The sequence below is a fragment of the Staurois parvus genome, unplaced genomic scaffold (assembly GCF_062004578.1).
Source record: "Staurois parvus isolate SC_StPar_1 unplaced genomic scaffold, SC_StPar_1.0 ptg000390l, whole genome shotgun sequence".
Lineage (NCBI taxonomy): Eukaryota > Metazoa > Chordata > Amphibia > Anura > Ranidae > Staurois > Staurois parvus.
Window position 1 is genome coordinate 12,122,755 of NW_028318186.1, and position 72,089 is coordinate 12,194,843.

Below are 72,089 nucleotides of genomic sequence, written 5' to 3' on the forward strand. Positions count from 1 at the left end.
TGTATATTTGTGGTGTAGGATTTATGGCTCTACTGCTTCTGACTGCTAGTCTCAGGAGATTTGGAGTGAGATTTGGTGATGCCACTATTGTGCTGATCATTGCTCTCCTTGCTGGAGGTTCTGAAATGAGGAAGTAAAGCCCTACCTGGACCAATATGGCTGCCACCACAGCAAAGGACTTTGCAGACCAAGGCATGGTAAGTCAGTCATGGGGAAGGATTAGATACAGGGAGCACACAGACAATAACAGTAACTAGGCATTTGCCCTTTGCCTTGCTTTTACTGTACACAGCTTCCAGAGTTCAATTCCACTTTAAATTATAATAGTACACTGGATTTGAGGTTCTTCACTAAACCTATTCTTTAAAGCTGATCTCCAAGTTTTAGTGAAGTTTAAATAGTATGTTTTAACCAAGGGAAACAGTGCAGAATAAGGTATGGTAAGTCAGTAACGGAAAACTCAGCTGCAGTGAAAGTGCTTGCTCCTGTACCACTAGGGGTGCTCCTTCTTACGTCCTAGTAATTTACTCCTTGTGCAAATGATCTCTAGTTATGTAAGTGTAGCACTACACCCTTAGGAGTTGCTGTGTTTTTGGTCCCCCTATAGTCCTGCACAGCCAGGCAACAAACATTTTCCATTCAGACTTGTACTAGGAGACAGAAACCAGTCCCTGAGCTTTGTTTTGACGTTTTATTAGGGGTTCAGAACTTGGATAGGGTAAGGGCTATATAGGATGCCCAAGCGAATGGCAATGAGGACAAACTTCCTGAACAATATTACAAGTCTTTACACAGAAATCTATCTAGCCAGCAACTCCCAATGTACCTATCCAACCCCAGATGCTCCTCAATCCAGTTGTATGGAGAAATCCCTGGACAGAGGATCCAGTAGTTACTACTAGAAGGGTAATAGTCCCAGCTTTAGAGCGAGTTAAGTTTTCCCCCCAAATGCTCATTCCCCTCTCTGGCCCAGGAGGTGTACTCTGAGTCATTCTGTGTTGCTGTTGGGTCGGTGGCTGCTACCAGGACTATCAGCTGGACCCCTCCTTCCCTGCCACCAATTGTTGCTCTTTCAAGGGGCCAGTGAAGTCCACAGGTTTCCTTCTTTCCAGCATCTCTTCTCAAGGTGAGCCCCTTCCAGCCTGGGCTCCCTTCCAGGCTCATGCACCTCAGCTTCACTCTACCTCCTCCTTCCTCTTCCCACTCCTGCTGCTGAGCAGGCTCTCTTACTTTTATGTTTTGTCCTGACCCTTTCCAAGCCTCCTGTTGGGGATTGGCAAAGTTCCCTCAAGAATACAAGCCAGCCACCCCTCAGATCCATCCACTGCCTCTAGACCTTCCTCCAAAGCTCTAGAGCAGGGGGAAATTCCAGAGATGCTGGCCTGCAGGGTCTCTCAGCCCTGACCTCAATTTGACCCCCACTCTGGCTATTATACCTGGGCTGCTGTTCAGTCCCTATCTAACCTTTGTAGTCTAGCTCCCCCTAGCAACCTAGGAGGGCACTGCATAAGGAGCATAAATGAATATTTTTAAAATCTGATGAGTTTAGGGTTGGTGTTTATGGACTGTATAGAACATTTTTTTATAAAGGTGAACTAATCCTTTATAAAAACAGGTTCACATAATTTTAGCCTTACAATTAACTGTGGGCAATGTTTGACTGCACAAACAACATGACAAAAACCCTCTGAGGATTAATGTCCAGTGCTTTGTCGTATAATGGTGCTATGGTACTGACTCCACCATAGTGGTCTGTTGCTGACCTTTTGTACTATATATACATATATGCCTACAGCTACATATTGATCAGAGCTCAGGGAACGCCTGTGTTTTATCACATTATGGCTTTATTTCTACTTATCTGTCTTGATTAAACAAATCCCCAGTACTGGGAAGCAGGAGAGGTGAAGTGTAGGCAAATATTGGACATGATATTCAAACAATCCAGCAGAGATTTTTTACTTCAATCTGTGTTTGTCCTCACATTGTATGTTAAACACCCAGTATATCCACAGAAAGCTGCAGTGATTTGGTGGTCCAGACGTTAAAGCGGAACTCCAGGCAGATATAAAAAATATAAATTAATGTTGCTCTGTAATTATTAAGACATCATTACATTTTTTTTTAATTCAAGCAGTCCGAACATCTGAATTTGACCTGGTTGAATGAAAGTTACTGCAAGCACTTATAAGAACAGGAGTATAGATACGTTTATCTTGGCTGTGAATTAGCACCAGGAAATAGACACCAGACTGTTTAGTGGTAAATTAACTCAATGTATCAGTACAGGTTAGAATAAATGGTGGTTTGAGCATAAATGAACATACAAAAAGCATAAATCAGAAAGCATAAATACAGGATAGAATAAACCAGTACAGGTTAGAATAAATGGTGGTTTGCGCATAAATGAACATACAGAATGCAGGTTCAGGCACAGCTGGCTAGACATTATAATCACTATGCCAAGGAAACTTAGAATAGAGTTCACTAGACTGGAATGAACTCATAAATCAGCAATGTCAGCCATAAACAGTGTGAGCAATGTGAATAATAATACTAAAACATGACTAGAGTGCACTCTAGGAAAATGGCTAGGATATGGTGCAATGACCCGTGTAGCAGCTGCAAAGTGACATTTTTTTGTCCTAACTTTTCAGCTGGCTAACATTGGGGCCCAGTTGTACTATTGGTGCACATGAGAATAGTCTCATTCAAGCCTGCAGGCATCAATAGGCTACTACTAGACATATGCATGATGAAAACATTTTGTTTAGTTTTTGATTCATTTGTTAATTCCATTATTTTGTTTTGTCATATTTGTTGTGTTAGGATGATTCATTTTTGGAATTCAGTTCGTATATTTGGATTCTTTTCATATTTTAGTTGTTCTGAATCGATTCGTATTTTTGGAAGTTATCTTTGAAGATTTGGATCAATTCGTTATGTTATTTCAGCAACTTGCTTGTGACTTAGATGCAACTCCTACTTTGATGTTTTGGGACTTTGGCTTTGGCCAATCTAGTGGCATCACCATGAGGGGTGCGGGGTGTGTGGACCACACTCAGGTGACACCGGTTAGAGGGGTGACACCAAGGCTGGTGCCAGGATGTTGGGGGGAGGTGGGCACTAAAATCCCCAGTCAACTTGCACAGACAAGGAGAGGAGCCGGTTCACCTCCTCCCACTACTCAGCACTATGTGATCAGGCGATATATGTCCTTGCATGCCTGCAGCACAGTGAGGAGGCCCGTGAGTCTGCGGAAGTTTGCCAAACTCTTTCTGTCCTATTTCAGTGTCACTATGCAGCACCGCCATCCTCTCCTGCCTGTGTAAAATATACAGGAACAGTGATAGGTGACATCATGACTCCTCAATTCCTGGACTGGGAGAACCAATAAGAGAGCTGGCTGCTATCCAATGACAGAGAGTGAGTAGGTCACCAAAGGGATGAACAGCATGAGCATGTGGATGTTGTTTCTGTAGTAAGGAAGCTCTGGAAGCGTCCCTGGAAACCGAACTACAAGTACAGAGGGGAGCAAGTCCTGCAAACAGGTTAGTGTGCAGGTGCATCTCAATAAATTTTATAATCAAAAAGTTAATTTATTTCAGTAATTCATTTCAAAAAGTGAAACTCATATATCATATAGATTCATTACACACAGAGTGATATATTTCAAGCATTTTATTTTTTAATTTTGATGATTATGGATTACAGCTAGTGAAAACCCAAAATTCAGTATCTCAAAAACTTAGAATATTGTGAAAAAGTTCAATATTTTAGACTCAGGGCGTCACACTCGTAATTAACTCAAAACACCTGTAACGGTTTCCAGAGCCTTTAAATGGTCTCTCAGTCTGGTTCAGTAGGTTACACAATCATGGGGAAGACTGGGGACTTGACAGTTGTCCAGAAGACAGTCATTGACACCTTCCACAAGGAGGGTAAGTCACAAAAGGTCATTGCTTAAGAAGCTGGCTGTTCATAGAGTGCTGTATCCAAGCATATTAATAGAAGTTGAGTGGAAGGAAAAAGTGTGGTAGGAAAAGGTTCACAAGCAACAGGGACAATAGAAGCCTTGAGAGGATTGTGAAGCAATATCATTCAAGAATTTAGGGGAGATTCACAAGGAGAGGACTATGGCTGGGTTTAGAGCTTCATGGGCCACCACACACAGACGTATCCAGGACATGGGCTACAACTGTCGCATTTCTTGTGTCAAGCCACTCCTAAACCAGAGACAACATCAGAAGCGACTTACCGGGGCTAATGGGAAAAAGGACTGGACTGTTGCTCAGTAGTCCAAAGCCCTCTTTCCGGATGAAATTATGGAAATCAAGGTCCCAGAGTCTGGAGGAAGAGTGGAGAGGCACAGAATCCAAGTTGCATGAGGTCTAGTGTGAAGTTTCCACAGTCAGTGATGATTTGGGGAGCCATGTCATCTGCTGGTGTTGGTCCACTGTGTTTTATCAAGTCCAAAGTCAACACAGCCATCTACCAGGAAATTCTAAAGCACTTCATGCTTCCCTCTGCTGACCAGCTTTATGGAGATGCTGATTTCATTTTCCAGCAGGACTTGGCACCTGCCCACACTGCCAAAAGTACCAATACCTGATTTAATGATCATGGTACCACTGTGCTTGATTGGCCAACTAACTTTCTTGACCTAAACCCCATAGAGAATCTGTGGGGTATTGTCAAGGGGAAGATGAGAGACACTAACAATGCAAACGAGCTGAAGGCTGCTATCACAGCAACCTGGGCTTCCATAACACCTCGGCAGTGCCACAGGTTGATCGCCTCCATGCTACGCCGCATTGAAGCAGTAATTCAAGCAAAAGGAGCCCTGACCAAGTATTGAGTGCATACTGTACTGTACATGGACATACTTTTCAGTAAGCCAACATTTCTGCATTAAAAATCCTTTTTTTATTGGTCTTATATAATTTAATTTTCTGAGATACTGAATTTTAGGTTTTCACTAACTGTAAGCCATAATCTTCAAAATTAAAAGAAAGAAATGCTTGAAATATATCACTCTGTGTGTAATGAATCTATATATTAGATTAATTTCACTTTTTGAATTAAATTTCTAAAATAAGTTAAATTTTTGATGATATATTAATTTACTGAGATGCACCTGTATGTACAGTACAGTGTCAGCAGGGTACAGACTGGTCTTATACCCTGACATTGTACTGTACATTATATACAGACCAGTGTATATAATGTACAGTACAATGTCAGTATATTGTAATTATTATTATTATACAGGATTTATATAGCGCCAACAGTTTGCTCAGCGCTTTACAATATAAAGGGAGACAATACAGCAACAATACAGTTCAATACAAGAGGGTTAGGAGGGCCCTGCTCCTTGGAGTGTACAGACTGGTATGTATATATTGTACAGTGTGGTGTCATTAGGGTATAGACTGGTATGTATATAATGTACACTATAGTTTCATTAGGGTACAGACTGGTCTGTATATAATGTACAGTATGGTGTCATCAGGGTACAGACTGGTCTGTATATAATGTACAGTATGGTGTCATTAGGGTACAGACTGGTCTGTATATAATGTACACTATGGTTTCATTAGGGTACAGACTGGTCTGTATATAATGTACAGTATGGTGTCATCAGGGTACAGACTGGTCTGTATATATTGTACAGTATGGTGTCATCAGGGTACAGACTGGTCTGTATATATTTTACAGTATGGTGTTATCAGGGTACAGACTGATCGGTATATCATGTACAGTTTGGTGTACATATACAGTCTGTACCCTGACACCATACTGTACATTATATACAGACCAGTCTGTACCCTGATGACACCATACTGTACAATATATACAGACCAGTATGTACCCTAATGACACCATACTGCACATTATATACAGACCAATCAGTCTGTACCCTGCCACCTGACACATATAGGTGAAACTTGAAAAAATTAGAATATCGTGCAAAAGTTCATTTATTTCAGTAATGCAAAGGTGAAACGAATATATGAGATAGACTCATTACATGCAAAGCAAGATAGTTCAAGCCGTGATTTGTCATAATTGTGATGATTATGGCTTACAGCTCATGAAAACCCCAAATCCACAATCTCAGAAAATTAGAATATTGTGAAAAGGTGCAATATTCTCGGCTCAAAGTGTCCCATTCTAATCAGCTAATTAAGCCATAACACCTGCAAAGGGTTCCTGGGCCTTTAAATGGTCTCTCAGTCTGGTTCAGTAGGAATCACTATCATGGGAAAGACTGCTGACCTGACAGTTGTGCAGAAAACCATCACTGACACCCTCCATAAGGAAGGAAAGCCTCAAAAGGTAATTGCAAAAGAAGTTGGATGTTCCCAAAGTGCTGTATCGAAGCACATTAATAGAAAGTTATGTGGAAGGGAAAAGTGTGGAAGAAAAAGGTGCACAAGCAGCAGGGATGACCACAGCCTGGAGAGGATTGTCAGGGAAAGGCCATTCAAAAATACTGGGGACTTTCACATGGAGTGGACTGAGGCTGGAGTCAGTGCATCAAGAGCCATCACACACACATCCGGATCCTGGACATGGGCTTCAAATGTCGTATTCCTCTTGTCAAGCTGCTTCTGAACAACAAACAACGTCAGAACCGTCTTACCTGGGCTAAAGAAAAACAGAACTGGTCTGTTGCTCAGTGGTCCAAAGTCCTCTTTTCTGATGAGAGCAACTTTTGCATCTCATTTGGAAACCAAGGACCCAGAGTATGGAGGAAGAATGGAGAGGCACACACTGCAAGATGCTTGAAGTCCAGTGTGAAGTTTCCACAGTCTGTGTTGATTTGGGGAGCCATGTCATCTGCTGGTCATTAAGTCCAGGGTCAACGCAGCCGTCTACCAGGAGATTTTGGAGCACTTCATGCTTCCTTGCGCAGACAAGCTTTATGGGGATGCTGACTTTATTTTCCATCAGGACTTGGCACCTGCCCACACTGACAAAAGCACCAAAACCTGGTTCAATGACCGTGGGATTACTGTGCTTGATTGGCCAGCAAACTTGCCTGACCTGAATTCCATAGAGAATCTATGCGGCATTGCCAAGGGAAAGATGAAGGATATGAGACCGAACAAAGCAGAAGAGCTGAAGGCCGCTATTGAAGCATCCTGGTCTTCCATAACACCTCAGCAGTGCCACAGGCTGATAGCTTCCATGCCACACCGCATTGAGGCAGTAATTGCTGCAAAAGGAGCCCAAACCAAGTACTGAGTACATATGCATGCTTATACTTTTCAGAGGTCTGATATTGTTCTATGTACAATCCTTGTTTTATTGATTGCATGTAATACTCTAATTTTCTGAGATTGTGGATTTGGGGTTTTCTTGAGCTATAAGCCATAATCATCACAATTATGACAAATCACGGCTTGAACTATCTTGCTTTGCATGTAATGAGTCTATCTCATATATTAGTTTCACCTTTTAAGTTGCATTACTGAAATAAATGAACGTTTGCACGATATTCTAATTTTTCGAGTTTCACCTGTATACAGACCAGTGCATATGACATATGGTATGGTGTCAGGATGCTCAACGGGGAGGGGGGGTGACACCATGTTTTACTGCACCAGGTAACACCAACCCTAGTGATGGTACTGGGCCAATCATAATAATACAGAGCATGACACATATTTTTGAACTTACAAAACCTTCTGAAGTCACAAACGAATGAAGCAAATTAATTTTTTGTTTTCTTTACAATTTATTTTGGATTTGTTGAAATTCTTTTCTATTGTGATTTGGAGATAATTGACATTTTTTCTGAATTTTGATTCGTAACAAAACAAATTGCAGATGTCTAGCTACTACATGGCTGTATGGTTGGTTCCTAAAAAGCTCAGTCTCTCTAGCAGCAGAGAATAAATCCCCATAGAAGCAGCAGCAGCTCACCAGTTCCAGTAATATAGTAGCTCACCATGCCATCAGATACATTGATTAGTCCACTCTCTGCTATGCACCCAAAACAGAGACAAGGCGCGGGAGTTAATCAAAGCATTAAATAGACCATTTTATTGAAACTGTCAATCGCAAAACTGGCAGGCAGAGCTGTGGCATGATAACGGCCACAGTGAGAGAGAAAGCCAGCTGTCAAAACCGAGCAGTGATGTTGGGGGTGGGTGGGGCAGAGGCAGCTGTCAGATCTGAGCAACGATGTCAGCATAGTGAATTGAAAATGTGTCAGAAATTACCCGTGGTGATTTTGTGTCAGTAACCTCTTTTTTTTACAAAAATTCAGGAATATGTTAAACAGGATTTATGAATAGGGAAAATTATACTGCCATTCATCTTACTTGGACACATTCTGGTTTTGAAGGCTGTGTGCAGACAAGATGGCTTGTGACTGGAGCAGAAAACACAAAGGGAAGGTTGAAATTGTAAATGGTGGATGTGGTATACTTGGACAGAGGAGTGGTGGTGGACGTGGTATACTTGGACAGAGGGGTGGCAGTGAATGTGGTATACTTGGACAGAGGGGTGGCAGTGAATGTGGTATACTTAGACAGAGGGGTGGCGGTGGATGTGGTATACTTGGACAGAGGGGTGGTGGTGGATGTGGTATACTTAGACAGAGGGGTCGTGGTGGACATGGTATACTTGGACAGAGGGGTGGCGGTGGACGTGGTATACTTGGACAGAGGGGTGGCGGTGAACGTGGTATACTTGGATTTTGCAAAAGCGTTTGACACAGTTCCCCACACACGGCTAATGTGTAAGATAAAGTCTACAGGCTTGGAAAAATCCACATGTAAATGGAAAGAAAACTGGCTAAAAGATCATATTCAGAGAGTAGTGGTTAATGATTCATACTCTGAATGGTTTGGGGTCATCAGTGGTGTACCCCAAGGTTCAGTGTAGGGATCCTTAACTTTTTATATATTTATAAACAATATCGGGTCTGGGGTTGAAAATCCCATTTCAGTCTTTGCAGATGACACCAAGCTGTGCAGTGGAATAATGTCCTTACAGGATGTCTCCAATTTACAAGCCAACCTCAATGCTCTGTGTAATTGGGCAACTATGTGGCAAATGAGGTTTAATGTTGATAAATGTAAGGTTCTGCACTTGGGGGCTAAGAATATGCATGCATCATACATACTAGGGGGGTACAACTGGGGAAATCAATGGTGGAGAAGGATCTGGGGGTTCTGGTAGATCACAAGCTTAATAATGGCATGCAATGCCAAGCTGCGGTTTCTAAAGCGAGCAAAATCCTCTCTTGTATCAAAAGAGGTATAGACTCCAGAGAGAGAGATATCATATTACCCCGGTACAAATCATTAGTAAGACCTCATCTGGAATATGTAGTTCAGTTTTGGGCACCAATTCACAAAAAGAACATTGGGGAACTGGAGAAAGTACAGAGAAGGGCAACCAAACTGATAAGAGGCATGGAGGAGCTCAGCTATGAGGAAAGATTAGAGGAACTGAATTTATTCTCTCTTGAGAAGAGGAGATTAAGGGGGGATATGATCTCCATGTATAATACTTAAGGGGGGATATGATCTCCATGTATAATACATAAGGGGGGATATGATCAACATGTAAAAATACATCAGTGGTTCATATAGTGAACTCGGTGTAGAGCTATTCACCCTGAGGTCATCACAGAGGAGAAGGGGGCACTCTTTACGTCTGGAGGAAAAGACATGTAATCCCCAAACATGGAAAGGTTTCTTCACAGTGAGAGCTGTAAAAATGTGGAATAGACTCCCTCAAGAGTTGGTTCTGGCCACCTCCATGGATTGCTTTAAAAAAGTCCTGGATTTTTTCCTAGGTACACAGAATATAACTGGATACTAACATTTATAGTTAAAGTTGATCCAGGGAATATCCGATTGCCTCTCAGGGGTTCAAGAAGGAATTTTTTTCTCTGCAGGAGCAAATTGGATCATGCTTTGCTGGGGGTTTTTTTGCCTTCCTCTGGATCAACTGTGGGTAAAGGATCTATAACTTTTTTTTTTAATGTATGGACTTTTTGTCTTTTTTCAGCCACAACTATGTAACGATGTAACTATGTAAAATTAAAGTAGTTTGACCATGCCATGATGAATACCTGTCTTTAGTGGGGATAGCATAAAGAAATATCAGCAGGAAGTTGAATATACCTGCTTACAGAAAAGTTATCAGTCAGATTAACCACAATATAAAAATAAAAAGGGCATATAAATAACAAATTGGAAGCAGTAAACAAGCTACAAGTATTCATAAACTCGGTAAGGGGGATGTATAGAAGAATGGCTATGTTCCCTGCCAGCATCTATGGGTGAATCAGATTGGGAAGATAAAGATGTGGGTGGACAACATGGGTTTGGCTGCTCATGCATTCTTGAAAACCCTAATTAGATTAGAAAGGTGCAGGGGCAGACTGACAACTCATGGGGCCCCCAGGCAATAGGGGATCATGGGGCCCCTGTGTCCTTGCCCAAACTCAAAAAAGCCTATGAAAAGCCGGGCAGTGATTTAGAGCCACTAGGTGTATTGAAATCCAATCTCCAAGGCTGAAACCTAAGAAATGGGTGTAGCTCTTTGCAAGTGTAAACTATGTAAATATATGCAGATATATCTCCTTTGTTTTCAGTCCACTTATCAGGAGGGACCTCCCTGATTACAGACCATAACATTCTGCCAAACATCATATCAGGGTCTTAGATATTCAAGAATTCATCAGCAACTTGTGAGGCAGAAGTTTGCAATTGTTTTTTTCAATTGTTCAAGTAGGCGATCAAAATATTCTTCAATAGGAGGCTCATGCTGAGGATGGCGTGTTCGATGGGTGGTGGAACTTAACTTGACTTTCTTATCTATATTTGCCTGTAAATAGAATGAGAATACAGATTATGCTTTCCTACAAATATGTCACTACACCAACACCAGCTGCCATTTTTTAAGGTGTCAGCCTACGGTTCCATTGTCTGATTAAATATTTGCATGCCTTGCTCTTGCAGGTACGCTTGAGATGGTTCTAGGTACACATAATAGCATACAACTTTGAGGATCCAAGATGCATGTATAATTTCTCTACAAATCCTATAGTTTTTTTCAGTGTTGACATTTTTTTTTTATTAGAATACTGTCTAGCGTAAACTACAGGATTGACCTCTAGCAATAGCTGATGGAACTTTTAAAAAATAGGTCAGATGCCTCCAAGATAAGAAGTAATTGTAGGAATACTATGCAGAAATAGTGAGTTTTGCAGATTATAGCAGCGGACAATATTATCCAGAAACAGAGAATAGTTAAAATTAGACAATATCTGTAGTTTCTTGGATGCAAAAAATACGACAAACTTATTGTCGCATCTCTTTTTTGCCCCCCAAAATGACAAGGCTCATTAATCTTAGGGGTTAGGTCGATGGTGCGTTGAAGGTGCTCCATTTCACTCTGCAGACCTCTCTTCATGGAGTTCCTTATTGTAGTGGTCACATAGGGAGCTCCATCTTGCAGAAATCTCCTTTTCTGCAATATGTTCTCTTGTTCACGTTAAGAAATATTTTCCCAGTTTGTAGTCAAAAATCTGACTCTGTCAGAGTATCCTGGGCATTCAGGGTCCCATATCTCAGGTCGGTTGTGCACCAATGCTATAATGGCCTCATGAGAGATATCACGGGCCGCCATCACTCTTCTCTCTATCTCTCCCTCCCTTCAATTTCTTGTGTCATTCCCTGGTATCTCTTGTAATCCTGATGTGCTTCCTGTTGATTTTCTTGCTTTTTTGCTGCTGCTATCTGCAGGTGAAATAGTGCACTGCGATTACCTGTGGTTATATACAGATAAATCGATAAATGCAAAAATCGACCCTGGATGCAGTCAAATTATTTTTTCTAACCACATAAATCCATAAGTATCAAAACCATGGCTAAATGAAGCTTGTGAATGGGGCTAAAGGAATGCATTTTCTGAGTTTAGTTGGTGTAGATAACTTCACCTATCTGCAGCTAAAAGCAGAATTCTAGCCATCCGTGTGAAAGGAGCCTTCGTTCTTAGGGAGAGCTCTGCCTTCAGATGGGGACAAGCCTGGCAAACTAGGCCAGAATCAACCTGGAATGAAAAGAACCTTCCCACTGTATCCACCTTATTACAAAGAGAATTACTAACTGGCACCCCACCCCAGGGAAGGGAACTGGTGTTCTGTTCCTGAAAAAAGAAGGGATGCTACACTTTTACTGGCAGAAAAATAAGGAGCCTAATAGCTGACCCAACTGGAACAGCACTTTTGGCTGGAATGACCCTTTAACTTGTGTCGTGACAATTTAACAGCTTGAAGCTCTAGGCATTCTTACTTTGAATAGGTATAGGTTGGGAAGCCCCAGTTTAAATATTTGCCTCAATGCATAGGCTGGGCCAGAAACTGATTAGTCTGCAATTTATATACATTCAGTTATAAAGGACCAGCTCTGCCTATTGTCCACAGGAATTCTGCTTTAGATAATAATGTGACGTATCACGTTCAGCTGCATACTTATAGCCATGTAGGCTCCTTGATCCTGCTGGTCATTCTTGCAGAGCACCAAAAACAGCCACGTGGTCAACAGGTAAGAAATTATTTTTTAGGGTTTTGGTACACAAACTCTGCATCCCCAATCCATGACATAGGAAACAGTTTACAATGACATCATGGGGACAACACAGATGAATGCAAACAATTGTGCCTGCAAAATTGGTTTCCCCCCGCATATACTATTGCATGTTGGATTAAAAGTAAGATGGAAGAAACATTAAAGAATGCAGATGTGTCCTCTGAGACCTCCATGCAGATGGACTCAACATATCCAACAATTAACAGATGCACTGCATCTCCTGGAGATAGTGGTGTGATTGGTCTGAAAAGTTCCCCTTGGTTAACCTTGTTTTATGATCCAGAAGCTCAACTGAGTTCTAAGTAGGTAATGCTGTAAAGGTAAAAGGAGTAACTATAGGTCTAGAGGGTCCAAACTTTCTGAACCTTTGCAAACACAGAGGAGCCTTTGAAATAACTTTCCTGTCTCAAGGAACCCCTGCTAAAATTTACTAGATCTAGAACTTATGATAGTGCGATGGTCATTGGGAAGAATGCTCCTTACACTTGTGGTCATTGGGAAGAATTACCCTCTTATAGATAGATAAAAAGACCAATGGCTTGAGGCACACCTAGCAACCTCTGGAGGAACCCTAGGGTTCCATGGAAACCTGGTTGAGAAATCCTGGTCTATGGAATCAAGGGGCCCAACCATGTTTACTAGTTTTCAATATTGCCTGTTATATTGCATTTAGTACACAATAAAACATAAATATTTGTACAGTCACATCACTTTTCTACTCTGTCATCTGCCATTTGAGCTTCTAGAATTGATAAGGACATTCAAGGACTGAAAAAGTGAAGTTTTACCTAATTCTATTTAAATGTAACACTAAATATAAAGGCCGTCAGGTTTAAATGTTTTGGGCCTTTAGTAAATTTATGGCTAAAGGTCATTTTCTAGTATATTTTAATAAGGCAGCATGTTTCACTAAAAAATGATCCTCTCTTGGGAATGTACCAACGGCCTATATAATGGATACAACAGGCAAAACAGCCATCCATGGGTATTTATTTGGGACTTTTTGGGTACACTGCTCATCAAATATGATCAAGACTTAAAAAAAAGGAATTTTTAATAAACAATGTCTTGATCATATTTGACAAGCAGAGAACCTAAAAAGTCCCAAGTAATCACCTATGGGTGGTTTTGTTGTCTGTTGTATAGTTAAAGGTACCCATTTCACAACAAAAGGCTGAGGTTTTTGAGTGTAACTGATGGTTCTTGCCTTGGGCATTAGGGTAATGCAGGCCTGATCACACTTGCATGTTCCAGAAATGCACGTTTCTGCGTGCGTTCCCAGAAAAGCAAGAAAAATGCACATTGCTCTTGTGTTGCCATTAATTTTTCATGGCTCTACTGTGTTCTGCACCAAATTAGTAGACAACTTTTTTAAGAGGGCAGGTGTACATACATGGACTGTTTTATATGGGGTGAAATAATTATCTTTGGTGTAGGCAGGTTTGTGTTGTCATAAAAGTAGAGATAAATGGTGATTTACAGGTATGAGAATCTACATAATATACACAATGATTTTAGAGATACTGATGAGAACATCATACAGCCCTATCCTCAAAGTGGCTGTAAACCTCAGACATTAAATAGAAACAAAGCATATCCCTCTATAATGTGTACTTGTCTCAATTAAAAGTGTCATTTCTGTCCGCTGCTTCATTCCTCTGCTGTCAGCGTGAATCATTTCTGACAAGTTTTCCCGACACCAAAAACAAAATGGTGACAGGGGAGGGATCTCCAGCAGATTGACAGCCTCAGCTCTGTTCCTGTAATCTGTATGGAGGGGGGGCATGTCTCTTCCCTCCAATCAACTCTCAGAGCTCTCCTCACTGAGCTCTGCAGAGTGTAATTTCAGCTCTCCATCCTTTTTTTCTGAACTCTCAGACAAGCTGTATAAATTCAGCACTTTGAATGGATGTAGAGAACAGAATCCTGCAAATTAACAGGTACAACCTATGTAGGAGGATTTGTTTCATCTCAGTGTATCAGCTGAGGCTAGTCTCTTCATTGGGTATCTGTGAGGGTTTACCACCCCTTTTAAAGTCTGCTGAAAGTCTAAGCCATATTACCTCGCCAGACTCATTAACATCTGTGTGAAATAAATATTTTCATGGTTTTCACTAGGTGGAGCTCAGAAGAATGGCATTTCTGCACCTGGCTACTCTTGTTGGGATCCTGTCTACAGCTTGTGCTCAGAACCCTCTCTTCCCTCCCCGTCCAAACCCACCTCCTCCCAGTAAGTTTGGTTCTTTTATTTACTTGAATGGTTTATTAAAGGCATGTTTTTTCTGGCTTATCATGCTTGTTTTCTTCTCAACTACCTAAGTAATTTGGAAAATTAAGAAAAAAATCATATTTGAATGTTCCTTTGAAAATGGTTGACATGCAAGGAGAATTTGATCAACAAAGTGGTTTGATAGATTGGTGAATCTCCATGGGATCTCTAAAGCTGAACTCCAGGATAAGCAAATATTGTACAAATACAAGAGTTATGTGCGTTCTTCCTAGAATCTTGGTGTGCTTTGTGTATTTTCTTCCAGATCTGTGCAGTAATCCAGTGTGAAGCTTCCTGTAATACAGACCAGTCACTGCTGCTCTCTCTCTCCTTGTGCAGGATGACTGGTCTTGTCTCTGCCCCTCCTGTAATGGGTGAAGCCTGTATAGTATGTGTATGTATGAATGGGTTGTGAGTTAGGGACCTTAGATTGTAAGCTCCTTAAAGTGTTATTAAACCCAGGACCCTGCATTCACTATACCTGGTCTCCCCGGACCCTGCATTCACTATATCTGGTCTCCCCGGACCCTGCATTCACTATATCTGGTCTCCCAGGACCCTGCATTCACTATATCTGGTCTCTCCGGACCCTGCATTCACTATATCTGGTCTCCCCGGACCCTGCATTCACTGTATCTGGTCTCCCAGGACCCTGCATTCACTATATCTGGTCTCCCCAGACTCTGCATTCACTATATCTGGTCTCCCCGAACCCTGTATTCACTATATCTTGTCTCCCAGGACCCTGCATTCACTATATCTCGTCTCCCCGGACCCTGCATTCACTATATCTGGTCTCCCACAGTACACAGAACATGAAAATGCGATTATTTTAGTAAATATAAACTGCTAAATGCCTTTTCTCATCAGCAGTTAGAGTAGTCTTGTGACCAGGGGCGGACTGACCATTTGGAAACTCGGGCACTGCCCGAGGGCCCGGGGTCAGTAGGGGGCCCCATGAGATGCCCCTGGTACCTTTTTCATAGGCTTTTTTGGGTGTGGGCAAGGACACAGGGGCCCCATGATCCCCTATTGCCCGGGGGCCCCATGAGTTCTCAGTCCGCCCCTGGTCCAGATACAACTTTATTCTAATAAAAGTCAGGGGGACAATCCAAAAAGTAACCAATGCATCTTGGGGTCCAAGAGCGCTCTATTTTCCAGGTTAGAAAAACCATAGGGACATCTCCATATCAATCTGATATTTAAAACCAAATACCAAATACTCAATAGTACTGGAAGTATAAAAATAAATAATGTCAGGTAGCATTGAATAGATATTCAAAATACAAAAAACCTCAGACAAATATGAGAACATTAATAAACCATACCATTTCAGTTTATCAACTGGGTAAACAACAATACTACTACTATACCCTATACAATCTGATTGTACAATCACTGAACAATCCACCGCAACCTTACCAACCTTATCTATTGGAACAGGGATCTCCAAACTTTCTAAACAAAGGGCCTGTTTACTGCCCTTCAAACTTTAGGTGAGCCAGACTGTGGCCATTGGGAGTAAACAATGCCATAGGGTGGTGGTCTGTGGGAATAAAAAAATACATCATTTGTGTTAGTAGGAAGAGTAATGCCCCAGCTCAGGTGTCAGTGAGAGTAATAGTGTCCTCTGCTCCACTGTTGCTGACTGCAGGGGAATCAATTCCCAAAGAGACCAGATAAAATCAAGCAAATGTCTCCCTTGGGATGCAGTTTGGAGGCCACTGCCATATTGCATCTCCCCCTTATTGTACTGAAATCATTTGGTGTCAGTGGGAGGAGTAATGCTCTGTCTTTGGTGTCAGTGGATGGAATAGTGCCTTGTATCAGTGGAAAGAATAGTGACCCAAGGGCCAGATAAAGGCAAGCAAAGGGCTACCTTCAGACCCTATCCTGTAGTTTGGAGATCCCTGCATTAGAGTAATAAACCCAAACTACATGATCGATGAGTGGATTACTAGGTATGCATAAATAAATAAAATATTTGTATTAATTCATCAAATCTGTAACTGATCTTTAACCTACTTGTAGCAGTTAAAATGCTAGTGAGATCTCCACCTCTAATACTAGCTCTTTTATCTAGTAACCCAGTGTTAAATATTTGTGCTACACGGCATTAGGAATTATTTAGTTAGCTCAGCCTTTCTCAACCTTTTCAACACAGAGGAACCCTTTAAATAATTTTCAGTCTCAGGGAACCCCTGCTAAAAATGACTAAATCTACAACTCATGATACATTAATGTGATGGTCAGTGGGAAGAATGCTCCTAATCGAATCAGATGTTGAAAGATGTGTACACACTATCAGAAAATCAAACGATCGTTCCTCGTACAGAAATGTTTGCTTTTCTTATAGTGTGTACCCTACTTTACACTTGTAGCCATTGGAAAGAATCACCCCCTTACAGATAGCTAAAAGGATGAATGGTGTCAGTGGGAACTTATCTGAGAGGCAGAAATTACTCATTGCTCAATGAATCCCTAGCAATCTCTGGAGGAACCCTAGCTGAAGCTGTAATCTCAAAACTACCCATGAATACGGTTCCCTCACACTGCAAAAGTTAAATGCTCATTAGAAAGCAGTTTAACTTACCTTGTCCCTTGCTTTGGCGGCTTCCTCCTATGTGTGTGACCATTTTCCTGAAGCTGCTTCATCTGACCCTTCATCTGTTGGCCGCACTCTCATGCCACCATGTATAATGCAGGACCAGGAGTCCTGCATTGTAAATGAGGTCACTAAGGGCCCACTCACAATCTGAAGGGTCAAAAAGAAAAGAAAAGCACTAGGTACCCGGGGAGCAAGGGGTCATGTAGGTAAAATGGCTTTAAATGGTACCCTGTAATAAAATGAGCATTTAAAGTGACTCTAAAGGCTCACATTTTATTTTTTGAAAGAAACAAACATGCCATACAATGGTTTTGCACAGAAAGGCCCGGCCTTCTCTGTCTCAGGTCCCCCGCTCATTTGGCTCCTCTCCCCCCGAATGCACCCATAGAAAGCTGTTTGCTATGGGGGCACTTGTGCATGCTTTCTCCTGAGCTGGGGGACACACAGATCGTGGCTTGGCCACACCCCTGATCTCTCTGCACCAGCTGTGATTGACAGATGTGATTGACAGCACATGGCTCCCACTGCTGTGTCTGAGCCAATGAAGAGAGAGAGCTGAGAGAGCCTCAGCTCCCATGCACATCGCTGGATTGAGATTGGGGTCAGGTAAGTGTAAGGGGGTGCTGGGGGGAGCCTCCCTGCAAGCCTAGCTTTGAAATTTCCCCAGAGTTCAACTTTAAAAGTAATAAAAAACTGTGCAGCTCCAAATATCTTCAATTATTGTTGTTTGGGGTGCACAGAATGAAAAAACATTCTTGAATATGAAACCAGTCATCTGTAAAATCCTTGAACTTTGTAGAAAGGGGTCTATCATTAACACATTTATGTTATGGTTGCATTTCATACACACAGATCAAAATCTTGCTCTCCGAGGTCGAGCAACACAGTCATCAATATACAGCGGTATCACCAACGCCATTAATGCCATTGATGGGAATATGGACACCAACTTTTACCATGGCTCATGCTCCTGCACAAATCCTGACATGTCTCCCTGGTGGAGGGTGGACCTACTGAGACCATATAAAATATCCCAAATCGTCATCACCAACAGAGGGGACTGCTGTGGGGAAAGACTGAATGGAGCCATCATTCTGGTTGGAAACTCATTGCAAAACAATGGAAACAACAATCCCAGGTCACTACGTTTTTGTTTTTATTAAAAAGCTCATTGAAGTCCAATTTTTTTATTTTACTGGTTATACAGCCAGGCTTCATTACAAGTAAAGAATAGTTTTTTTTTTTAATTCCTGCTTAAAACAGAAGTACAGCCAAAGCTCTTTTGGCTGTACTTCTCCTGTGGATCACAGGAGTGCAGTTCATCCAGCACTCCTTTGATCTGTTTTCAGCTGACAACTGGCTAAAGCCTGTTGTTGGCCGATGTCACTCAGCTGGTTCAGGCTGGGGAAAGATCCTTACTTTGAGTCTGGAGTGGCACCTGGCTCAGCCTCTCAGGGATCCACTGGGAGCCTGAGCCAGCCGCTCCCTCCCCCTGCACAGCACAGCGAGTGAGTGCTGGGGGCACAGAGCAGACAGCGGTGACTGACAGTCTGGCTCTCTGCTCAGAGCGACTGTGAGAACTCAGTGATCATTGGTCATGTGATCGTTGAGTTCCCACCCATAGAGCCGGCGGGGGGGGGGGCAGATGCAGCATCGAACCAATGCATACACCTTGATAAGTATAATTGGGGAAACACAATACTCTCCGATTTTAGTAAATCAACCCCAAAATGCATTGGTTGAGTCTACAACAGTCTGGTATGACTCCTACACACTCCAATCAACAATGCTCATGTTCTGCCTTGTGACTGGGCATATCTGACTCTTAAATGTGATCAGTACAGCATTATTAAAAACAGAAAAAAGGAACAGTATGGGACTTTTCAGGTGCTAACAACCTCAGGCATAATACACAGCCAACTAAAGTGGCAAAACTTCATATATTTTATTCCACACAGAATATTTAAAAACCATTTAAAATACAAGAAAACTATTAACTCACCAATCCAGAGAATAACACTCCAACCATCATAGCAAACCACCTGAATGTCCCACTCACCATATAGACACCCCAATCTACTTGTATTAAATATAGTATAAAATGGGAAGACGTTGGTGTTGAAAAAGGTGATGTAAGGGATAGTTAGTTTTGATGTGTTCAGCAGGTTAGGCTTCTATGGGAGACTTTCCGGGTGAAGTAGTTTGTATAATTGAGAACAGGTGGTGTTCAAGGAAACCGAGGAAAGGCACAAACTCAGACCCGGAGTAACAAACATAGTTATTCTGGTTGACAAAAGACAAGCCCTTCTAGTTCAACCAAGGGTGAACATATACTGGGGTAGATTATTGGACCAGGTGTGATATTTTATCCTCAACACTCAAAATTATGGGTCTTATGCCCCAAATACCCCTGCAAAGGGAAGATAGACAAACTAAAAGATAAAGGATTCTGATATGACAGCGTCCAAGCATGGGACCTCCTTCAGACCACCTGAAAAGTCCCACACTGTTCCTTTTTCTGTTTCTGAATTTCGATTTGGGATGTGGTACTCATGATACTCATCTATATCAATTTACTATTGAGTTATTAGCAATAATGTATGTCTTCTCACTTATATTTAATATTCCACTATTTTATACAGCTGCTCAGAAATCACCTATATACCAAATGGAGCTACTCAATCCTTCCGGTGTAATGGCATGGTTGGTCGATACGTGAACATTGTCATTCCTGGGAAGCAGACCTATCTCCAGCTCTGTGAAGTCCAGGTCTTTGGAGTCCCTGTAGATAACACACCTTCCTGTTTTTAATTCAACCGTCACTTGATGAGGATATAGTGGAGAAGAACAAAACATTTTATTTCTACACCTAAATGTGTTTTATTTAAGGGTCAGGTCAAAGCTGATGTTTTATATTTGGGTATATATTGGAATGTTGAATCATCAACTACTTGGTACTGTATATTCTTCTGAACGACATTGTGACAAGGACATTCGAAGATGTGAGACTACATCTTAAAAGGAGGGCAGAGCCCAGAACTGCAATGGAAAATCTATCTGCTAGTATCCTCAAAAGATGTATCAAGTCATTGAGTGATCCAACCTGCTATCATGTACCCAAAAGTGAAATACTAATTTAGTGGGCTGACCCTTTAGGCTTCTATAAGTAAAATAAAATTCTTGGGAAAATAATTTACTTTTCACTTTGTTTCAATAAAAAGTCTTTAGTCTCTCCTGTTGTTCTCATTCATATTACCAACTTAAAACGTATTTCAAGGCAAAATAAAAAAAATAAATTTATCTCTGCAATACGAGTAGATTTCATGTCTTTCTTTTTTTTTTTAATAAAAAATAATGCTTATTGAAGAACATCCATTAACCTCCCTGGTGCTCTAACTAAACAATATTTTTGAATGTCAAAGCGGTACCTTGTTTTGCATGGCAATTTGTTGTTTTATATTGTAGGCCTGGAATTCTTAGGAATAACTCACTTAAATCTGTCCAAACAAGAGTCTAGTAAACATCCCGGGTATGATAAACACATAAAATCATAAAATATAATATAATATATAATTATAAAAAATAATCATATAATACATTTAATTTAATAATCTCAGTGTCTGATGATGAATTTCCCCACAAATCACTGTTGCTCAATTCTGCAAGTGATTCTAATTTACTATCGCTGTTCTCTAGCTGGTCTAAAACCGCTTTTGACCTAAAGGGACGCTTTTTGGATGCCATGGAAGTTCTCAAGTTTCCAGGCAGAAAGAACAGTAAAAGTGCAGGCAGGGCACAGGACAAAGCAGTAAGGACAAAATTTAGGTGAAATGGTTTCATACAGTGATGTAATTCTAACAGATTACAATGTATTGTGTGTATGTCATATTTTAAAAATTTTTTAATTTCCCGCCATTTCCGCTCCTGTGCGTACCGACACTCGCAGGGAATGGAACCCGGAAGACAAATGCCAGCATGGGCCGGAGGACACAGCAGGAGGACATCGGGGGATTGCAGGGCAAGGTAGGGATCGGGGGAAAGCAGGAGAAGCACTATGGAGTAATCATGAGTGTGGCTCAGGGTTACCGCTTTTGGTACTGAAAATTAACCCTGAGCCACACTTTACTGCTAGGAATACTGCTAGGAAGGTTAAACATACATGAGCGCATACACAAATTAAAGCAATAAAGTGCATCCAAGACATTAAGGTAACACAGGTTTAAGAAAAGAAAACAATACCCTTAACCCAGGGGTGGGCAACTGTGGCCCTCCAGCTGTTGTAGAACTACAAGTCCCATGAGGCATTGCAAAACTGACAGTTAAAAGCATGACTCCCAAAGGCAGAGCCATGATGGGACTTGTAGTTCACCAACAGCTTGAGGGCCACATTTGCCCAACCCTGCCCTTAAGCAATTAAATCAACGGCCGATCCATTACTAACTCAGTAGGCGCAAGGCCTGGAACTGCCAGCCAGTATTTCCATAGTTTGTTGAATTTTCCTGGACAGCCACTGTGTTGGAAAATAATTTTCTCTAATCTAAGAGTATCACCCACATATGCAAACCATTCTTTGTATGTGGGAACACGGTCAAATTTCCAATGCTGGAGATTAAGCCTTCGAGCTTGGAACAGGGCCCAGGTTTTTCCTTTAAAGAGCAAAGTACAAGCAAGTACAGAAAAATACCTCTGGATATGCCAGATATACAGCCAGCTCTGAATTTCTTGTTTTGGGACAGCACATTCTTTGTGGACTGAGTGGTGTCAGCCCTGCCAGTTGTCTTCGGCTAAAATACTTAATTCAACCCACCCTCTTCATTTCCAAATCACAGGCACTAATTGATTTGTAGTACCAAGAAGAACTAGGAGGGCTAAGTATAATCTTGAGATAGCACAGGAAGTGTTCAGAGGAGACAGGACAGCTCTAAATTTCTGACAAGTTTACCGGTTTTCTTTTTTTTTTTTGCATGGATATAACCAAATAGATAAAAATATAGCAAATAAGAGAATTTTTTTAGAGTTTACATAAAGTTTAGCCTCTTCAGGGGGCAGGTGGGTGTTACCCCTGAGAGGCCGCATAAATGTGTACCAAAATGTAAACATTGCTGTGCTGAGAGCGCACTCCCTGCCTGCTCCCAGCACAGGTATTGGTGGGCAACGGAAAGCTCCCAGTCTGTACTTGTGGTTGGGGGCTTTCCAATCATGTGACTGCTGTCACATCCAATAGTGGCAGTCACATGACCAAAATGTCTGCCTCTCGGCGTCTAGATTGTCTTAAAGGGCTGAGAGGTGCCAACGTGAAAGAGTTAAAAAAGCCCTTAAAGTGGAACTTAATCCATAACAACTTGATAACAAATAATGTTCTTTAGCAAGGAACATATTCCACATGATCAATTATACTACCAAAACTAGTGTGTGCTGTAAATTGCCTCCAGCATTGTTCCTGGATCTTTTTGCTGGAGGCTGCCATTTTGCTAAAGCCCAGAGTCCTGAGCAGTATTAACCAATTCAATACCGGGCAATTTTACACCTTCCTGCCCAGGCCATTTTTCAGGTTTCAGCGCTCTCACACTTTGAATGACAATTGCGCGGTCATACAACATTGTACCCAAACTAAAATTTTATCATTTTCTTCACACAACTAGAGCTTTCTTTTGGTGGTATTTTATCACCACTGTTTTTTTTTTTTTTTTGTGCTTAGCTGTGATTTGGCCAAAGTGGTACCCTGAAAATGTTACTTTTTTCTTGAATTCCTCTTGAAAAATGGTAGGGCACTTCATGAGCCCTCTGCTTACCTTTTTGGACACAGGTTCCACTGGTCAGGCCTTTCTTCAACCCCTTTGCGCCGAAGGGTAAAGCAAATGTTAATGCCTAAGCATTCCACTGGTCAGGCCTTTCTTCAACCCCTTTGCGCCGAAGGGTAAAGCAAATGTTAATGCCTAAGCACAATTTTGCAACTTTGACATCTGTTAATAAAACCGTACATATCATCACAACTACTTTGTGCATCCAGGTGAATTATACCTTGTTTTTTCCGGACAAATTGTGCTTTCAGTTGGTGGTAAATGGTAAAGGATATCTCCTAAATTTTTTTATTATCAAAAAGAAAACTGGCCCAAAATAGTAAAAAAAAAGGTGTTTTAAACTTAGCTGTATATTGCTTGCTACTACTCTAACCTACCACCAAAGAACAATCCAAAAAAAATGTATCTTGCTCCTGAGGATCGCAACGATACCACATATGTGTATGTTAGTTGTTGTTTGTACCCATAGTGCAGCCCAGAAACAATAGTGGGCATTTTTGTTTTATCCTACCAAAAACACACTGACGCTAATGGACACTGAGGCAAATTTTTTTTTTAAATCCTTCCCAAAAAATACAGACCCTGAGCTTTGATCCTGAGCTTGAACTAAACACTAACCCTGGCACTGACCTAGATTGCACTTTGATCTAAGTTTTTTTAATTTAATTTATTTTTTTAATTACTATTATTTATTTTATTTTTTTCTGAGAGAGAGAGAGAGAGAGAGAGAGAAACAAGAGAGAGAGAAAACATGGGGATGGGTTTCACAGTGATCAGGTGACCCAGAATCGGACCTGGGGACTCTCAGTAAGACGCATGGCGCTCTCTCAGCACAAAGATAGATAGGCAAATATCTGTCCCCATGGAAAAAAGCCCGAAGCCTTATTCATAGCACCTTTTTAAGGCGTACATAAACCCAGATATTAAAGTTGTACAGATAGTTCCCATGTTTCCTTGTAGATGTGGGTCTTCAAAGTTATTTTTTTATAATATTTTGCTGTGAGTAAATGTTCAATAAGTACCTGTTTCATAGGGATGAATAATGCCTTCTTTCTATAGGGTGACCACCAGCTCTCAATGTTGGAGGATGGTTGTCATCTTACTTTGTGAGCTACTGAGAGTTGTTCTTTCACCCAACTTGCTGCAGTCACTGGGTTGATTTCTTAAGGCAAATCACACTCTTTTCCCTCAGAAAAACACACAGGAGGTTAGCTGAGCTTAGCTCTGAAGACGGAGGTACACCCAGAAACTCATCAGTTCACCAACATAGGGGTCAAGTTATGTGATTCCTGGATTGGATGTGTCTCGTAATGTTTTATATCTTCCACCTTTGTGAGTATCCATTTGTCTACACATCTGTCTTCTAATAAATCTCTGGTAAAGCATTAGGTGTTTGCGCTCTCCTGTATGTTTTTTTGTAGCTTTTATTGTATTACCTGATCAGTAGGGCTGCATCAGCTGAGCATTCCTGACAAATGCTATCCTTGCCACTTATGGTCCGCTGTATACTTTGCCTATGGCGGAGCTCTGAGCTCTGGAAGTGATTGTGTGTTCTATCATTGTCCTGAGAGCTTAATAAAGGAGGGGCAGTACTGCTGATTTACATCACGTACAAGCAAAATTCAATTTTTTTAATTTGCCTTACACCACATTGGGTATTCTTTGCAAAGAGAAACTTTACTAATATTCACTAAGCTCTGTTGAAAAAAACTTCACCTGAACTTGCGAACTGCACAGTTTATTTGTCATTAGTAAATCAACCCCAATTCTTTTGACAACTGATTTACGGCTGGGACCCGCTGATCTGCGAAGCGGATGACAGGACAGAACTCTGTGATTGTTTCGTTATTTGTTTCCCTGCAAAGCAGGGAATAAAAGCCGGCACATTCCTTAGTAAAATCAGCACACAGTAAACACACCAACCATTGTTAGGCACACAGTTAACCCTTTGATTGCCCTAGATGTTAACCCCCTCTCAGCCAATATCATTAGCACAGTGTCAGTGTATGTTATTAGGAATGATCACTGTAATAGTGTCACTGGTTCCCACAAAGTGTCAGTTAGTGTCACATTGCCCACCGTACTATCACAGTCCCATGATAGGTCACTGATCACTGCCATTACTAGTATAAGAAAAATAAATAAAAATTCCAGTATATACAGTATATATATATATAAAATTATTATTATACAGAATTTATATAGCGCCAACAGTTTGCGCAGCGCTTTACAAAATGAAGGAAGACATTACAGTTACAATACAATTTGGTACAAGAGGAAACAGAGGGCCCTGCTCATTAGAGCTTACAATCTAGGAGGCAGGGTTGAGTGATACAAAAGGTAATATCTATGGGGGGGTGAGCTGATGGAGGAAATGAAAGGCAGTTTACTAGTTAGAAGCAGGATAGGCTTCTTTAAAGAGAAAGGTTTTCAGATCTTGTCTAAAGGTGGATAGATTAGGCGATAGTCAGACAGTTTGGGGTAGAGAGTTGCATAGGATGGGCGAAGCTCGGGGGAAGTCTTGGAGGTGAGCATGGGAGAGAGTGGCACAGGAACTAGAGAGGTCTTGGGAGGATCGAAGAGAATGGTTTGGTTGATATTGAGACCAGGTTAGTGATGTAGCTGGGGGCAGAGTTGTGGATGGCTTTATAATTTGTTGTTAGTATTTTGAATTTTATTCGTTAGGTGAGTGGAAGTCAGTGTAGGGATTGGCAGAGAGGGGTAGCAGACACTGAACTGTTGGTAAGGTGGATGAGCCTGGCAACAGTATTCATGATGGACTGGAGGGGGGATAGCCTGTGTAAAGGTAAGCCAATGAGGAGGGAGTTGCAGTAGTCAAGGCGAGAGATAACCAGGGAGTGAATTAGGAGCTTTGTGGTATCATTGGTTAAAAAGGGGCGTATTCTGGAGATGTTGCGGAGGTTGAGGCGGCATGATTTGGACAGGGATTGGATGTGGGCCTGAAAGGATAGTTCAGAATCCAGAGTTACTGCTTGCACTCTGGCATGCGGGGAATGGGTTGATAGTGGTGCTATTGATATTGACTGAGAAATCATGGCAAAAAGTCACGTGGGGTAGGAAATATTATGAGCTCAGTTTTGGATAGATTGAGTTTTAGGAAGTGGTGTGACATCCACTCTGATATGTCTGTTAGTAAATCGGTGATACCGTTGGGGTGAGCTGAGGAACAGAGAGATAGATTTGTGTGTCATCAGCATAGAAATGGTATTGGAAACCATGGGAAGCTATCAGCTGTCCCAAGGAAGAAGTATAGATCAAGAATAGGAGAGGTCCAAGGACAAAACCTTGGGGGACCCTGACAGTAAGAGGAGTAGGAGAGGAGGAAGTAGAGTTGTAAGTGACACTGAAGTTGTGGTGAGGATAGGTAAGATTCGAGCCAAAGGAGAGTACAGTCACGGAGACCAACTAAATAGAGTTTTCTGAGAAGGAGGGGGTGGTCAACCGTGTCAAAGGCAGCGGAGAAGTCCAAGAGTAAGGGTACGGAATAGTGATCATTGGTTTTAGCGGTTAGCAAGTCATTTATGAGTTTTAGGAGAGCAGTTTATGTGGAGTTTTGTGGGCGAAATCCAGACTGAAGGGGATCAAAAAAGTTATTCTCAATAAGGTGGCAGCTCAGCCGGTTGTAGACTAGACATTCTTAGGTTGCTAAGATTGGTGGGGTCCAGTGAGGCCTTTTTAAGTATGGGGGTGACTAGCCAGGTCTGTCCGCATAGGTCTGTCCGCCACTGCTCAACAGGTCCCTTCTTCCAGGGGGCGAGGTTGGTGCCGCCCCCCCTAAAAATTGCTGCCCTAGGCAAATGCCTTGTTTGCCTCGTGGTAGATACGCCCCTGTGACTAGCGCATGTTTTAGAGATTTGGGGAAGGTGCCATTAGAAAGGGAGAGATTGAAGATATGAGTTAAAGAGTAAAGGATAGAGCCAGAGGGTGACCATAGTATTTGTGAGGGAACAGGGTCCAGGGGACAGGTGGTTTGGTGGGTTTAAGAAAAAAGTTTACCAACCTCCTCTATAGTAGCTGGGTTAAACAAGGGGAGTATAGATTATGCAGGTGGACAAGGAGTGCAGGGTGAAGGAGATATCTGTACAGTGGAGATCTGGTCAGGAATTGTATCAATCTTATTTTTGAAGTGATTAGCGATCTCCTGGGCAGTGAGTGAGTTAGTGGGTGGAGGTAATGAAGGACGAAGTAGAGAGTTAAAGGTAGAAAAGACTTGACGGAGATTGCATGAGAGAGTGTTAATGAGAGTGATAAAATAGGGCTGTTTGGCAATGTGGAGGAGTTGTATTTTTGAAGGGCAGATTTATATTGATCGAAGTCTTGCTGGGTCTTAGTCTTAAAAAATAAACGCTCCAGAGCACGGCCACATTTTGTGAGGCATCTGGTATTTTCTGTTTGCCAGGGCCTAATTCTGTGTGTGTTGAGGGGTGCCAATGTGTCCACTGTGGATGACAGTGAACTGTTGTAGACAGAAGTGGCCAGGTTGGGGCAGGACAGGGCTGGGATTTTGTCATAGAAACAATCTGTTGCCGAAAAAAGAAGAGAGGGGTTAAGATAGCGAAGGTTTCTACGGGTAACTGTTCGGTAGTTGGAAGACAAGAAGGAGGAAGCCAAGGAGAGAGTGAAGCTAATAAGGGAGTGATCAGAGAGAGGAAAAGGAAAGTTGGTAAGGTTGCAAGGAGTGCATAGGTAGGAGAATACAAGGTCGAGGCAGTTACCATTGGAGGAAGTAGAAGCATGTGTCCGTTGTTTTAGGTCAAATTAAGTAGTTAGGCTTAGAAGTTTAGAGGTAGCAGGAGTGTTAAGATTAACAAGGATGTTGAAGTCACCAAGAATGATTGTGGGAATTTCAGAAGAGAGAAAGTAAGGCAGCCAGGCAGAGAAGTCATCAAGAAAGCTTGATACTGGTCCAGGAGGCCGATGGATCACAGAAATTCTTAAATAAACTGGAGAAAATAGACGAATACAGTGAACTTCAAATGAGGAGAGGGACAGAGAGGGAGGTGAATGAAGGACCTAAAAAGTGCTTTTTGGGGATAGAAGGATTCCAACTCAACCAACTTTCCGTCCACTAGACCTGGGAGAGTGAGTCCAGAGGAGACCACCATGGGAAATATATATATATATATATATTGACTGACTGAGACAGATATAGCCATATGGAGCTAAGGTGTTCACTAATACATCAAGCAATTATGACCACTCTATAATTTGAGGATCTTAACATCTGGTAAGCTTCCTGGACCTATCACTGTGGTGCAGTATTTGAACATCTCCATGCTTTGGCTGGTGTTGGGACTTATTCTTTATCTTGGATGAAGATTTTCATACTATATGGACCAGTTATTGAGTGCTGTATATGTATATATATATATATATATATATATATATATATATATATATATATATTGTGGGAACTCGCTTCAAGTGGTAGAGCTTCTTCAAAGCACACGGCAACTCGCTTATTTTTTAAGGGCCTGTTTGCCCACTTTTATTTAAATGACAGTTCAATAACATAAAGGTTTCCCAAGCAGGGGTATCCACCATCACACGAATTCAAATGAACAGTATTCAGCCTCCTGGCTTGTACGCAGTTTTAAGTCTGCCTCCTGCAGACTCTTCCCAAAGTATGGCACTAGCACACAGCTAGTCTGGCTTCCACCTCTCCTAGGTGTAGCCCACCTGACTCCACGGCAGAGACCTCCTGCCTGCCGGGGTGGAATCCTCCTGCTGGGGTAAAGCCCTCACGACTCCGTTTGCCGGGGTGGAGCCCTGCTGACTCCTAGCTGCCGGGGTGAAGCCCAGAACTATGGTTAGGACTCTATAAAAAGTCCTGCACACACCTGTGCAATCAGTGTGCTGGGGGTTCTCAAAACATGGACCCCGGATTGGAGATTTCATCCCTCCCAGATCTCTTTGAAATCTCCAGGCTCCAGATCCCAAAACAGACTTAATGAATATATGAGGAAACTGAAAAGCCAGTTTCCTCTGCAATATATCAACTCTCTGGAGCCCCTCAACCTGCCTGGTTGAGAATCCAGGGTTTTCAGCTTTATTTTGACCGTGGCAGGACACCGCACTGCCACTATATATATATATATAATGTTTATTTGTGATCAATAAAATTTATGCTGGTTGCTTTTAGAGGTTTATCCAAGCACAGTTCACACTTTTATAATAGTTAAAAATATTTAGTATTTAAAAAATGTAAAAAAATTTTGCCACGTAATTATAGATCTGTTAGTTTATCTTCTATAGTTGGGAAGATACTGGAGAGTTTAATAAAAGACCACACAGATGAGTTCTTGCTGGAAAAAAAAATATTTTAAGCAACAGACAGTATGGATTCATGAAAGACAGAAGTTGTCAAACAAATCTGATTTCTTTTTATGAGGAGGTGAGCAAAACCTTGGACAGTTGGGTGGCGGTGGATGTGGTATACTTGGACAGAGGGGTGGCGGTGGATGTGGTATACTTGGACAGAGGGGTAGCGGTGGATGTGGTATACTTGGACAGAGGGGTGGCGGTGGATGTGGTATACTTGGACAGAGGGGTGGCGGTGGACGTGGTATAATTGGACAGAGGGGTGGCGGTGGACGTGGTATGCTTGGACAGAGGGGTGGCGATGGACGTGGTATACTTGGATTTTGCAAAATTGTTTGACACAGTTCCCCACACACACTAAGGTGTAAGGTAAAGTCTACAGGCTTGGAAAAATCTGTATGTAAATGGATAGAAAACTGGCTAAAAGATTGTATTCAGAGAGAAGTGGTTAATGATTCATACTCTGAATGGTCTAGGGTTGTCAGTGGTGTATCCCAAGGTTCAGTGTTGGGACCCTTACTTTTTAATATATTTATAAATTATATATGGTCTGGGATTATAAATCCCATTTCAGTCTTTGCAGAGGACACCAAGCTGTGCAGTGGAATAACGTCCTTACAGAATGTCTTCAACTTACAAGCCGACCTCTATGTGGCAACTATGTGGCAAATGAGGTTTAATGTTGATAAATGTAAGGTTCTGCACTTGGGGGCTAGGAATATGCATGCATCATACATACTGAGGGGGGTACAACTGGGGGAATCAATGGTGGTGTAATGATCAACCTGGCGGTACCTCTGGCAACCCACCGGACAGGATTCCCCAGAGCGCGGAGTCTAAGTCCCGGTCTGCTTGTTCACCAGGGCCCCTGATGGTGGGGATGGACTTGGAGCAGACCAGGACCAGGTAGCGGCCTCTGAGTACACCCACCCGTGGTAGAGGGATCCGCCGGAGATATCTACAAGATGAGAGCCTGATGTGAAGAGGCAGAAGGGCCCGAGCAGGATGGATGGATGGATGGATGGATGGATTTGTGGTCAGACAGGCCGGGTCGGTTGCCGTGGGAGCAGCGCGGTACAAGGCGGCAGGCAGAGGATAGTCGGGTCACACGCAGGGTCAGTACCAGAAGATCAGATCCAATAGGGGGCATCCAAGAGAGAGGTCAGGCAAGCCAGGGGTCAGAGCAGGAGAACACAGCAGAGTCAGGGGCAATCCGGGTCAGCAACGATCAAATATCAATGAATACAGAAGCAGGGAACACAGGATAGACCAAACGGCAACCAGTGTCAGTGCAGGAGGGATTTAAATACGTGCTGTCATTGGTGCCAGGCGCCCACCCGCGGCCCCCAGTGCGCATGCACGAGTTCGTCTCTGCCGCGGTCGGCCAGGACCTAGCGCCCGCAGACCAGCGCGAGCCGGCAAACTGCGCATGCGCCGGACCGAATGCCGCAGTGGACCCTGACAGGTGGAGAAGGATCTGGGAGTTCTGGTAGATCACAAGCTTAATAATGGCATACAATGCCAAGCTGCGGCTTCTAAAGCAAGCAAAATCCTCTCTTGTATTAAAAGAAGTATAGACTCCAGAGGGAGAGATATCATATTACCCCCCTGGTACAAATCATTAGTAACACCTCATCTGGAATAAGCAGTTCAGTTTTGGGCACCAATTCACAAAAAGAACATTGGGGAACTGGAGAAAGTAGAGAGAAGGGCAACTAAACTGATAAGAGGCATGGAGGAGATCAGCTATGAGGAAAGATTGGAGGAACTGAATTTATTCTCTCTTGAGAAGAGGAGATTAAGGGGGGATATAATCAACATGTATAAATACATAAGGGGGATATGATCTCCATGTATAATACATAAGGGGGGATATGATCTCCATGTATAATACATAAGGGGGGATATGATCTCCATGTATAATACATAAGGGGGGATATGATCTCCATGTATAATACATAAGGGGGGATATGATCAACATGTATAAATACATCAGTGGTTCATATAGTGAACTCGGTGTATATTTATTCACCCTGAGGTCATCACAGAGGACAAGGGGGCGCTCTTTACGTCTTGAGGAAAAGAAATGTAATCTCCAAACATGGAAAGGTTTCTACACAATGAGAGCTGTGAAAATTTGGAATAGACTCCCTCAAGAGTTGGTTCTGGCCAGCTCAGTGGATTGCTTTAAAAAAGACCTGGATTCTTTCCTAGATACACAGAATATAACTGGATATAACATTTATAGGTGAAGTTGATCCAGGGAATATACGATTACCTCTCAGGGGATCATGAAGGAAATTTTTTCCCAGCAGGAGCAAATTGGATGATGCTTTGCTGGTGTTTTTGGCTTCCTCTGGATCAACTGTGGGTATAGGATTATAACTTTTTTTTTTTTATGGTTGAACTGGATGGACTTTTGTTTTTTTTCAGCCAGACTATGTAACTTTGTATAGTGAATTTCAATACTGAATTTAAATGCCGATTTAAATGCCAGATGTGTATGGCCATATAGGTTACCATATAATTGCAATTAAAGGCATAATAAAAATATGCTATATGCCTGTAAAAGCTGTGTTTTTTTATGCCCATGTCTGCCTTTCTGCTTTAAAAATATGACCCTACACTGAGTATGTGCCATAGACTTTACTAGCCATGCTTTCCTCTTTGTGTACAGCATGTTATCAGTTAATATTGACCTTTACATAGAAACTAACATCAATGTGTTATCATTGGGGTGCCACCTATTTATAATGGCAGATAAAATCATATCTGAATTCACACTGATAGGTTATTAACACATATATTTAAAGTCAGATTGTTTTTCATATGCAGCTTAATTCCAGGTGGAAAAGTAGATTACAACATTTAAACCTCCAGAGAAAAAACAGGTAAAACCTTTTATCATTATATATAATTATTATTTTATTATATTATATAATACATTATATATTGTTTTATATTATATTACATTTTGTTATAATACAATATATTATGTATATACCGTATATTATATTTAATATATATAATATCATTATATATTATATATAGTATATGTTTGGGTACTATAAGCTCTGAAACATAAATTAGTATGCTTTGAATTGTTGATAGTGCTTTAACTGATCTTTTATGTCTCTTTCATTTGGGTACCTTACAGTACAGTACCTTTCACTGTAATAAAATCATGTAAAAAGAAAAGAACCTGTATTGTAATAGTAGTTAGGTTTTGTATTTTTTTTACAGTTTTATTTATTTTAGGAGCAGCAAAGCTGTGGACAGTGAGAGTAGTCCTTCCTGTAAGCGTGCTTAAGGAGCATCTCAAATGTTGTTGAAAAAAAAAAAAAAAAGCTTTGGGTAATCTATGTACATTGCAGGAATTTTATTAAACGTCTTGCAGAGTCCTACCTGTTTCTGATTTGAAGAAAAAGCTGCTTGTTGATTGCGGATTGAAATGAATGGGAGTGGTATTTTCTTTATCAATCAGCTGCTGCACCTCCAGGGTTCTGAGGAAAATGGCAGCATCTGCATACCTTGGAAGTGATTAACCTTTTGGGAGCATTTCACCAAAAATGATATTTTTGTTGTATGGGATGCCTAAAATATCACATCTTAGTGCAGACTTCTGGGAAAATTAGTGAACCAATCACACAAGCAAGAAGTTATATTTCTAGGGTTGTTCCATACACCAATGGTGAACAGAGGTTTGTATATTGCATTGAATTTTACAACAGCTGCAGATTGAAAAAAAAGGTCATTTTTAAAATTACAATATGACTTGTGTAGCAATTGTATATGCTATACTAGTTTTTATAGAATATTAATTTTAATTTAATATTTTTTTTCCCACGAAAGTGGAGTTACTGTTAAAAGCTGAACAAGTTACCACTAGTGATGGGCTGATCAACCCTCTGTTCAGTTTGCGGTCGAACGAAAGTGTAAAACAGTGTAAAACAGCACACAGTTAATCCTTTGATCACCCCACATGTTAACCCTTTCCTGCCCAGTGCCATTAGTACAGTGTCAGTGCTCTTTATTTGCACTGACCACTGTATTGGTGTCATCGGGGATGTCAGTGACACCATGTCATTTTCCCCCCCAGTGTCAGAATGCCCACCACAGTCCTGCTATAAGTCGCTGATCGCCACCATTACTAGTAAAAATACAAAAGAAATCTCAGGATATATAGCACCATTTGTAGATATTATAACTTTCATGTAAACCAATTAATTTACACGTATTGGGATTTTTTTAATAGCAGAGACATGTAGCAGAATACATTTCGGCCTAAATTTATGATGGAATTTGATTTTTTAATTTTTTTACTGGACATTTTTAATAGCAAAAAGTCAAAAATATTGTTTTTTTTTTTTCAAAATTGTCGGTGTTTTTTTTTCATAGCGTAAAAAATAAAAACCGCACAGGTAATGAAATACCACTGGAACAAAGCTCAATTCATGGGAAAAAAGGACGTAAATTTCATTTTGGTGCAGCATTGCATGACCGCGCAATTGTCATTTAAAGTAACGCAGCACCGTATCGCAAAAAATGGCCTGGTCAGGAAGGGGAGTAAATCCTCTGGAGGGCAAGTGGTTTTAAAAGTTTGACCCACACACTTAAACCAACCTAAAAAAAAATTTGAGCCCCCCCCCCTATACATGCATGAATAAACATAACTGGAGGTGCCTACATACAGTACGAAAACATAAATTGAGATACATGTTACATATCTCTGGGCACACCAGAGTGAAAGCAATCATTCTAGGCCCGTTATTTATGGTTAACTCTAAACTGATGACCTATAGGAGACTTTTAAATCAACACTTATGGAAAATATAGGGTACCAAAGTGTGTTGGGTACATGAAATTTTATTCTTTGACATGTTTGGTATCTATTTACTTGGCACAACCTCATCTTTTATATTTGACCACAAATTAGGTAATATGTTGTGTCTGTGTGCCCTAAAATTAAAGTTAGTATATTTTTTTTTAAAAATGTGCATTTCATAAACTGCTGCGTTAATATTATGTGACATAACAAATTGGAACTACCACCATTTTATTCTCTAGGGTTTCTGCTTTCAGAAAAAATATTATATTTGGAGATTTTAACTAATCTTCAAGCTTAAAATAGTTTTTTGCATGTGTGCAAAAAAAATGCAAAAACAGCTTTGGCAATGAGAGAATTAAACTACGTAATAGAAAGGCATTTTACAGTAAGAGCAGTCAGGATTTGAAAAGGAAGGACTATCTATTGTAAGTAGACATGTGCAGTTCATTTAATTCCGAATCGAAATTCAGATGAATTTCCGCTATTCGGAGATTCGGATGTATCCGAATTCCGAATTACAATAGTAACAAATTTAAACGAATCTAAAATAACGAAATGAAATTCGGCTGAAATTCAAATCAATTCGAATACACATTTGAAAACAAATTCAAAAACCAATTTTGAATTTGAAAACAAGAATAGAATAAAATAGAACAGAAAATAAAGAAATAGAGAAGAATAGAACAGAAAATAAAAGAATAGAATAGATTAGAATCTAAAAGAATAGAGAAAAAAAGAACAGAATAGAAAATAAAAGAATAGAACTGAACACAGTAGAAAATAATAGAGTTAGCCTGTGCTGCGAGATCCTTCTGCATGTCCACCAGGGGCCTATAGCCGTACTGTTATTTACTTGTTAATTTTCAATAAAAATATTGAAACAGAAAATAATAGGGTAAAACAGAACAAAATAGAATAAAAAATAAAGGTTTTTTTTTTTGCCTTCCTCTGGATCAACTGTGGGTGTAGGATTATAACTTTTTTTTTTTATGGTTGAACTGGATGGACTTGTCTATTTTCAGACTAACTATGTAACTATGAATAGAAACAAATACAATCCATTAGTATAGAATAGAAAATCAAAGAATAGAAAATCAAAGAACAGCAAAGAACACAAAAGATTAGAATACAAAATCATATAATAGAATCAAAAAGAATAGAATAGAAAAAATTAGAATATAAAATCAAAGAATATGAAATGAAAGAATAGAATAGAAAGAAAGGAATAGAAAATAATAGAATCCATTAATATTGAACAGAAATTATTAGAATATAAAATGAAAGAATACAAAAGATTAGAATATTAAATCAAAGAATAGAAAAGAATAGAATAGAAAATGAAAGAAAGACAAGAAATAGAATAGAAAATAAAGGAATAGAAAATAATAGAATCCATTAGTATAGAATAGAAAAGATTAGAATATAAAATCAAAGAATACAAAAGATTAGAATATTAAATCAAAGAATAGAATAGAAAATAATAGAATAGAAAATCAAAGAATATAAAATAATAGAGTAAAAAAAAGAGCAAAATAGAACAGAAAATAAAGGAATAGAATAGAATCAATTTGAATAGAATAGAAAAGATTAGAATAGAGAATCAAAGAATATAATAGTATAGAAAAACAACAGAAAAGAATAAAATAGAAAGAATAGAACTGCCTTCTGAAATTCGAATTTTGAATAGAATAAATTTGAATTCAAACAGAATACATTAGAATAGAATATAAAATAATGTAAAAGAATAGAACAGATTAGAAAAGACTAAAATATTTGCTGAAATAGAAATTTCCAATATGGTCATGCAACTCTTCATATAGTCCATATACCATCAAAAACACGAATGGATTGTGGATTATGGACTGTAATGTTAGAATTATTACAGAATCAAGAAGAGGATTGATCCAGAAGAGGATTGGGAGAGGATTGGGAGAATGTCATATGGTCAGATGAAACCAAAATAGAACTGTTCGGTAGAAACACAACTCGTTGTGTTTGGAGGAGAGAGAATGCTGAGTTGCATGCAAAGAACACCATACCTACTGTGAAGCATGGGGGTGGCAACATCATGCTTTGGGGCTGTTTCTCCGCAAAGGGACCAGGACGACTGATCCATGTACAGGACACAATGAATGGGGCCATGTATCGTGAGTTTCTGAGCGCAAACCTCTTTCCATCAGCAAGGGCATTGAAGATGAAACGTGGCTGGGTCTTCCAACATGACAATGATCCCAAACATACCACCCGGGCAACGAAGGAGTGGCTTCGTAAGAAGCATTTCAAGGTCCTGGAGTGGCCTAGCCAGTCTCCAGATCTCAACCCCATAGGAAACCTTTGGAGGGAGTTGAAAGTCCATGTTGCCCAGCGACAGCCCCAAAACATCAATGCTCTAGAGGAGATCTGCATGGAGGATGGGCCAACATACCAGCAACAGTGTGTGCCAACCTTGTGAAGACTTACAGGAAACGTCTGACCTCTGTCATTGCCAACAAAGGATATATAACAAAGTATTGAGATGAACTTTTGATATTGACCAAATTCTTATTTTCCACCATAATTTGCAAATAAATTCTTTCCAGATCAGCCAATGTGATTGTCTGGATTTTTTTTCTCATTTTGTCTCTCATAGTTGAGGTCTACCTATGATGCCAATTACAGGCCTCTCTCATCTTTTTAAGTGGAAGAACTTGCACAATTGGTGGCTGACTAAATACTTTTTTGCCCCACTGTATGTGGGATTTTGCAGTTTCGGGTAGGGGGTGCGTTCGCGCCCTACCTGCGCCACCATTTGCGGCCTCGGTTGTCAATCACCGGGTCCCGGCCGGTGATTACTTGCCGGCACCCAGTGATCACTGGGTATTGCCGACAGAGGGAGAGAACTGTATGTAAACAATAAAGATCTCTCCCCTGTCAGCTCCTGCACACTGCTTTGTATGGCTCTGCATAGCACAGCCATACAAAGCAGTGCGCTTAAAGTGTAAAGCACACACACAGCACACAGTTAACCCTTTGAGCTCCCCAGATATTTTATTATTTTAATTTTATGTCAGGTACTTATATAGCGCCATCAATTTACACAGTGCTTTATATATATATTGTACATTCACATCAGTCCCTAACCCTCAAGGGGCGTACAATCTAAGGTCCCTAACTCACATTCATACATACACATACTAGGGCCAATTTAGACAGGAGCCAATTAACCTATCAGCATGTCTTTGGAGTGATATTAACCCCTTCCTGCCAAGTGCCTTTAGTACAGTGTCAGTGCTTTTTATTAGCACTGATCACTGTATTGATGTCACTGGGGATGTCAGTGACACCAAGTCAGTCCCCCCCCCCAAGTGCCAGAATGCCTGCAGCAGTAAAAAATAAATAAATAAAAAAATTCCAGTATATATACTGCCATTTGTAGACGCTATACCTTTCACGTAAACCAATTAATTTACACGTACTATAATTTTTTTTTGCAAAGACATGGAGCAGAATACATTTTGGCCTAAATTTCTGACAAAATTTGATTTTTTTTTATTTTTTACTGGAAAAGTGTAATAGCAAAAACTCAAAAATACAGTTTTTTTGGTCAAAATTGTCAGCCTTCTTTTTTTATAGCGCAAAAAAATAAAAAATGCACAGGCAAGCAAATACCACTGAAAGAAAGCTCTATTTGCAGGAAAAAAAGGATGTAAATTTTTTTTGGGAGCAGCGTTGCATGACCGCGCAATTGTCAGTTAAAGCAACGCAGCGCCGTAACACAAGAAATGGCCTGGTTGGGAAGGGGGGGAAATCCTCTGGAGGGCAAGTGAATGGCGCAGCAATGCACCAACGCATGTTTGCTGCTGCACAACAGTGTTAGTCTCAGTGCAGAATCAAATGTTTGAACCTTAGTGCACTGTTTAAACTATTTTACCTTGGCCATGAATATAACTTTCAGATCTCTGTCTTACAGCTGTTAGTTGCATGAACTAGAATTGAGATTCAACAGCTATAGAAATGGAATTATTACTCACTCTCGCCCTCTTCTGGATCATGACTGATACTACCTATGCCTACTGTCCTCCACCATGTAAGTTGGCTTCTTTTAACATTTTTTTCTGTCATTAAAGCATTGAATCCAGGGCGTAAAATAAATGGGATGCATTACAGTTCACATTGGTTTGAAATGTCTAAATAATAAAAATGTTCTTACTTTGTAAAATATTTGTAGTTGAAGAGAGGTTGTGGGATGTTATAGGTGCACAGCAATAACTAGAAAATAATTTTCAAAATTGTTGTATTGTAGTGTACAGACACTAAAATAAACAGTCAAGCGTCTTGTAATTGTGAAGTTTGGTGTAATTGGTTTTACTTTAAATGGAATTTTAATGATATCAATAAATTGTAAAAATTTAGAAAAATATTTTCTAGTTTTTGCTGTGCACCTATAACATCCCACAACCTCTCTTCAACTACATATACTTGTATAGGGACATGGTGCAACATTGCGTCCATTAATTACTCACCATATTATTATTATTATTATTTTACAGGATTTATATAGCGCCAACAGTTTGCTCAGCACTTTACAATATAACGGGAGACAATACAGCAACAATACAGTTCAATACAAGAGGGAAAGGAGGGCCCTGATCCTGGGAGCTTACAATCTAAGAGTCTTGAATCATCTTAGTAAAATATTGCATGACAATATAAATATGAGAAAGTAAATTAGCTATGAGTGACATCTTAATTAAAAACATTGAAACCACTTAGTAAAAGCAACAATAACCGGATAAACTCCAGATCCATTGTCATGACTCAGCCATGGGCCTATTGAAAGGGATATGTGCTTCTAATAATACACTGGCAGGCTTAGGCCCCAAATGGATCCAAGAGACCGTGTTCTGGAAAATAATTAGCATGCACACACAGAGGTTTCCAGAAGACGATCTGATCTTTATTCATAGATTCTTCTTCTTATATTGTAACAAAGAAAATCATACAATAGAATTTCGCTAGATACTTGTCAAGGCTGTGAACATGATTTTTCTCAGGCCTTGAAATCAGTTACAAGTAACCAACAGTTATTTTCCCATGGGACAAAAGTATTTGACTTTTAACTATATCATAGCAGAAACAGGTTAATACAAAGAAATAATTGGATACCATCCCTGCCTCTACCAAGGCTAAGCTAAGATAAAAAAAAAAAAAAAAAGAATATTGTGAGTACAGTTCTGTAACACATAACTGACACAGCATATTTTCATTAACTCATTCTGGGTATAATACAAAAGCAATTAATAATACAACAAACAACATGGAGTGATACATTTCCTTTCACCTATCTATTCAGAAATGCATTTGTTAATATTACTGAAGTGGTTGATTTGGTTAATCTTCTCAATGGAAACTTCCAAAGAAAAAAAAAAAAAAAAGAAAAAAACAAAAACATTTTTTTCCAAGTTAACTAGTATCAATTTTAAAACAACAAGTGCTACTATAGATATAATGTGCTACGTGTATTCTCAGATTTATCTTGTTTACCAAGATACCAACATTGTGTTACTGGTATAAATTTTGGAAGCTTTCTAAAATGTGCATTGCTATTTTTTGGGGTTGCACCAATACCGATACGGGTATCGATATTGATGCTGATACTAAGCATTTGCATGAGTATCAGTACTCATGGAAATGCTCCAATACCTGAAACTGATACCTTCAGGCTCAGTTCTTTCAGCTTTCAGTGCGATTCCCTACTGACAGCAGAAATGTAAATAATAATTTTAAAAAAGTCAATTAAAGCCCCTTTCACACTGAAGGTACAATCGGGACCGCCTGTCAGTTTTTCAGGCAGACCCAATCGGACCAGCGGGTGACAGCGGAAAAGTGTCCGCTGAAAACCGTCAGCACCCGCCAGCATGAAGGTCCAATCGGGTCCTCCTGTCAGTTTTTCAGGCAGACTCTATCAGACCAGTGGGAAACAGCGGACAAGTGTCCACTGACACCCGCCAGCATCGGATCCAATACTGGTTCTTCCCTCCCTGGAACCATTTTCTTCCAGGGAGAGAAGAAAGACATCAAACGTGAGTAAAAGCAGCACACTGCACCCGCACACGTTAGATAGAAACATTTTAACACCTTGAGTGACACATTTAACTCTTTCATTGCCCCCTGCCACCCTGCCAGTGCCATTAGTACAGTGTCAGTGTACAGTATTTTTCACTGATCACTGTATTAGTGCCACTAGAGATGTCAGATAGCGTCAGATCGCATCAGGGTCAGTTAGCATCCCTCCCAGCTAAGGTCAGTTAGCGTTAGATTGCCCGCACACTATCGCACTCACGCTATAGGTCGCTGATCATGGTCAATACTAGTATAGTGTTTGTATGGATCGATATATTGATCACGAACAAAACTATACCAGTGCCCCTTAGTATTAGTGTCCCCAAAAAAAAGCGTTAGCAGGATCATCCCCATTCGCTGCCTGCACTAGCGTTTAACTCCAACGCTCCACCCACCCGTAACAAGAAGTGCAGTGTCAGTATAATTTCTGATCACTGTCACCTGTAATACATTGCACACAAAACAGCAGTGTTGGCACAATCAGGCCTGATCTCTGTTAGCACTTGCAGGTAAAATTTTTTTGTAGTGGTTCAAGCAGTCACTGACAACAAGGTGCTCTTTTTCCCGTGAGTCGCACTAGGTACCTGTAAGTTTAGAGTCCAAAATGTCCAACGAAAGGTACACTATTATTATTATACATTATTTATATAGCGCTAAAAGGTTTGCTCAGCGCTGTACATTATAGTGAGGGACAGAACATGAGACAATACAGTAACAAAACAAAACACGAGGGGTTCAAGGGCCCTGCTCTTTCGAGCTTAAAATCTAGGAGGGAGGGGATAGTGGTACAGGAGGAAGTGGCTGTGGGGGATGGAGTGGTAGGAGGAGATCGGCTGTTAGGTGAGGGCGGGGTAGGCTTCACTGAAGAGATGGCTTTTCAGGGTGCGCCTAAAGGTGAGGAGGGTAGGTGACAGTCTGATGGATTGGGGTAGTGAGTTCCAGAGGATGGGGGAAGCCCTGGAGAAGTCCTGCAGTCGGGCGTGGGAGGTGGAGACCAGGGAGCGAGAAAGTAGGAGGTCTTGTGAGGAGCGAAGATTACGGGTTGTGTGGTATTTGGGTATCAGGTCGGTGAGGTAGTTTGGGGCAGCGTTATGAATGGCGTTGTATGTCTGTGTTAAGTTTGAATTTAATGCGTTGGGCAATCGGAAGCCAGTGGAGGGAATGACAGAGGGGGGTGGCAGAAGAGGAGCGGTTGGTGAGGTGGATGAGTCTGGCTGCTGAGTTCAGGATAGACTGAAGCGGGGATAGTCTGTGATGAGGTAGGCCGGTGAGAAGGGAGTTGCAGTAGTCCAGATGTGAGATAATAAGGGAGTGAACGAGTTGTTTAGTAGGCCCCAGGAGCTCGGTTTTGGAAAGGTTCAATTTGAGGAAATGGAGCGACATCCAGTCTGATATGTCGTTCAGTAGGTGGGTGATATGGGCGGAGACTGAAGGGTGAGGCAAGGGGTGGAGAGGTAAATTTGCATGTCATCGGCATAGAGGTGATAGTGGAAGCCGTGGGAGTGTATCAGTTTGCCGAGGGAGGAGGTGTAGATGGAGAAGAGCAGGGGCCCGAGGACAGAGCCTTGGGGGACCCCAACAGAGAGGGGGAGAGAGGGGGAGGTGGTAGCATTATAGGTAACGCTGAAGGAGCGTTAGGATAGATAGGATGAGAGCCAGGAGGGAGCAGAGTCTCTGATGCCGAGGGAGTGTAGTTTATTAAGGAGGAAGGGGTGGTGTCGAAAGCCGCGGAAAGGTGAAGAGTAAGAGGACTGAGAAGTGGCCATTAGCTTTGGCGGTTAGCAGGTCATTAGTGGTTTTGAGTAGGGCGGTTTCGGTGGAGTGTAGGGGACGGAAGCCAGACTGTAGTGGATCGAGGAGGTTGTTGTCAGTGAGGTGGGCGCTTAGGCGATTGTAGACTAAGCGCTCAAGGAGCTTGGGAATAAATGGCAGCAGGGAGATGGGTCTAAGGTTGTTCAGGTCGGTGGGGTCCAGGGAGGGTTTTTTGAGTATGGGGGTGATGTGCGCATGCTTTGGGAGGAGGGGAATGCGCCAGTAGAGAGGGAGAGATTGAAGATGTGGGTGAGGGAGCATAGGATGGAGGAGGAGGGTGACCGGAGGAGTTGTGTGGGGACAGGGTCCAAGGGGCAAGTGCTGTGGCGGGCTTCTGCGAAGACCTTAGTGTGGGCTCGGCGCAGGCGCAGTGCACCGCCCTGTGCAGGGACGCGGGCGCTGGGACCTGGCCAACCGCGGCAACCGAGTTCGCACATGCGCAGTAGAGACCGCGGGCGCGCGCCTGGCACCAATGACAGCGCAGGGCGGGATATTTAAATGGCCCTGAGCTGTCATTCAGTGCCTTCTGGTCTCCTTGTATCCTGTGAACCTGTGAACCTGTTTATAGTAAGTTGCTGACCCGGATTGTGCCCTGACCTTGCTGCTTTCTCCTGTTTTGACCCTTGCTTGCCTGACCTCTCTCCTGGATGCCCCCTATTGGATCTGACCTGCTGTTGCTGACCTGGCGTGTGACCCGACTATTCTTTGCCCGCTGCTCTGTACCGCACCATCCCCATAGTTACCGACCCGGCCTGCCTGACCTTGCATTTGCTCAGCCATCCATCCATCCCTCTCAACGGGGTCTCCAGACCTCCTCATACCTGGCTCTCTCCCGTGGGAGCCCCTGGCGAATACCCCTACCACTGACGGGTGTCCTCAGTAGTCATGACCTGGTCCCGGGGTACTCCAAGTCCATCCCCACCATCAGGGGCTCTGGTGAACAAGTACTCTGGGGCTTAGACTCCGTACGCTGGGGACGCCTGATCAGTGGAGTGCTAGTGGTACCGCCGGGCGGTCCCTTACACTTAGTGACCTCCTCAGTGGTAGCAAGGCTGAAGGAGCAGAGTGTTGGGGAGGTTATAGTGTGCGGGACGTTAGGTGTGGTATGGGGTAGAGCGGTTGCGAGGTCAGAGGAGGGGAGAGTTGATGGGGTTATAGTGGGAGGGAGCCTAGGTGGGGAGGTAGGTTGAGCATTGACAATGTCCTTACAGATTGCCTCGATCTTATTTTGGAAGTGATTGGCAATCTTGTGGGCAGTGAGTGAGGTACTGGGTGGGGGTGGGGGGGGGGAGAGAGTAGGGAGTTGAAAGTGGAGAAGAGCCAGCGAGGACAGGTGGAGAGGGTGTTGATGAGGGTTACGAAGTAGGCTTGTTTGGCGGTGTGGAGGGAGGAGGAGTAGGTGTGGAAGGCAGATTTGTAGAGGGAGAACGCTCGAGGGGATTTGGTTTTGCGCCATAATCGTTCCAGCACGCGACTGCGTCGTTTAAGATTTTTAGTTTGGTCGTTCTGCCAGGGTTGAAGCGGTACACTAGTGATGAGGCCTACAGGATTCTGAGCATGTCAGGTGAGAGCGAAGGGGAAGACTCCCTGACACAATCAGCCTCAGAATACGAACCTGTAGACAGCAGCAGCACCCTGACAGGTAACTCGGACGATGGAGAAGAGGTTCCTCTTAAGATTAGGCGTACCCGACCCCATGAAGCTGAAGTGCTAGGATCAGATGACTTGTCTCATATGCAGCAGAGTGCCAGTACTAGTGCCATAGTGCCACTCTAACTTTCGGTGAACTGGTGAGCACCAGCGGCCTAGTACATCCTGGTCTTTCACATACCAGCACTGCAGTATCGCTTGGTGATGTGGCGAGTCCCATAAGTGCAGTAAATCTGGTGCGGTGGCGACCACAAGTAGTGCCCCACAGCCACTAAGAATTCACACACAGGCCCGTAGAGCCCCTAGTATCCTTCCAGATGTCCTTGCAAATCCTGACTGGCAGCCCACAGATACTGCAGCACCGATACTTCCCTCATTCACTGCACAACCCGGAATTCAGGAGGAAACAGCAAATTTAACTCTCTTTGATTTTATGGAGCTGGTTTTTACAGAATATTTGCAAAATATGATTATGGGCCAAAGAAATTGATATGCTCAACAATATATCGCTGCAAACCTAAATTCAAACCTTGCCAGACCATTCACATGGAAACCTGTTACGGTTTTCAAATTTTTTTGGACCTTACCCTTAACATGGGCATTACAAAATAGAATGAGTTGCGATTGTATTGGTCCACAGACCCTATTCAACATATGCCCGTGTTCTCTGCTGCCATGACCATGCATAGATATGAGACAATAACTTGCTTCATGCATTTCAGTGATAACACACTGTCATCCTTGGGGTGACCCTGAACATGACAGGCTCTACAAATTGTGACCCCTCATAAACCACCTCACTGAGAAATTTGCAGATGTGTATACGCCCCAGCAAAACATCTGTGTGGATGAGTCCCTCATTCACTTTACTGGCCGCCTTGCATTCAAACAGCACATCCCCAGCAAGCATGCCAGATATGGGGTCAAATTATATAAGCTATGTGAGAGGGCTACAGGCTATACATACAAATTTAGGGTTTATGAGGGAAGAGACAGCGAAGTAGAGCCCCCGACTGCCCAAACTAAATGGGGAGCAGTGGCAAGATAGTTTGGGACTTGGTGTTGTGTTTGTTCTGTAAGGGGTACCACTTATACGTGGACAATTTGTATACAAGTGTGCCACTATTTAGACATTTGTACAATCTTGGAATTGGTTCATGTGGCACCGTGCGACCTAATCGCTGGGGCTTCCACAATGGCTTGTAAATACCCAACTTAGAAAGGGGGATAAAGTCTGCTTGAGGAATGATGAATTGCTTGCAGTGAAGTGGAAGGACAAACAGGATGTTTTCATCCTGTCTTCCATTTACGCAGACGTGACAGTCCAAATTAACACGGTATCTGGCGTTGTTGAGAAACCCCCCTGCGTCCACGATTATAACCTTAACATGGGAGGGGTGGACTTCAACGACCAAATGATGAATCTGTACCTAGTTTCCCAGAAAGCTTGACACTGGTGCAAAAAGGTTTCTATTTATTTATTTCAATTGGCTATATATAATGCTTGTTATTTATAAAGCAACTGGACAAAGTGGATCCTTTGTAAAATTCCAGGAAGAGAGAAGAGATCATCATGGCCCTTTTGTATCCAGAAAACAAAAAAAAGAACATAGCATATACACCCAACAAGGACTAGCAATGTACTAGTATTTGGTGCTATCCTGGCATGTCAGGGCCTTCGAATCTGTGATAGGTAGTGAGTAAGTGAAATGAGGAAATTATGCACCTTCAGGCTTTCAAAGTGGTCATTGGATTTCAGGCTCCTGTATGTGGCTAGGCTCCCAAAAAGTCTCACACATGTGGTATCCCCATACTCAGTAGAAGTAGCAGAATGTATTTTGGAGTGTAATTCCACATATGCCAATGGTTTGTGTGAGCAATATATAATTTAAATGACAACTTTGAAAAATGACAGAAACATTTTTTTTTACTCAAAGACTTGTGGAAAAAATTAAATCTTCCATGGACTCATAATGCCTCGCAACATATAACTTATGGTATAAGTATCCTCCTGCGCTCCACAGACTACCTAAATATAGCTAGCTGCTATCATCTACACCCTATACCATGGGACACACAGAATATATATTAAATATTGGATGAAGCGCTCTGCTATAATAGTTCTATACACAAAACCAGATTATACAAATATATATAAAACAAAAAACGAAAGTGACTAGTGCTTAATAAATATTATACAGTATGTGTAAACACAATAAAAATATATAATTCATATAAAACCAGTCTGCCCCCAAGTGGCTAAAAACTGGTTAAACATGTGAACACACAACTTAGATAAAAGTGACCAAGTGCTTACTTACATACATAGTGTCTTAATAAATATAATCACAGTGAATAATCTCAAAAAGTGCCAAGTGTTAAAATGCAATCAATATACATCTAATATCATCATGTGCAAAATCATGCTATCACTCTTCTGTGAAAATTAAGATATAAATAGGTGCTTCTTCATCAAAATTGTGCTCAGACCAAGGTGTCACTCCAGTGCATCAATCCTAAATATCCAGAGTGCCTCCTCACCTCCAACATTTGACCCCTAGAGGTCACAGATCATTTATTTAAATGATGTTCCAGACCGACACCAGGATATACCTTGTCCCCACGACTCAAAATCTTATTATATAAGATGACTCAGCCATATATCCATGGACCATGGAAGATTAAGCAAAAAGAAAGATCTCCATAGCGCAATATGTAACTTTTATTAAATATAAAGACCAGATGAATAACTCACATGCTCCTAGTAGTTAACAAGCGGTTCCCCCATATCCTATGAGTGTAATAGGAAATCACGTTCGGCGAAAACCGGAAGTGCGTCACCGGAAATACGTCACCGGGCTCCACCCAGAAATGACGTTAATACGCTCTGTGTTAATGTTGAAGTTGTGTGTTCACATGTTTAACCAGTTTTTAGCCACTTGGGGGCAGACTGGTTTTATATGAATTATATATTTTTATTGTGTTTACACATATAATATTTATTAAGCACTAGTCACTTTCATTTTTTGTTTTATATATACAGTATTTGTATAATATTCTGGTTTTGTGTATAGCACTATTATAGCAGAGCGCTTCATCCAATATTTAATATATAACTTATGGTGTCTACTTTCTGAAAAGGGGTCAATTGGGGGTGTTTGTACTATCCTGGCATTTTAGCACCTCAAGAAATGTGATGAGCAATCAGAAAGTAAAAGCTGTGTAAATTGCAGTATCTATACCGTAGTTTGTAGACGCTATAACTTTCACACAAAGCAATCAATAAACACTTATTGGGATTTTTTTTATCAAAAACATGTAGCAAAATACATTTTGGCCTAAATTTATGACGAAATTTGAGTTTTTTGGTTATTTTGTTATGACAGAAATGAGAAAATGTTTTTTTTTTTTAATTTTTGGTCTTTTTTTGTTTATAGCGTGAAAAATAAAAAGCACACAAGTGATCAAATACCACCAAAATAAACCTCTATTTGTGTGAAACAAAGACAAAATTCATTTATGTACCGTATTGCATGACCGCACATTTGTCAGTTATACTAGTGCTGCGCTGTATAGCAATAAATGGCGTAAATTGCATTATCTATACCGTAGTTTGTAGGTGCTATAACTTTTGCACAAAGCAATCAATATACACTTATTGGGATTTTTTTTTTACCAAAAACATGTAGCAGAATTCATTTTGGCCTAAATTTATGACTAGCTTTGAGTTTACTATATATTTTTTATAGCCAAAAGTAATAAATATTGTTTAAAAATTTTTTGGTCTTTTTGTGCTTATAGCATGAAAAATAAAAAGCACACAGGTGATCAAATACCACCAAAAGAAAGCTTTGTGTGCAAAAAAAGAACATAAATTTTGTTTAGGTACAGCATTGCATGACTGCACAACTAAAATGTTGAAATAGTGCTGTGCTGTATAGCAAAAAGAGGCCTGGTCAGGAAGGGGGGTAAATCCTCAGGAGGGCAAGTGGTTAAAAAAAAACCAATATATGTATTACATTGTTATCTCAAGTAATGACAAAGTTATCGCTGAGTAACCAGGTCCATAGCAGAAATGTACAAATTGCTCTGGTGAACTGGTGTGAGAGCCGCAGTGGTTATCAAGTGGGGCTGCTGCATCCTTAATAACTGCTCATTCAGCTGTCAATGGGGTTACCCTGCTAACAGCTGAAGTGTAAACAAAACAGTTACCGGCAGGTATCGGTAATTGGTAAAAATATTGGCATGCGTAAAAAATATATATATATGGTATCAATGCATCCCTACTATTTTATCTAATGCTTACTCTGCAACAAATAAATGAAAACTGGCACAAAATAGTAAAAAAAAATCCTTTTTTTTTTTTTTAAATAATGCAGCTGTATATTTCTTGCTATTACCATAACCTTCCACCAAAAAAACAATCCAAAACAATCCAATAATTGCAGCAATACCACATATATGCACTATTTGTTGTACGCTATATTGCCAGAAGTATTGGGCAGCCTGTCTTTACACACACATGAACTTTAATGGCATCCCAGTGTTAGCCCATAGGGTTCAATATTGAGTTGGCCCCGCCCTTTGCAGCTATAACAGCTCCAACTCTTCTGGGAAGGCTGTCCATAAGGTTCAGGAGTGTGTTTATGGGAATGTTTGACCATTCTTCCAGAAGCACATTTGTGAGGTCAGGCACTGGTGTTGGATGAGAAGGCCTGGCTCACAGTCTTCACTCTAATTCATCCCAAAGGTGTTCTATTGGGTTGAGGTCAGGACTCTGTGCAGGCCAGACAAGTTCCTCCACCCAAAACTGGCTCCTTCATGTCTTTATGGACCTTGCTTTGTGCTCTGGTGCACAGTCATGTTGGAACAGGAAGGGGCCACCCCCAAACTGTTCCATCAAAGTTTGGAACATGAAATTGTCCAAAATGTCTTGATATGCTGATGCCTTAAGAATTCCCTTCGCTGGAATTAAGGGGCCAAGCCCAGTCCCTGAAAAACAACCCCACACCATAATCCCCCCTCCACCAAACTTTAAACATGGCACAATGCAGTCAGGCAAGTACCATTCTCCTGGCAACTACCAAACCCAGACACATCCATCAGATTGCTAGACAGAGAAGCGTGATTGGTTACTCCATAGAACATGTCTTCACTGCTCTAGAAACCAGTGGCGGCGTGCTTTACACCACTGCATCCAATGCTTTGCATTGTACTTGGTGATGTAAGGCTTGGATGCAGCTGCTCGGCCATGGAAACCCATTCCATGAAGCTCTCTACACACTGTGTGCTAATGTGAAGGCCACACAAAGTTTGGAGGTCCTTATCTATTGACTCTGCAGACAGCTGGTGACTTCTGCGCTTCAGCATGCACTGAGCGGGGCTCAGTCATTTTATGGGGCCTACCACTTTGTTGCTATTGTTCCCAGTTGCTGTTTTTTTTTTTTTACACCTACCTAAAAACGCACTTACCCTGACCTTTGACTATGACCTTTGACCCTAATCTTGACCTAGTACTCCAACCCTTACACTGACCTAGATCAAACCCTGATCTTTATTTTTGTGTTTTTCTTTACACACACAGTCTGAAATAGCTAGAGCTCATTCACACAGGCAGAAAAAAAGACATTGCATGATAGAAAGATCTTGCATAAAATATGCGCCTAAAGCACTCTTGCTCATGCTCACTGATACCTACATCTGCACATTTATATGCGTTTATGTACTTATGTGCAGAAAATCTCCAAATCGATGCACAAAAAAAATCTACAGCTGTGTCCTCCTTTTTTTGTGCTCAACTAAACCCAGCATACATTTTCATTTGTAGACTGTATGTACAGGCTCATTGACTACTATAGTTCTGCATTTCATTGTGTACAAAACTATCTGCTGCATGCATTGTAAAGGCAGCATTTTTTTCTGCCTGTGTGAATGGGCCCCAAGTGTTTGGCCTTTACTTACTTTTAAAGAGACATTGTAATCTTGATCTAAAAAAAAACTCTACATTTTATCACTTATACCCACAGATAAAAATGTTGCCCTGAAAGGCCGCGCAACCCAGTCTTCTGTCTTCTACAACTTTGATATCGGGTATCTCTCCATGGCTATGAATGCTGTAGATGGAAACCTAAATTCTAACTTCGGCTTTGGGTCCTGCTCCAGCACAAACAATGATGCCTCAGCCTGGTGGAGGGTGGACTTGCACGAGCCGCATAGAATTTCCCAAGTCACCATCACTAACAGAGGAGACTGCTGTGGGGAATGGATCAACGGAGGTTTACTACTCATCGGAAACTCCCTGCAAAACAACGGAAATAACAATCCAATGTAAATATATTCTTTAAATAATGATCCAATCTGAATATGTTCTTCAAGTAACAATCCAATGTGAAATTATTCTATAAATAGTGATCAAATGTTAATATATTCTTTAAATAATGATCTGATGTAAATATATGTTTTTTAAGTTACATTTCTGGCAATACTTGGAGAAAGTCTAGGATCACCTGCTAGATGTGTTGGAAAAAGCAAAAGTTAAATGAAAAATACCTTGCTTGAGCATGGAACAACTAAACAAAACAGTTCTCATGGCATACAAAATAAGACTTTGGCTCACCTCCATCACAAGCGTGTCCCACCACAGGGTTTTTAAAGTTCCCGCATGTTTCGGGGTTCCAGTAATGTCGCCAGAGCTAATCAGCAGTGTCTCAGTAACAAGACAGTCTAGAATCCTCACAAAACAGTGCTCTACTCTACTGGACATCTCACAGACACCTGCTGAATGCTTTCTTCCCCTTTCAGCCCATTTTTGTAGATGGGTCAACCCTTTCAGGATGAAAATCCCTGTAGGCAGGATTGGATGCTCTTTCCCACCTAAAATCTCTGTGAGTCTCCAGATTCCGGGTTCCATCATACCAGGACTTAACAATCCTGTGAAGGCTGTAAATCAGTTTTCCCATTTCTACTGGATCACCCCAGAATCCTTCACCCTGCATGGGTGAGAATCCCTAGGTACTCTTTCTGTTTCTTGTCATCCCCCTTAAAGGGACAACAACTCCAAAAAAAAAGGGATGCATACCTGCCTTCCAGGACCCAAGCCTGGAATAAATGCTTAGAAGGCCCTTTCACAGGGTTTGGGGTTTAGTTAAAGTGGTTATAAACCTCAGACATGAAATATGAACAAAGTATATTCCTCTATAGTGTGTACTTGTCTCAATCTAGAGCACCAAGTGTCATTTCTGTCTGCTGCCTCATTCCTCTGCTATCAATATGAATCACTTTTGACAAGTTTTCCTAACACCAAGAGGTAAAAAGGTGATGGGAGAGGGAGCTCCGGCACACAGCCTGTGACTGACAGCCTCAGCTGTGTTCCTGTGTGTTGTGTGAAGGGGTGTGTGTGTCTCTTCCCACCAATCAGCTCTTCTCACTGAGCTCTGCAGAGTGTAATTTCAGCTCTCTGTCCCCTTTTTTCTGAAATCTCAACCAAGTTGTACAAATTCTGCACTTTGAACTGACGAAGAGAAGAGAATACTGCAGATAAATAGGTACAACTTATGTAGGAAGATTTGTTTCACTGGGTATATGTAAAGGTTTACAACCACTTTAAATGTATCTTGGCTACAGTGTTCCTTGACTGAGTTATTGTCAGTAAAACTATTGCAGTAGTGAAATTGAAAAAAGGCCTACAAAGAATGGTGGTGTAACATACTGGTATTGAGGTAGTTTAGAATACCTGGTAATCCTGCCATAAAGGTCCTTGTTCAGCACTTTCTGTAATGAGATGACAATTGTCTTCTAATTGTACCCTTGCATTGTCACCCTCTCATGTGCCCCTGATGGGGCGGAGGAGCCAACATACATGGCACAGGCATGGCACACTATTGGCACCTATTGAAATAACATGATAAAGTTTTCCTGAGATTAAAGTGATTGGGTTAACATCTGCTTTTTATTTTATATGTTTAAAAGTTTGGTAGTGTGTATAATTGTTAATGTTAAAATATTTATATTCCTGTCATTCCATTTGTATATTTTAGGTGTGTAGAGATAAGTGGCATGTCAAGTGGCTCCACCAAAACCTTCCAGTGTGACGGAATGCTCGGCCAATACGTGAACATCATCTTACCAAACAAAAGCCAATATCTGCAGCTCTGTGAAGTTCAGGTCTTTGGTATCCCAATATCCCAGATGTCTGTCTCCAGCTTTGATCATTTGTTATCACCATCTTCATCATCATCAGCAAATACAACAATAAATTAGTATCTCTGATGGCAGTTTATTTGCCATGCCCTCTGGGTCAATTCATTTAAAGTGTATTTATACCTCAAGTCTATAGCTCAGTATTTTTGGGCATCACACCTCACCGCAAACAGGTTTATTTTAGCAAATTTTTGAGAATTGGTTTCAAAGTCTCATACCTGGAGATCCTACCAGCAACTGAACCTCCTGTTATATTTTATACACCAAAGACATTATATAGATTACATAACAGGGACCTGCTTGTGGTGTTAAACATATCCAGGGAAGTACTTAAGAAGGGATTTAAAAGTTCAAACAAAAGTAAAATCTTATGATAGCAGCCTGGGTGTCTCCCAGGCCTCTGCAAACACTTCCACACATTGAATTACACAACAAGTATTTCTAGAGAAATTGGGATGACCAGGAAATGGCCATGTGTTTGCCTTGGGCTTAGCAGCCTCCTAGAAGTGGAGCCCTAAGCATAGATAGGCAAGATGGATAGGTAGATAGATAGATAGAAGTTTAATATACAACAATGCAGCAAGTAATATCAGAGGAAAAATTAAAATTCCTCTCTGCTTGTTCCAGGCCCATAAGAACCAAGGAGAAAAAAAATATGAGGTATTATCAAGAAGTTTCGAGACTAGCTCTGTTTACAAGAAAGTACTTTATCTTCGTTTACACACTATCACCACCTTCAAAATAGTTACATATAGCTACATAGTTAGACTGGCTGAAAAAAGACAAAAGTCCATCTAATTCAACCATAAAAAAAGTTATAATCCTATACCCACAGTTGATCCAGAGGAAGGCAAAAAAAAAAAACCCAGCAAAGCATGATCCATACTGCTCCAGCAGGAGAAAAAAATCATTCCTGATCCCCAAATATGCTACCGCTATGTCCTCAAATGATCACACCACATATGTTAATAATCAACAATAAAATAATATAACAATGAATATGCCACAACATAGTTGAAAAATCTCCCCTACAGCCACAGTTCAAGTGAAATCAAATCCCAAAAAAAGTCCAAAATATAAAACACAAATATGTCCCTCCTGTGTAATCAAAATGAAACAAATGTGCCCAAAGAAAATTATATCCTCCAAATGGTTTCCACGATGAGTGTTACCTCAAAAAAAGAAATAACACATAGTGCATTATCTTTTTACAACTTAAACATTAATAAGTGACATCACTCCGGTGAGTATCCCACAAGTAAAACTTTCCAGTGAAAAATGAGTGAAAAAATGTGAAACAAACAGTGAACACACTCTGTGTATGTGAATCACTCTTCAGTGCCCAAAAGCAAGCAAACACAGTGTGCACTTCTAATTGGAATAAGGGGTAGGTACCCTTACCAACAATCCAAAATAATCACGCCTTTAATGTTATCCAATAAATGGTGAAAAAATGTCCCTCCTGTAGATCTCCACTAGGCCTAACCAACCTCCACGGCAATACCTGGATTCATCAACCATAGTACTCCATGTGTTCCCATACACCTTGCTCCATTCAGATGCACATATATGAAGGATAAGAATAGTGTAATACCGCCAAGATAACTGAATCAATAAGCTTTAGGAAAACTGGGGGTATCCCTTATGATTAAGTCGATGATGAAATGCGTCAAGGGAAGTGATGTCAGATGTGTACGGGAAATGGAAGTACACCAGCGGCCATTTTGGAAAGTGGAAAGGAGCGCCTGAAAGAGCCTGGACATTTCCTGGATGGTAGAAAGGTTATATCATCTATACTAAGCGGTTTTAAAGGCTGTAATAATGTGAGCAGTTTTATTAAATCTTATTGATTCAGTTATCTTGGCGGTATTACACTATTCTTATCCTTCATATATGTGCATCTGGATGGAGCAATGTGTATGGGAATACATGGCGTACTATGGTTGATGAACTGTGATTTTGCAAGTTCTCCCACTTAGAAATCATGGAGGGGTCTGAAATTCACATTGTAGGTGCATTCCCACTCTGAGACAGAATTTAAAAAAAAAATTCAGGAAATCACATTGTATGATTTTTAAAGAATTTATTTGCCCTAATTAATGTTTGTGTAGTATTATGTTCAGCAGACTGTGTTCTTCTATTGTTGTGACTTGGATGGTGTTCAGAGCACATTTTATGCCCAATTCATGCAAAACTCCACGTAATCCAAAGGGGTTCACATACTTTTTATTGCAACTGTAGGTGTGTAGAGATAAGTGGCATGTCAAGTGGCTCCACCAAAACTTTCCAGTGTGACGGAATGCTCGGCCAATACGTGAACATCATCTTACCAAACAAAAGCCAATATCTGCAGCTCTGTGAAGTTCAGGTCTTTGGTATCCCAATATCCCAGATGTCTGTCTCCAGCTTTGATCATTTGTTATCACCATCTTCATCATCATCAGCAAATACAACAATAAATTAGTATCTCTGATGGCAGTTTATTTGCCATGCCCTCTGGGTCAATTCATTTAAAGTGTATTTATACCTCAAGTCTATAGCTCAGTATTTTTGGGCATCACACCTCACCGCAAACAGGTTTATTTTAGCAAATTTTTGGGAATTGGTTTCAAAGTCTCATACCTGGAGATCCTACCAGCAACTGAACCTCCTGTTATATTTTATACACCAAAGACGTTATATAGATTACATAACAGGGACCTGCTTGTGGTGTTAAACATATCCAGGGAAGTACTTAAAAAGGGATTTAAAAGTTCAAACAAAAGTAAAATCTTATGATAGCAGCCTGGGTGTCTCCCAGGCCTCTGCAAACACTTCCACCCATTGAATTACACAAGTATTTCTAGAGAAATTGGGGTGACCAGGAAATGGCCATGTGTTTGCCTTGGGCTTAGCAGCCTCCTAGAAGTGGAGCCCTAAGCATAGATAGGCAAGATGGATAGGTAGATAGATAGATAGAATTTTAATATACAACAATGCAGCAAGTAATATCAGAGGAAAAATTTAAATTCCTCTCTGCTTGTTCCAGGCCCATAAGAACCAAGGAGAAAAAAATATGAGGTATTATCAAGAAGTTTCGAGACTAGCTCTATTTACAAGAAAGTACTTTATCTTCGTTTACACACTATCACCACCTTCAAAATAGTTACATATAGTTACATAGTTAGTCTGGCTAAAAAAAGACAAAAGTCCATCTAATTCAACCATAAAAAAAGTTATAATCCTATACCCACAGTTGATCCAGAGGAAGGCAAAAGAAAAAAAAACCCAGCAAAGCATGATCCATACTGCTCCAGCAGGAGAAAAAAATCATTCCCGATCCCCAAATATGCTACCGCTATGTCCTCAAATGATCACACCACATATGTTAACAATCAACAATAAAATAATATAACAATGAATATGCCACAATATAGTTGAAAAATCTCCCCTACAGCCACAGTTCAAGTGAAATCAAATCCCAAAAAAAGTCCAAAATATAAAACACAAATATGTCCTTCCTGTGTAATCAAAATGAAACAAATGTGCCCAAAGAAAATTATATCCTCCAAACGGTTTCCACGATGAGTGTTACCTCAAAAAAGAAATAACACATAGTGCATTATCTTTTTACAACTTAAACATTAATAAGTGACATCACTCCGGTGAGTATCCCACAAGTAAAACTTTCCAGTGAAAAATGAGTGAAAAAATGTGAAACAAACAGTGAACACACTCTGTGTATGTGAATCACTCTTCAGTGCCCAAAAGCAAGCAAACACAGTGTGCACTTCTAATTGGAATAAGGGGTAGGTACCCTTACCAACAATCCAAAATAATCACGCCTTTAATGTTATCCAATAAATGGTGAAAAAATGGCCCTCCTGTAGATCTCCACAAGGCCTAACCAACCTCCACGGCAATACCTGGATTCATCAACCATAGTACTCCATGTGTTCCCATACACATTGCTCCATCCAGATGCACATATATGAAGGATAAGAATAGTGTAATACCGCCAAGATAACTGAATCAATAAGCTTTAGGAAAACTGGGGGTATCCCTTATGATTAAGTCGATGACGAAATGCGTCAAGGGAAGTGATGTCAGACGTGTACAGGAAATGGAAGTACACCAGCGGCCATTTTGGAAAGTGGAAAGGAGCACCTGAAAGAGCCTGGACATTTCCTGGATGGCAGAAAGGTTATATCATCTATACTAAGCGGTTTTAAAGGCTGTAATAATGTGAGCAGTTTTATTAAAGCTTATTGATTCAGTTATCTTGGCGGTATTACACTATTCTTATCCTTTATATATGTGCATCTGGATGGAGCAATGTGTATGGGAATACATGGAGTACTATGGTTGATGAACTGCGATTTTGCAAGTTCTCCCACTTAGAAATCATGGAGGGGTCTGAAATTCACATTGTAGGTGCATTCCCACTCTGAGACAGAATTTAAAAAAAAAATTCAGGAAATCACATTGTATGATTTTTAAAGAATTTATTTGTCCTAATTAATGTTTGTGTAGTATTATGTTCAGCAGACTGTGTTCTTCTATTGTGACTTAGATGGTGTTCAGAGCACATTTTATGCCCAATTCATGCAAAACTCCACGTAATCCCAAGGGGTTCACATACTTTTTCTTGCAACTGTAGGTGTGTAGAGATAAGTGGCATGTCAAGTGGCTCCACCAAAACTTTCCAGTGTGACGGAATGCTCGGCCAATACGTGAACATCATCTTACCAAACAAAAGCCAATATCTGCAGCTCTGTGAAGTTCAGGTCTTTGGTATCCCAATATCCCAGATGTCTGTCTCCAGCTTTGATCATTTGTTATCACTGTCACGGTCACCCGATCGCCACCCTCAACATGCGACAATCGCACGACCGCGACCAACAATACTACGTCAAGCCCGCGGCGTCAGACCCCAGACCTTCTCACCAAACTCGTGACCAAAGGACCAGCCGATCTAAAACCGCGATGTGACGTGTGTAACAAGGCCACACTCAGCTGTGCCCTGCACAATGATTGTCCAGCTAATGGAACGCAATCGACGCACTGGCAGCCTGAATGCGCTTGTTACTGGGTCGGGTTAATTACGCAACTAACCCTTCACTGCCACCACCCCTTTTTGTACAGAGAAAGGGGAAACTCGCTTTATCAAATATACACTGTAATGGTTGAAAAGTCACCTGTCCAATATGGTCACTGCTGGCCGATTGGGCAGAAGATTAAACAAACACAGTAGCGTCTTTTCAAAAGGCAGTAATTCGTGAATTGCAAGTAAGCGCTTACAAAACAGTTTAACACTTTCAGAAAGAAAGATTTATTACTAAAAGAGTCAAACAGGTGCAATAAAATATTTACAAAGAAAATGTAACTAGATATATATATATCTATATATATTTATATATAAAAAATAGGAAACAGCCCAGCACAGCAAAGAGATAACAGGAAGAAGTTAAAAGGTTAAGTTACTTGCCATCTTAAGCCTTAAGGTAAGCAGATCCAAGTTGCAGAGCGGAAAGGGTCTTTGATCTCCTGCTGTTACGATGTTAAAATTAGGAGATCTCTTTAGCTTCAATCTTTAGGCTTGCCAGCCTTTCTTTTAAAGTCCCCCTGCAGGGGGGGGGGTGGCTCTGAATACTGGCCAATACGCTGTTTTGGGAGGGGTCAGTCGGGCAAACTCTGAATTAGAACCAACATCTGTCATAATCCATGACATGAAACATAGGGGAAAAACCTGACCTGAGGAATGTTCATTTACTCTGTCACCTTGCTGGTAGGGTTTATGAGGTTCCAACTTCTTTCAAGTCCAGGAAAAGAACTTTCTTATCTTGGTTAGGAGGTGTGAGTTTACACGGGCCTTAGATGGAGAGGCTCTGCCTCCATGGGGGGGCTTTGTTGCGCTGGGCTCCCTGCTGCTCCAGCCTGCCAGAAACTTTTAACACTTACACATCTGTCCCTGTGCCTCTTAGGAAGGGAGGGGGAAGGAGAATAAAGGATTGAGGCATACTTCTAATAAAAAAGGGGAACTCCACATCCCACTCTGATGAGCAAGTTTGCTACAATCACCATCTTCATCATCATCAGCAAATACAACAATAAATTAATATCTCTGATGGCAGTGTATTTGCCATGCCCTCTGGGTCAATTCATTTAAAGTGTATTTATACCTCAAGTCTATAGCTCAGTACTTTTGGGCATCACACCTCACCGCAAACAGGTTTATTTTAGAAAATTTTGGGGAATTGGTTTCAAAGTCTCATACCTGGAGATCCTACCAGCAACTGAACTTCCTGTTATATTTTATACACCAAAGACATTATATAGATTACATAACAGGGACCTGCTTGTGGTGTTAAACATATCCAGGGAAGTACTTAAGAAGGAATTTAAAAGTTCAAACAAAAGTGAAATTTTATGACAGCAGCCTGGGTGTCTCCCAGGCCTCTGCAAACACCTCCACTCATTGAATTACACAACAAGTATTTCTACAGAAATTGGGATGACCAGGAAATGGCCATGTGTTTGCCTTGGGCTTAGCAGCCTCCTATAAGTGGAGCCCTAAGCATAGATAGGCAAAATTGATAGGTAGATAGATAGATAGAAGTTTAATATACAACAATGCAGCAAGTAATATCAGAGGAAAAATTTAAATTCCTCTCTGCTTGTTCCAGGCCCATAAGAACCAAGGAGAAAAAAATATGAGGTATTATCAAGAAGTTTTGAGACTAGCTCTGTTTACAAGAAAGTACTTTATCTTCGTTTACACACTATCACCACCTTCAAAATAGTTACATATAGTTACATAGTTAGACTGGCTGAAAAAAGACAAAAGTCCATCTAATTCAACCATAAAAAAAGTTATAATCCTATACCCACAGTTGATCCAGAGGAAGGCAAAAAAAAAACCCAGCAAAGCATGATCCATGCTGCTCCTGCAGGAGAAAAAATTCATTCCTGATCCCCAAATATGCTACCGCTATGTCCTCAAATGATCACACCACATATGTTAACAATCAACAATAAAATAATATACAAAGAATATGCCACAATATAGTTGAAAAATCTCCCCTACAGCCACAGTTCAAGTGAAATCAAATCCCCCAAAAAGTCCAAAATATAAAACACAAATATGTCCCTCCTGTGTAATCAAAATGAAACAAATGTGTCCAAAGAAAATTATATCCTCCAAACGGTTTCCACGATGAGTGTTCCCTCAAAAAAAGAAATAACACATAGTGCATTATCTTTTTACAACTTAAACATTAATAAGTGACATCACTCTGGTGAGTATAGCACAAGTAAAACTTTCCAGTGAAAAATGAGTGAAAAAATGTGAAACAAACAGTGAAAACACTGTGTATGTGAATCACTCTTCAGTGCCCAAAAGCAAGCAAACACAGTGTGCACTTCTAGTTGGAATAAGGGGTAGGTACCCTTACCAACAATCCAAAATAATCACGCCTTTAATGTTATCCAATAAATGGTGAAAAAATGGCCCTCCTGTAGATCTCCACAAGGTATACACAACCTCCACGGCAATACCTGGATTCATCAACCATAGTACTCCAGGTGTTCCCATACACATTGTTCCATCCAGATGCACATATATGAAGGATAAGAATAGTGTAATACCGCCAAGATAACTGAATCAATAAGCTTTAATAAAACTGGGGGTATCCCTTATGATTAAGTCGATGACGAAATGCGTCAAGGGAAGTGATGCCAGACGTGTACGGGAACCGGAAGTACACCGGTGGCCATTTTGGAAAGTGGAAAGGAGCACCTGAAAGAGCCTGGACATTTCCTGGATGGCAGAAAGGTTATATCATATATACTAAGCGGTTTTAAAGGCTGTAATAATGTGAGCAGTTTTATTAAATCTTATTGATTCAGTTATCTTGGCGGTATTACACTATTCTTATCCTTCATATATGTGCATCTGGATGGAGCAATGTGTATGGGTATAACTTGGAGTACTATGGTTGATGAACTGCGATTTTGCAAGTTCTCCCACTTAAAAATCATGGAGGGGTCTGAAATTCACATTGTAGGTGCATTCCCACTCTGAGAGACAGAATTAATAAAAACAATTCAGGAAATCACATTGTATGATTTTTAAAGAATTTATTTGTCTTGCACTGCTGAACATAAGTATTTGAACACCTAAGAAACAGCAAGAATTCTGGCTCTCAAAGACCTGTTATTGTGCCTTTAAAAAGTCCACCTCTACTCCACTCATTAATCTAACTTAGTATCACCTGTCTGAGCTCTTTAAAGACACCTGTCCACCCCACAGTCAGTCAGACGCCAACTACTACCATGGGCAAGACCAAAGAGCTCTCAAAAGACACCAGAGAAAAAATTGTCAACCTCCACAAGGCTGGAAAGGGCTACGGGGCAATTGCCAAGCAGCTTGGTGAAAATAGATCAACTGTTGGAGCAATTGATTGAAAATGGAAGAGGCTAAAGATGACTATCACTCTCCCTTGGACTGGGGCTCCATGCAAGATCTCACCTTGTGGGGTATCACTGATGATAAGAAATGTGAGGAATCAGCCAAGAACTACAAGGGAGGAGCTGGCCAATGACATGAAGAGAGCTGGGACCACAGTTTCAAAGGTCACTGTCGGTAGAACACTACGCTGTCATGGTTTCAAATCATGCATTGCACGGAAGGTTCCCCTGCTCAAGTCATCACATGTCCAGGCCCGTCTGAAGTTTGCCAATGACACAAAACTGTTTCAGTGTAGCAATATTCTTGGGATGTCTGGTGTGAATCGCTCTCTTAAGGTCATGCCACAGCATTTCAATCGGGTTGAGGTCAGGACTCTGACTGGGCCACTCCAGAAGGCGTATTCTGTGCTGTTGCAGCCATTGTTTTGTTGAATTACTTGTATGCTTTGGGTCATTGTCCTGTTGCATCACCCATCCTCTGCGGAGCTTCAGTTGGCGGACAGATGGTCGTACGTTTTCCTGCAAAATGTCTTGATAAACTCTGGAATTTATTTTCCCATCAATGACAACCATCCGTCCAGACCCTGAGGCAGCAAAGCAGCCCCAAACCATGATGCTCCCTCCACCATGTTTTACAGTGGGGATGAGGTTTTGATGTTGGTGTGCTGTGCCTTTTTTTCTCCACACATAGTGTTGTGTGTTCTTCCCAAACAACTCAATCTTGGTTTCATCTGTCCACAGTATATTTTGCAGTAGTGCTGTCGAACATCCAGGTGCTCTTTTGCAAACTTCAAACGTGCTGCAATATTCTTTTTGGACAGCAATGGCTTCCTCCGTGGTGTCCTCCCATGTACTCCATTCTTGTTTAATGTTTTCCTTATTGTAGATGTGTCAACAAAAATGTTAGCATGTGCCAGAAATTTCTGTAGGTCTTTAGCTGACACTCTGGGATTCTTCTTTACCTCATGCAGCATTCTGCGCTGTGCTCTTGCAGTCATTTTTACAGGACGACCGCGCCTAGGGAGAGTAGCAACAGTGCTAAACTTTCTCCATTTGTAGACACTCTGTCTTACCGTGGACACATGAACATCAAGGCTTTTTGGAGATACTTTTGTAACCCTTTACAGCTTCATGCAAGTCAACAATTCTTGACGTAGGTCTTCTGAGAGCTCTTTTCCGCGAGGCATGGTTCACATCAGGCAGTGCTTCTTGAAACCAGTAAACCCAAAACAGGTGTGTGTTTTTTAAGGGCAGGACAGCTGTCAGCAACACATCCAATATCATCACACTGATTGGAGTCAAGGTTGGCTCACTCCTGGCTCCAATTGACTCTGGGAGAAGTCATTAAGCTACGGCTTCACATACTTTTTCCTCCCTGCACTGTGAATGTTTACATGTTATGTGCAATTAAACCATGGCAACATCTAATGTTTGTGTAGTATTATGTTCAGCAGACTGTGTTCTTCTATTGTTGTGACTTAGATGACGTTCAGAGCACATTTTATACCCAATTCATGCAAAACTCCACGTAATCCCAAGGGGTTCACATACTTTTTCTTGCAACTGTATGCTTAGGGCTCCACTTATAGGAGGCTGCTAAGCCCAAGGCAAACACATGGCCATTTCCTGGTCATCCCAACTTCTGTAGAAATACTTGTTGTGTAATTCAATGGGTGGAAGTGTTTGCAGAGGCCTGGGAGACACCCAGGCTGCTGTCATAAGATTTCACTTTTGTTTGAACTTTTAAATCCCTTCTTAAGTACTTCCCTGGATACTGTAAAACAATTGACATCAAATTCCACATTCAAACCTTTAGGTATCAAGGTTTTGAGCTCAAAAATCCATCGTGACTCTGCTTTACTCAAAGTTTTAATTTTATCGCTCCCTCTCCAATCTTTTTTGTATTTTTCTATGCCCCAAAATTGCATGTTTGATGGGTCACTATTATGGTGGTCTTTGAAGTGCAATGAAAAATTATGCTTGGATAAAAACCTCTTAGTATATTATAGACATGTACTTTTATTCTTTTGGCTAGAGTCCTTTTTGTCCCACCAATGTACTGTAACAAGGACATGGCATAAACCACCAACTCCATTTGGCATTATACAATCCTTTATCTCATACTTTTTACCAGTGACATATGATATTGTGGATTTACTACATTCATAACATCTGCCACATGCATAAAATCCTTTAATATCAGCAGAAGGCTAATGTGTTCTTTCTAGGGGGGTCTATAAAATGTTTTACTATCCTATTGCAAAGTATAGGGGCTTTCTGATATATACAGTAAATTTGGGTAGGTATGCTAACACAGTTTTTAATCTGTTCCCGCCTGGCCTATGGTAAACTGATGGTCGCGTGGGCCTCTTGTCCCTCCGGGAGGGCATCATATGATGCCCTCCTTGTCATGCCCCTTGAGTGTGCCCCAGTGGCTCGCAGCATGCCGATCTCTCATCTGCTGTATCCCATGGAAACAGCACTTCCTTGATGTAGGTAAACAACCAATGAAATTGGCTGTTTACCATGTGATTGCCTGTGTACTGTCACAGCCCATCACAAATGTAAACAAACAGTGGTAACTTGCTGTTACCGCTTCTCCTCCTCGCACTTGGATCCTGTGTGAGAAGGAGAAGGGAAACAGTGAGTTACAGCATACAGTACTGTGCACCACACTGCCCTGATTGCTTTGACACTGCCCTGATTGCCTGTCACAGCTGCCCATCCATGTACCTGTCACATCTGCCCATCAGTGTACCTGTCACAGCTGCCCATCCTTGTACCTGTCACAGCTGCCCATCCGTGTACCTGTCACAGCTGCCCATCCGTGTACCTGTCACAGCAGCCCATCCGTGTACCTGTCACAGCAGCCCATCCGTGTACCTGTCACAGCTGCCCATCAGTGCACCTGTCACAACTGCCCATCAGTGCACTTGTCACAGCTGCCCATCCGTGTACCTGTCACAGCTGCCCATCCGTGTACCTGTCACAGCTGCCCATCAGTGTACCTGTCACAGCTGCCCATCAGTGTACCTGTCACAGATGCCCATCCGTGTACCTGTCACAGCTGCCCATCAGTGTACTTGTCACCAGCCGATCAGCGTACCTGTCACCAGCCCATCAGCTTACCTGTCGTCGGTCCAACAGCGTACCTGTCACTAGCCCAACAGAAAACCTGTCGCCTTTTTGGCAGCGTACCTGTCTCTAGCCTGTCAGAGTACCTGTGAGCACAGCCCATCACATACCTGTCAGCACAGCCCATTGGAGTACCTGTTGTACAGCCCATCACGTACCTGTCAGCACAGCCCATCAGTGTACCTGTTGTGCAGCCTGTCAGTGTACCTATTAGCACAGCCCGTCAGCGTACATGTCAGCACAGCCCATCACATACCTGTCAGTACAGCCCTTCAGTGTACCTGTCAAGCAGCCTGTCAGCACAGACCATCAGTGTACCGTCAGTACAACCCATCAGCGTACCTGTCAGTACAGCCCATCAGAGTACTTGTCAGTACAGCCCATCAGTGTACCTTTCAGTACAGCCCATCAGTGTACCTGTCAGCACAGCCCATAAGCATACCTGTTAGTACAGCCCAGGGGCGGACTGACCATTTGGAAACTCGGGCACTGCCCGAGGGCCCGGGGTCAGTAGGGGGCCCCATGAGATGCCCCGGTACCTTTTTTATAGGCTTTTTTGAGTTTGGGCAAGGACACAGGGGCCCCATGATCCCCTATTGCCTCGGGGGCCCCATGAGTTGTAAGCCTGCCCCTGATACAGCCCATTACAGTACCTGTCAGCACATCCATCAGGGAAGTCTATCAGTGCAGCCTGTCAGTGTACCTGTGATCAGTGCAGCCTAATCAGCGTACCCATAACAGCCACCATCACTGCCGCCCATCAGCAGCGTACCCATCACAGTTGTCTGTCATACAGCCAAGATATCAACAAAATATTTTACTAGTGAAGAGGTTTTCACAATCCTCAGCATGACGGATGAGAGCAATGGAGACCTCTCACCGTCCGATTCTGATTTGGAATACAAGCCAGTAGAAAGCAGTGGATCGGTGACCAAATCAGAAGAGGAAGCATTCCCTCCTAAAAGAGTAAGACGCTCTGAAGAGCAGGCAACAATGAGCAGCGCCAATGTACCAGCACCATTACACCCAAATGGGCAATCGGCAAATGCCAATGGAGCTAGACCCCAGGATGAAGGGCCCAGTGCCAGCACTAGAATATCACGCTAGACTCCAAGAGTCAGGGCCCAAACATACTTCCCAGATGCTCTGGCAAACCCTTTATGGCTGCATTCCAGCTCAGGATCAGCTACAGTCCCCCTTTTCACAACCAGGCATGCAGCCCAACATAGAAAACTTTTCCCTGACTGATCTTTTAAATTTATTTTTCCCTGATAATTTCCTTCAATTTATTGTGGATCAGACTAACCTGTTTGTCCAACAATATATTGCAGACAACCCCAATTCATGCTATGCTCGTCTATTTGAATGGAGACTGCTAACAGTAGAGGAGTTTAAATTGTTTTGGGGCCTTACGGTCAACATGGGGCTTGCAAAAAAAAAATTACATTCATATTGGTCCACCCACCCCATCCATTACATTCCCATCTTTTCCACTTTTCCAAAAGGGGCATCTCATTTACTTAGACAATTACCCAAGCCTGCCCCTTTTCCGTCACCAGTACCTTAAGAAAACTATGGAGATAGGAGAGATGTTTACGCTCTGTCCACCATACACAATGACACCATGGTGGAAATTCACGGGAGACGAGGTCCCATCTGAAAGCCAGAGTGTATCTACAATTACAATCGATTTATGGGGGGGGAGTGGATTTAAATAATAAGATGCTACAGCCCTATTTATCAACAAGGAAGCCCCTCTTCTGATATAAAAAATTTACAATATACTTTTTACACATGGCCATTTTTAATGCATACATCACCTATCAAAAGTCAATGGAAAGACCTACCACCTTCCTAAAATTTAAAGAAAATGTCATCACTGCCCTAATCTATCAGCAAGGATCTCCACCACAAATAATTTGTTCCGATTGTGTCAGCAGACTTCATAAGCACCATTTCCTTGAGAACATTTCAGCATCAGAAACAGGAAGAAGATGCCAAAAAAAATGTAGGGTATGAAACAGAGGGTGAGTAAGGAGAGACACCAGTTTTCATTGTCCCCAATGTCCCTCCTAACCAGGCCTATGAATCGGAGGCTGCTTCCGACGTTATCACACGTTAGTAAAATATTAATTCCCAATATTTTTAACAGCCTGCAATTTCCCCATTTTTATTATCTGTACTGATCTTTTGCCTGCTGCCTTGATTGACCATGCCTCTGTCTTTAGCCTTAACTGACCCTGGCCTGTTTACCGACAATGCTTCTGTTTGCCGTCTGGATTATTTCTAAACCACATTTCTGCCTTCTACTTGAACTGACCCTGGCTTGTTTATCGACTATGCTTTTGCCTGCCATCTGGATTATCAACCACGTTTATGCCTTCTTCCTGGACTGATCTCGGCCTGTTAAATTGACAATGTTTTTTGCCTGCTGCTTGGATTGAACTTTTGCCCTACTACTGTAGTAGTGAGATTCAAGATAACACAGGGGTCTCACATGTGAGGGGCTTCAGAGTAGAGAAAAAGAGTTTTTGGTTTTCTCTGGGTTTTGTAATTTCTGGAACAGGGTGTGTTTGTCCTGAGGCTTTGAAGAGGTTGGGTGGGACAAAGCCTCTACCCCTGTGCCCCGGTCCTACCTGACGAAGGCCCTCTGCCTACTGTCTGGACCAATACTTTGGCTGTGCTGATCATATCTCTACCTGCTGCCTGTATTGACCCAGGACAATTTATGGACCATGTTCCTGCCTGCTGCCTGGACCGACTGTTCTGACCATATCTCTGCCTGCTTCCTGTACTGACCCAGGACTTTTTATGGACCATGTTTCTGCTTGTTGCCTGGACCAATACTTTGTCTGTGCTGACCATATCTTCCCTTTCTGTTTGTACTGACCCAAAACATTTTATGGACTATGTTTCTGTCTGCTGCCTGTACTGACCCAATACATGTTTCTGCCTGCTGCCTGGATGTCAGCCTGCTGCCTGTTCTGACCCTGACTTATGTATCCACCATATTCCTGCCTGCTACCTGGGTGATTCCTGTGGCTGTTGTCTGCTCCTTGGTCCAATGCTCTCCTCTGCGGACAACTGCTCTACCAAAACCACAGGTAATCTTTTGTTTATCCTCTCTTCAGCTAGGCTGTGAAAAAGTCTCACATGTGGTATTGTCATGTTCAGGAGGAGTAGCAAAATCTATTTTTGATTATAGAAGAAATATCTTATAAATTGACAACTTTGTGTAAAAAAAATACTTTCATTTTCTTTCCACATTTTCCAAAAACATGTGGAAAAAATATGTTCAAAAGACTCATTATGCCTTGCAGAATATATGAGGGAGTGTTTTCTTTCCAAAATGTGGTAATTTGTGAATGCTTGTAAATTTCCAGGTCTAAAAAATGGATAGTTTCCGTACTAATTTCCCATGTAAGTGATATATTTTTCGAGTTAATATTGAGTCCTTATGTGAAATAGATAAGATGCTGTATATTGCCCTTCCAGATAACTATAATGTCATCTATGAATCTGAAGTAATGTACTAGATCCTCTGGTTGATGTTTATATAGTCTCTCCTCTTCCCATTTTGCCATAAATAGGTTGGCGAAACTCAGTGCGAACTTCGCACCCATCGCCACACCACTGTCCTGTTTATAAAATCTATCCTGGTACCAGAAATAATTATAATCTAGACAGAAATCCAAACACTTCAAAATATATTTTTCAGTCTTTTACACAAAGTGCAATCTCTGTCCAGGGCACATTTAGCAGCATCAATGGCATCTACATGGTCTATTATAGTGTAGAGCAGGGGTCTCCAAACTTCCTAAACAAAGAGCCAGTTTATTGACCTTCAGACTTTAGGGGGGCCAGACTGTGGCTAGCAGTTTGGAGACCACTAGTGTAAAGGGATTCCACATCACCCGTAGCGAATATTAAGGAATGTACCTATGTCACATTATTTAGTATCTGTAATAAATGCTTGGTATTTTTAAGGTATGTTCTAGTTTTTTGAACTAGTGGTTGCAAGTACTGATCTACATATCTACCTAAGCATTCATTCACCGATCCAATACCGTTAACTATTAGTCGTTCGGGTTTTTTTTTTTAATCTTTATGGATTTTCGGGACATGATATACAATAGGAATCCTACACATATGCTACCTGTAAAACCTAATGAAAAGATACCCTCATACTTCTTTTTTCATTGGCACACGTCCCACACAGAAGTGTTCAGCTTCTAATTCTATTTGTTTGGCCATCACATAATTATTCATCACAATTCACCTCCCTCAACTGCAATGCAGTTTTCCTATACCTTCGTCTTAGGCAAATTTTGTGGACAGATTTGGTTAATTCTGGAAGAATGCAATCTCACCCAGATTTGGTTATCATGGCCAATCCTCGCCGACTCTTCTCCACCTTCAACTCTCTACTTTCGCCACCCCCACCTCCACCCAGCACCTCACTCACTGCCATTGAGATTGCCAATCACTTCAAAAACAAGATTGACACAATTCGCAAGGACATCGCCGCAACTCACACGCCTTCTCAACCCGTCCCCTCTTACACAGCTACCCCCTCATCCCCCCTCCCCCTCGATATAACCCGCAGGGACTTCGTCGCTGCTCAAACTCCATCCAACCCCGTTCCCCCTCATTCAGCTACCCCCTCATCACCCCTCTCCCACGGCCCCACCACTGCTCTGACCTCCTCTTCCACCCCACCCTACATTCCTCATACTGAAGCTCCCCCAACACTCCGCACCTTTGACCTTACTACCATCGAGGAAGTCTCCAAGATCCTCTCTGATGCCCGCCTCACCACCTGCCCCCTTGACCCTATCCCCTCACAACTCCTACGACCTCCCTCCCCCTCCATCCTACGCTCCCTCACCCACATCTTCAATCTCTCCCTCTCCTCTGGCACTTTCCCTTCCCCTCTGAAACATGCACACATCACCCCCATACTTAAAAAGCCCTCCCTGGACCCCAATGACCCGAACAACCTCAGACCCATCTCCCTGCTCCCATTTACATCTAAACTCCTCGAGCGCCTAGTCTACACCCGCTTATGCTCTCACCTCAATGACAACAACCTCCTCAATCCCCTACAGTCCGGCTTCCGTCCCCTACACTCCACCGAAACTGCCTTACTCAAACTCTCCAACGACCTGCTAACCGCCAAAGCTAATGGCCACTATTCAGTGCTCCTACTCCTTGACCTCTCTGCGGCCTTCGACACAGTCGACCACCCCCTCCTCCTCAAAAAACTACACTCCCTCGGCCTCAGAGATTCTGCTCTCTCCTGGTTCTCATCCTACCTGTCACAATGCTCTTTCAGCATTACCTATAATGCTACCACCTCCCCCTCACTCCTCCTCTCTGTTGGAGTCCCTCAAGGGTCTGTCCTCGGGCCCCTTCTCTTCTCCATCTACACCTCAACTCATACACTCTAACGGCTTCAACTACCACCTCTATGCCGACGACACACAAATCTATCTCTCAACCCCCCACCTCACCCCCTCGGTCTCCGCCCGAATCACACACCTACTGAGCGACATATCAGACTGGATGTCACTCCACTTCCTTAAACTGAACCTCTCCTAAACCGAATTTCTTGTCTTCCCCCCAGCCCAGACACCACCCCCCATTGACTTCTCCATCACATCCAACAAGGCCACCATCAAACCCGCCCCACAGGCCAGAGTACTTGGTGTCATTAAGGACTCCAACCTATCCTTCCAGCCCCAAGTCCAATCTTTAACAAACTCATGCAGACTCCACCTCCGCAACATCGCCAAAATATGCGCGTTCCTAACTCCAGAAACCACTAAACAGCTCATCCACTCCCTCATCATATCACGACTCAACTACTGCAACTCCCTCCTCACTGGCCTGCCTCGCCGCTGGCTATCCCCACTTCAGTCAATCCTGAATACGGCTGCCAGACTCATTCACCTTTCCAACTGCTCCGTTTCCGCCACCCCCCTCTGCCAATCCCTCCACTGGCTTCCGATTGCGCAACGGATCAAATTCAAAATCCTAACGCTGACGTACAAAGCTGTCCACCATACTGCCCCGAACTACATCACTGACCTAATATCCAAGTACCGCCCAACACGCACACTCCGCTCCTCACAAGACCTCCTTCTAGTTCCCTGGTCTCCTCCTCCCATGCCTGCCTCCAGGACTTCTCCAGGGTGTCACCCATCCTCTGGAACTCCCTGCCCCAACCCATCAGATTATCACATACTCTCCTCTCCTTTAGGCGCACCCTGAAAACCTATCTCTTCAGGGAAGCCTACCCCACCCCCTGCCGACCTCCTCCACTCTTCCTACCACTCCATCCCCCACAGCTATCTCCTCCTGTGCCACCATCCCCTCCTAGATTGTAAGCTCGAAAGAGCAGGGCCCTCAATCCCCTCATGTTTTGCATTGTATTGGTATTGTTCTGTCACATGTTCTGTCCCCCTTTGTAATGTACAGCGCTGAGCGAACTATTGGCGCTTTATAAATACTGTATAATAATAATAATATTAATGACAGTATGTTGTATTTGAAATAATGGGCCACACAACTATTTACTACCTCTCTGAGATACAGCCTCCTGTTGGGCACAGGCTCCCCTGTGATGTGTTTCACCCTTACTAAGCCCTACGCATAGTTGCCAACATTTCAAAAAACTTTTTAGGGGCACTTTTTTTTCCTGTGTCCAGAAAATCATTTTAGGTGGAGCATGTACTTTAATTAGGGGCATGCCATTCATTTAATATGCTGATCCTGATCTATGGTGCCATGTACTGATTCTGATCCAGATGGTGAGTGCAGCAGCCTCAACAAACTGGAGACATTTGATATGACAGAGGAGACTCATTATCACCTTACTGCCATTGTCAGGGGCCCCAGGCTGCCCATCTCTCCCCAACATTACACTGGTCCTATCTGGCAGCCATGTTGTCCCCCCAGGATAACATATATGGCTTTGTGCCTTGTCCCTCAAAGGTGGGACTACAAGATTAAGCATGCCCAGCTCAGTTCATAACCCATAGCCCACATGCTGTACCTCTGTGTGTTACATTCTTACAGTCTCTGCAACCTGAGCCTCACCAGGGTGGCGACCTTTTCTTTAGGCCATACATTAACTCTTAAGCAGCACATGACAATGTTTTTTTTTGTAGTATACATTATAGGATTGTAAAAGACCTGGGACACCATTGGGTGCCTGCAGATGCAATAATACGAGGAAAAAGAGAATCAATACATATATCCAAACAAACTAATAAGTCATATAATATTGATACGTTTATTTGCTGTAACAGCAAATACGTGGTTTATCTGCTAGAATGTCCATGCTGTAAGCAGTACGTGGGCAGGACAACTAGGAGGTTAAGGGATCGCCTGCGTGAACATGTCGATAACATTAAGAAGGGATATAAAGAACATTCCCTTTCTTTACACTATAGGCGATTCCACAATAGAAATCCATCAAGTTTGAGTTTTATTGGAATTGACATGGTAACTTCTCATTGGAGGGGCACCTACAAGACCAGGGCTGTCTCCCAATTAGAAACGAAGCTTATCTACAAATTAGATACCTCACACCAGCAGGGCTTAACGTAGAGATCGATGTAAATTGTTTCATCGATAATAGTTGATTTTATTATACCTTTTCCTTTATTCCTTTTATGTTCATGATCTATATTCCGTGTTATTTATTATCTTATTAATTCAGTCTTATATGCTTGATAAGCTTTTTGGTTTATATGAAATTCATGTTTTTTGGTGGAATTTACACATTCGTGGTATGAACGTTTTTCACTCATCACATTCGTTTTACCTTCATCTGTTGATACGGGGTCCTTATACAATTATTTATCTTTGTTATTTATTATATTATTTTGTTTTTACATCTTGCTATTATCCCCTTTTACCATGGACCTTTTTTGACATATGTATTTTCCTTATTTATTTTGTATTTATTTGTGGTTTTTGGTATATTTATACAACGTTATCAGATATACAGTAGGTGCTTTAATATTTATATTTTTAATTTGATTTACATCATTATTAAAGTAGTTCTTAACCTTTTAATACTTTTTTGATTCCCATTTTTTAATATTGATACAAGCAGGCACATAGCAATATACGTCCTATGAATTTTACTATCCATGGTAAAATGGCTTGGCGCAAGCGCACTGAGTATTATTGCCGTCGGACTCTAGCAAGATGGCGCTTAATCAATGCGCATGCGCCATCTATTGTATAAATTGTTGGCTCCCAA

At 41.6% G+C, this 72,089-nt stretch overlaps 1 protein-coding gene and 1 pseudogene across 2 annotated transcripts; both read left to right on the forward strand.

The window, feature by feature from the left end:
• The first annotated feature begins 12,489 nt into the window (after positions 1-12,489).
• LOC149455694 (fucolectin-like) lies at positions 12,490-20,811 on the forward strand. The gene is made up of 4 exons (XM_089686112.1): positions 12,490-12,575; positions 14,739-14,850; positions 18,350-18,635; positions 20,140-20,811. Exons 2-4 carry the CDS (start codon positions 14,754-14,756, stop codon positions 20,306-20,308), a joined length of 552 nt encoding a protein of 183 aa, XP_089542238.1. The 5' UTR covers positions 12,490-12,575; positions 14,739-14,753; the 3' UTR covers positions 20,309-20,811.
• Positions 20,812-38,461: 17,650 nt separating this feature from the next.
• LOC149455695 (fucolectin-4 pseudogene) lies at positions 38,462-52,310 on the forward strand (annotated as a pseudogene). Its single transcript, XR_016314034.1, has 3 exons — positions 38,462-38,534; positions 50,059-50,359; positions 52,069-52,310. The product of XR_016314034.1 is annotated as a fucolectin-4 pseudogene (transcript).
• The last annotated feature ends 19,779 nt before the right edge of the window (positions 52,311-72,089 follow it).

What these genes read in the sequence shown, in the direction of transcription:
- LOC149455694 (XM_089686112.1), top strand. Translation starts at nt 14,754, where the DNA reads ATGGCATTTCTGCACCTGGCTACTCTTGTTGGGATCCTGTCTACAGCT. An exon ending in TCCAAACCCACCTCCTCCCA is followed by an intron (nt 14,851 to 18,349) that starts GTAAGTTTGGTT and finishes TCATACACACAG; the next exon opens with ATCAAAATCTTGCTCTCCGA. An exon ending in AATGGAAACAACAATCCCAG is followed by an intron (nt 18,636 to 20,139) that starts GTCACTACGTTT and finishes TATTTTATACAG; the next exon opens with CTGCTCAGAAATCACCTATA.